Source organism: Littorina saxatilis, linkage group LG9, assembly GCF_037325665.1.
Source record: "Littorina saxatilis isolate snail1 linkage group LG9, US_GU_Lsax_2.0, whole genome shotgun sequence".
NCBI classification, from domain to species: Eukaryota; Metazoa; Mollusca; class Gastropoda; order Littorinimorpha; family Littorinidae; genus Littorina; species Littorina saxatilis.
Genome location: NC_090253.1, coordinates 33741961 through 33814049, shown reverse-complemented (window position 1 = coordinate 33814049; position 72089 = coordinate 33741961). Strand labels below are relative to the sequence as shown.

General features: G+C 42.1%; 3 protein-coding genes and 1 long non-coding RNA gene across 6 annotated transcripts in view; 3 read left to right on the top strand and 1 right to left on the bottom strand.

Moving 5' to 3' along the window:
• The window catches only part of LOC138977055 (splicing factor ESS-2 homolog), a 123190-nt gene extending 120283 nt beyond the window's left edge, over positions 1-2907 (top strand). For both annotated transcript variants that reach the window (XM_070349967.1, XM_070349968.1), the window contains exon 8: positions 1381-2907. In XM_070349967.1, the coding sequence (XP_070206068.1) occupies positions 1381-1708 (328 nt within the window). In that variant the 3' untranslated portion in view covers positions 1709-2907. The remainder of the gene's footprint in view (positions 1-1380) is intronic.
• Positions 2908-12838: 9931 nt separating this feature from the next.
• LOC138977053 (uncharacterized) lies at positions 12839-71585 on the bottom strand. Of its 2 annotated transcripts, XM_070349963.1 has the most exons (5): positions 71376-71585; positions 29186-29297; positions 27354-27709; positions 13698-14563; positions 12839-13354 (listed from the first exon to the last, which is right to left on the bottom strand). In XM_070349963.1, exons 2-5 carry the CDS (start codon positions 29268-29270, stop codon positions 13114-13116), a joined length of 1548 nt encoding a protein of 515 aa, XP_070206064.1. In that variant the 5' UTR covers positions 29271-29297; positions 71376-71585; the 3' UTR covers positions 12839-13113. The 2 variants fall into 2 exon arrangements, with proteins under 2 accessions (XP_070206064.1, XP_070206065.1); XM_070349964.1 differs by lacking the exon at positions 71376-71585 and having other exon boundaries at positions 29186-29400.
• LOC138977078 (uncharacterized) lies at positions 33563-38015 on the top strand. The gene is made up of 2 exons (XR_011459230.1): positions 33563-34578; positions 34665-38015. It is a non-coding gene; the product is annotated as an uncharacterized lncRNA (long non-coding RNA).
• LOC138975896 (uncharacterized) lies at positions 49501-53307 on the top strand. The gene has a single exon (XM_070348664.1). It carries the CDS (start codon positions 49607-49609, stop codon positions 52043-52045), a length of 2439 nt encoding a protein of 812 aa, XP_070204765.1. The 5' UTR covers positions 49501-49606; the 3' UTR covers positions 52046-53307.
• Positions 71586-72089: the final 504 nt, after the last annotated feature.

Genomic DNA, 72089 nt, shown 5'->3' with positions numbered 1-72089 from the left:
AACGTGTAAATAGTGTTGTTAAAATAGTGTTTTTTATCTAATGCAGGAAACCAGTCCGAATTCCCAAACCCTAGTCTTTGCATGAGCATAAAATATTTCGCAAAGTTTGGTCGTACATTGACAGATCGAGCACTCCTCCTGCTCAGATCAGCAAGTCATTGAAAGGGATAACAGTAACGTGCAACTTGTTCTTGTCATTTTCTTCTCTGTGTGTGTGTGTGTGTGTGTGTGTGTGTGTGTGTGTGTGTGTAAGTGTGCTTTTTTTTGGGGGGGGAGGGAGATGTTTTGTATTCCTAATCATGTTACCGTTAGATATCCAGCAGAAAAAAAGAACATACGTACATGTATTTGAGTAATATTCAGCCAGTGATCACAAAACAAGAAAGAAACTGTGAAGTTCTTTTTCTTCTTACTGCAGTCATGCTTTTCACTCCTCTGTATTATTTTGCCTTACAGAAAAGATTTATACACCTGTAACAACAACAACAAAAGCAGAAAAAAGAATTTACCGGTAATAAAAAGGTGTATGGAAGGAACTCTTACAAGTATAGGTGGCTATTTTAACAAAGTCTTCATGTTTTTTTTTATCCGTCTCACCATGATCGAAAAGTTGATAATTCAGCAATGTCCCCCCTACCCCCCTCAGCCTTTGTCGTCAGACTACGCAATAAGGAAAATTGTGTGACAGCTAATTAATTGGGTTGAGGGTTGAGAATAGCAGGCATGTTATGCTCAAACAGCAATAGAGCTATACGCTTCATTAACCCTTTCTCCACAACACAACACACACACACCCTCCCTCAGGGAACGACAGGCAAATCACTCACGGCACCGAGTTGAACAATTAACAGCAATTACAGTGACTAATTCACTCTGATATGTACGTTATGCTGTGTCCGCTCGATATGATGCCCTTTTCTTTTGAAAAAATAAAAATGCACAACAGAGTTCACAATTTGTTGCAGCAATGATCACTGGCCTGTAGTGATCGCTGAAAATGTGTTTAATGCTTGAGGTCATGTGTCTTTTGATTAAGGTCACGTGAGGTCTCAAGTGTTTTGGAAAACGTGGTGTGATTGGAGTGAATTACTGCAATTGCTGGTCTTGACTCGATCAGCAGCATGTCATTTTTTGCCTCCTGTCAGGGGCGCCACTTTCCACAGCCAATACAACCCCACAGAGTTATTTCTGAGCATCATCTATTGCATAATAAAGTTTCCACATTTTGTTATGGAATAATGAAAATAACATTTCTGAACTGTGAGATTTACTGTTTCTGTTGTAAATACCTTCTTGAAATGACTTCTTTACTTCAAAACTTCAGACAAGTTTCTTTTTGAAGAATATTTCATTTTGTATTTTTTCCTCTTACTGTTACAGACCATCTCCAAGCATGAGTCCCTTGGAGCGTCTAAACAGTATGTCTCCAGCAGCCCAACGCCTTGTCAGCAAGCGCCTTGGGATTCGAACCAGCACAGATAGTGCTCTGCGTGCGAGTTATACACCTTCACCATCACGAGTGCCTGGAGACAAGACTCCTGTCCATCTGTCCTCTGCTTCCCCTGGCTCATCTCGGTCTGGGTCTAACAAGTCGACCAGCCGCCCCTCTCCACTGCGCCAGTCACCTAGGAGATCCACTCCAAAATCTTCCCTTACAGACAATCTCTTAAAGCTGCCCAAGCGGCGAAATGCATCAGATTTTTTTTGAGAGAGAGAGTTAGAGGGCAAGCCTGAATGAAAGAGAAAAAAGAAAGAAAAAGACAGAGAGGTAAAATGCTGAGTATGTTGAAACTTTTGCCAGATTGTGTTTTGGACCACACAGTTCCAAGAGTGTGTGACCTTTGTAGCTCAGTTGGTAGAGCACTGGACTTGTGATCCGCGGGTCACGGGTTTGAATCCGGGCTCGGCCGGACTATGGCACATAAAAGACCTCTGTCCTTCTGCCATAAGGGCAGGTGGCTGATTACACCTAAACACGCACACACCTGGGTAGAGTGACTCAAGTTTTCCACTGGGAGGAAGCGACCCGAATTTCTCAGCCATGAGACAATAAAGTAATGAAAATGGAGAAGAAGAAAAATACATTGATGCCAGCAATTTTTTTCACTCGTCTCCTGTCGGGGTTTCAACACGTGAACAAGCACGTTTACTCTCTTGGACTCGTACAGCACACATACATATTTGGTACTTGTTTGGGCTGGTCAAAAACAACCTTGTTGTGCATTTGTCAGAAAGCTGGAGGAACATTACGCAGAGGAGTCATTATTTGACTCTTCAGCCAAATTTGGTGACTATCGGATGAATAGTTTTGATCCCATGTGTGTAACGCTACTCCGACCATTAACGTTGGCGCCACAACATTTGGTCCTAAAAATCTGATATGAAATTGTTTCTGCTGATAATATAATGAAATTTGCACCTACCGTGCAAGTTTTGTGCAAGTTGGTTTGTATTCAAGTGTGTAGCGCGAACACAAAAAAATGCAATTTTGCGCAAAATCCATAGGGTTTCCTTACCTTAAACTCGAATACGTCAGTCAGTCAGTGGATTGCCTTTCACTCAAATGCTGTCAGGTGAAAAGCTGCAGTGACATACACAGCCACCCTTTTTTGAACCAAACGCATTTGTAAAGAAATAGGTGTACAAATCTTGACAGCCTGTATGTTTAATGGTACTTTTTTGATGACAACGCGATATGTAGAAGAAAAACAAAATTCCACCACAAACAAAAAGCATCCAGTGAGAGCAGAAGAGAGAGCTTAGTAGTTATTAGTTGCATATATTCATGATGACAATCTTGTAAGCCAATACATGTCCTCCCCTTTCACCAAATTGTGTTACACTAAGATACCAGCTACCTGGAAAATTGTGAAACGGATTATGGTTACATAAATTGCGCAAAACCTTGGTGGGCCTTTACATGAACTCTAGTGTATGTGCTTTCAAAATGAAATCTCTGTGTAGAGAGAGAGAGTGTGTGTGTGGGTGTGTGTTTGATGTTTCTGTGCTTTAACTTTGTGAAGATTACACAGCTGAATGTGAAGGACTATAATACTGATCACCTACAATTCAAGGTGTATTTTGCATGTGTTATAACAAATCACCAACAATTTGAAGGCAATCATTCAGTGGTTACTGAAATGTCTTGTTAATTGTCTCATTACCAGCTGAAACGGCTTCAAAACCCGCCATTAATGGCTTATGAGAGGAATGACACCTACACCAATCAGCATGCCATAACGTCATTGTTAGACAAGATGGGTGAACCAAATTGATTGGTTTGGATACAAATTGTATAGTTCTTTCCAATGACATGCAAAACTTGTTGCGTTTTAGCTTTTCTGATTTATTGTCTGCAACCTTGTTTTCGCAAATTTGATTTGGGGGGGTATCTGTGTTGTAGGTTCCACTGTATAGACACTATGTTACGTAAAATCCATCTGTGTGTTAAATATTGTAGGTGCAGGGATGGCCTTTCCAGTCATATAACTGGTTTAACTATAAACAGCCTCATCACAAAGATCTGCCTAGGTTTTTTTTATGACGGGTAGTATGGCAACAACATCTAAAGTGGAGAAGGAAAGAATTGTCAACTGCACAAATTGTATTTTGCTCTATCAGGGTTGCAGTTAACTGAACATGCGCGTAGATATCGATCATTGGGTGAGCACAAGTGATACTTGACATACATGTACATATACGCCAATCAAAGTTCCCTAGTTTAAACAATGAGAAAGTTTCTTTGTGGCACATTAGATTTCAAGCAACAGCATATGCTTTCCAAAAGAAAATGTTGGCAAAGGAATTCATATAATTTCCAGTAACATGATTTACAGGAATCACAGCAGTACAGTAGGCAGCAAAAGAAACATGCACACTGTTGCAAGTGATTTTTTCATTTTCAAACTGTTGTTAAATGTGAACCAAATAGAGTACATCAAAAAGAAAAACAAATGTGTATGACTGATAAAAGTATCACAGCATTTTTGACTTTTAAGCAGATATAAAATCATATCCAAAACAAACATTACATGCTATATGGCGAATATATCACAAACATATAGTAATGACCTGAACAAATGTCAGAAAAGTTTACATGTACTTGGTCCCCTGGATCATTCTCTTGTAAGTCAACAAGGGAAACTAACCGATGGTTTGAACAACAACTTCGGCACAGCATATTAATTTACAATGACATTTTTACTGCTAAAAGTTTGTAAATGATGTAAACTTTGGACATGAACTGTACTGTGCAATTTCACACTGCAATTTCATTCATAAACAATCTGCTTATGGGATATATGTGTTACTAGATGAATACCCGCTTCGCCGGGTACGGCTTCGCCGGGAAGAAGTAGAACCGAATACCCGGCTTTGCCGGGTGTACGCCGGCGCACTGTACGAAGGAAGGGAGATAAACGCGCAAAACACTGGAGAAGATAAGGAAGAGTAATACCTGGCTTTGCCGGGACAGTGACCTTCTAAAAATAGTAACGGGAATATGGATTGAGCGTTGTGTTCTAAAAATAGTAACGGGAATATGGATTGACGCCACACGAAGGAAGGGAGATAAAAGCAAAACACTGGAGAAGATAAGGAAGAGTTACTGGGAATGGATCTGGGAAGATGAACAGAAAAACCAAAATCGGTTCAACGCTGCGCGCTGAGAGCACGTGTTGAAAATTCTCATCGACCAGGTTGTGTCCGGGGTCTACCTGAATATGCCCACCAAATTTGAAGCAGATCCATTTGGCCGTGCATCGCGAACACACAGACACAAGTCGTATATATATATACTAGAATGAATACCCGCTTCGCCGGGTAGCCGGCTTCGCCGGGAAGAAGTACTTAGAGCCGTACGCCGGCTTCGCCGGGTCCGAACAATGGACCCGCCAAGCTCGCCAAGCTTAGGTCCCTCCCAGATTCGTGGAATGGGAACAGCACGAAAATGATTCAGTGGCCATAATGCCATTCCTGACCATATCGAGTCCCATCCTTGTCGACGAATGTAACCGTGTTCATCACCTTTGGAGGCGAACTCCACTCAAACAGGACTGAGCAAGTTAGAGCTTCTGAAAGGAAGGCCAGTACATAAAATTACACAAAAGCCGCCAGACCACATCACAAACAGAACTGAAAAATGCACAGGTGTTGCTCACATAGAGACACACACACACACACACACACACAAAAACACAGAGAAGCCGTATCTATAGAGAGATAGATGACAGTGTATTTTTCGCGCGGCTATAAATTGATTCGACCTTTGCACTTTGACAGTGAGGATAATTTACGGGTCCAATTTACGTTCTGGACACTGCGTTGACCTTCTAAAAATAGTAACAGTAACAGAACGCCGGGAATATCCGAAGACGCTCCTTGTCACACAAAAGTGCACCAAACGAAGGAAGGGAGGTAAACGCTGAAAACTTGGAGAAGATGAGAAGATAAGGAAGAGTTACTTATAATGGTGAAATGAACACAAAAACTAAAATCATTTCAGCGCTGCGCGCTGAGAGCACGTGTTGAAATATCTCATCGATGATATTGTGTCCGGGGTGTAGCTGAATACGGTGTCCAAATTTGAAAAAGATCCACCGAGAACTTTGGCTTTGGTGTGTCGGTATGGGGGCCCTGGTAGCTGAGGTGGAACCAAAATAGCTGAGGTGGAACCAAAATCGGTTCCGCGCTGCGCGCTGAGAGCACGTGTTGAAATATCGACCAGGTTGTGTCGTGTCCCGGGTCTACCTGAATATGCCCACCAAATTTGAAGCAGATCCATCGAGAACTTTGGCCGTGCATCGCGCACAGACAGATACACAGACAGATACACAGACACACAGACACTAGTCGTATATATATATATAGATAGATTTTAGGTTATTGTTGACAGTTGCTTGTAACATTTCAAGCTCATGTGACAAATTAGACAGAGTACAACCAAATGAGAGTAATGTAACAAAAATGTCAGTTGTTTGCTTGTCACATGGCATCCTTGTCTCTATTAGATTTACTATACATGTACTACTTTGAAAGTGTTTCTTTTTCATATCATAGTGTGTATTGTGATCTAAAGGATGCAAAACAAGATTAAGTGGGAAAAAGCTCTGTCTTCACTTGAGAAAGAAGTAAATTCAAACTAGTTAGGAACTGAAGAACAAATAAAAATCATGAAGTATTGGGTTTTTTATTTGAGGAGATAACTTACCTAGTACCTGTACATTTTATTACGTGGCTGAGCTTAGAATGATTAAAAGTTGCAACAAAAACTTTCCTCTCTTCCACATTAAATCACATATTCTTACTCCAACTCACATATATAGCACTAGAGGAATACCCGGCTTCGCCGGGGTGAATCGCGAGACAGAGACAGACAGCGTGGCGGTTGACCACAATCACCTTTGAAGGCAAAGACCTGTCAAACGGGATTGAGAATTTTAGAGCTTATTTCTTAGCCCTATATTATCTGTTGTGGCTTCTCAAATGCCAGAACATACAGACAAAAGCCGCTAGACCCCATCACAAACAGAACTCTTAAATCCACAGGTTTTGCCCACACACACACACAAACACACACACACACACAGAAGCCGTATATATATATGTATATCTATAAATATATAGAGATAGGTGACAGTGTATTTTTCGCGTGGCTATAAATTGATTCGACCTTTTCACTTTGACAGAAAGAACAACTTACGGGTGCAAGGGAAGCGTTCTGGACAGCGCAGTGACATTCTAAAAATAGTAACGTAGAAACGGGAATATGGATTGAAGCCACACGAAGGAAGGGAGATAAACGCAAAACACTGGAGAAGATGAGGAAGAGTTACTGGGAATGGCGAAATGAACAGAAAAACCAAAATCGGTTCAGCGCTGCGCGCTGAGAGCACGTGTTGAAATATCTCATCGATGATATTGTGTCCGGGGTGTAGCTGAATACGGTGTCCAAATTTGAAAAAGATCCACCGAGAACTTTGGCGTTGTGATGTGGTCTAGCGGCTTTGGTGTGTCGGTATGGGGGCCACGGTGGAGAACTAACGCATTTTGAGTTAGCAGGAAATGTGTTATTTTTACACCGACCCTCTCCCTTCCATTTCCCTTCCCCCCACTCTCCTTCCCCTCCTGCGTGCGTACCGCCCTAGACAGTGCCACACAGCCTACCCACAGCACAAAGACGAACGCTGTGCGAGAATAGCTCAGTATCCATGCATTCCTAGAGCTGTCTGCGATTAACCGTCCATTGGCCCACACAAACTCACTAGGCAGTAGGCTACATCAGTACATGAGCACGGCACAGGCACGCCGGCATGAACCGGACCAGCACAACACAGAACCACACAGACACTTGTAATTGTAGTCGTTATTTCAGCACAAAACAACACTTTTCTGTGTATATTCACTTGTTGATTGCAATGTTAATATGTTTGATGGACGAAATCCGTTCAAATGAAAGAATATCGGATAGGCACTGTTCTTTGACACTGTAGTGAAAAGAGCGCACAAGGGTTGGCAGGTATGGGTGATGAATTTGTCAGATTTTGAACAAATTGTAGTGACCCGAAATTCGAACTACAGATACCGTACTTTCGGGACTATAACGCGCAACTTTGTTCCTAAACTTTAACCCCTGCTTTCTAATCGCTGTTCAATTCAAAGAACTGTGGAGAAAGATTGATAAAGATCAGTGTTGGATTCAGAAAGACGTGTATTTCGGCAACAGCGCGGTCACTGATGAGCGACAAACCGCGAGAGATGCGTCGTTCGTTCCGAAGCAGGTGCAGCGAGATTCTGTCGAAGTATCTCGATGCAAAGAGAATTTATCTTTTGCCATAAATAAAACATGTTTGTTGTTTTTACATTTAGTCAAGACTTGTTTTAACATAGACGGGGAATCGAGACGAGGGTGTGGTGTATGTGTGTGTGCCTGTGCAGCGATTCAGAGAAAACTACTGGACTGATCTTCATGAAACTTAACATCAGAGTTCCTGGGTATGATATCCCCAGACGATTTTTCGATAAATATCTTTGATGACGTCATATTCTGCGTTTAGTGAAAGTTGAGGCCGCACTGTCACGCCCTCATTTTTCAACCAAATTGATTTAAATTTTTGTCAAGCAATCTTCGACGACGTCCGGACTATGGGATTGCATTTCAGCTTGGAAGCTTAAAAATTAGCTAATTAGTTTGCTCATTAAAGTTGTCATTAAAATCGAATTTGCAGAAACAGATTAAAAACTGATTGCATTGTATTCTTCATCTTCTCCTGAATTCAAAAATATATAGATATATTATGTTTACTCTACAAATGTGCTCAGACGGTCTTTGGTTAGCCGAGACTATCTAAAGGTTACAAGTCTCTGTGATGACTGGTTTGTGGTGTTGATCTTGACTAAATGTTTTTATATCGCTTCACGCGGCTTGTTTGTTTGTTTCCATATTCAGTGTTTATTTACTGCATTTTGTTTTAACTAACGCTGCTTCAGTCTAGCCTCGGGACCAGTGACACGTTGCTTGGTTCGCGGACGAATTCAGTGATCCGGGCAATGGCCAATGCCGAATCACTGAGTGACTTTGTCCATGAGCTGAGTCCAGAAGTGTTTCACCCCCCCCCCCCCCCCCCCCCCTGTTAAAAAATTCAAAGTGATTTTGTGGACCCTTAGGGTGTATAGAACACGAAAATTGACGTTACCAAGAAATATTTTGCGGACTGCTATGTTTTCTACCTTAATTTTGAAGGGTACCCCCATACTGTACAAGCTTTTGGTCGGTCCGTAAACTTTAATGAACTTTGGTGATCAACTGTGGCGTTATTTCTTAAGCTAAAATATCGTTCTTTTCGTGTATGTTGACAACACTGATTTCTGCACGATATACAACAATCAGAACGACAATAACCGCAATACTGTGACCACAGTGAAGGCACGCGTGCACCCACCATATCTCGAACTGTCGATTTGCTGAAATATATTCAATAAAGTTTTTCTGTGGAAAATGGTGCAACATACTGGAAATAAAGTACAATGCAGTTCAAAAGTAGACTTTAAAGCCGTTCTTTTGAGCTATCCCACGTTACCACAAGATTATTCTGACGTACACTATGGCGGGTTTATCTCCCCTACCCCGGATTTGGCTTTGACGCAAAATGCATTCTTCTGTGGCGATTTCTGCACGCGTAGCGTGTACATGTATAAATAATTAAATGTGTATACTTTTAAGTTCTCTGTGTAGTAATACTATCCTTCATTTGAATCATATAACTTGATAAACATAATAGGTCATTAGGGCACCAATGATGACCCATCTCTCGAACGGAGTCAACTGTCAATTTGCTGAAATATTGTCAATACACTTTCTCTCTCAACAATTGTGCAGTTTATTGGAAACAAAATACAGTAGAATCCGCTTAATAAGGCCACCTCCGTGCAGGACAAAAGTGGCTTTATTATGCGGGTGGACTTATTAAAAGGATCTCAGGCAAACAGAGCAAATAAAGCGAAAAAGCACCACAGTTGTCATGTCTGTCCTCTTGCGTTTGGTGGCCATGGTTGCTTGTGTCCGGATTTCAAACTAAACCCCTTTCTATCCAAGAATTGTTGGCAGTGACAGAAATGCGATCATGAACATTCACTCACATGAACAAAAACTTCTGTTTGAAGTTGTTTACGACCACTGACTTGCACTTAACGTGATTAACGTGATTTCAAACTCACAAGAGGCTGGCCAAAACGTCTCAGGTTGTTTTGAAAACCATTCATGGATTAGCTGTGAGTGATCAGACAGCGATTACAGACTCACTGTTACTGCTTTTCACATCTAACGCGAGCCCAAAAGTGGCTTTATTAAGCGGGTTGGTGGCCTTATAAAGCGGGTTTTTTTTAAGCATAAAACATAGGTGAATCCCGCAGTGGGGCACTGCGGTTATGAAATTAAAGGCCCCTCCTGTTTTTGGAACCGCAGGAGCTTTCTAGTTTGCTGTTAGGTAGATTTTTGGTTCCTCTTTCCTGTCATGCTCTCTTTTTCTTCATGAATTCTTTTATTTTTTCTGCCTTCTTGCTCATTCACCTGTATTTTTTCCAAAAATCTCTTCTCTTGCCGCTTGTCTCGCGATTCATGTATAGTTTAATCTGTTAGTGTTCTGATGTAAGTCCAGCAGTAGATAGGTTAAGCCCATTTTAACATACTGGAAACTGGTAATCTTCCAGTAGGTATTAATTTAGTTTTACTAAAGCCTGCTGGGACACAAGTAATGGGTTAGTGCATTTGTAAACAGGAATCGCTTGACAAGTGGCCCCCTTCATCCCCCCCTTCCTCGTCCTGATATGGCTCTGCGTAGTCGGCTGGACGTTAAGCAACAAATAAACAAACAAACAAACATGCTGCCCAGAACACATGAAGCAAACAAATGCACTTAAGTATATGTTACTATAGTCTTAAAAAAACTCCAGTACCTACTGATGACATTTATGAAAATGTTTTTGATCCACTGATCACCAAACTATTACCCCTGTACCCCTGTCATGTTTGCAGTGTTTAAACTATTTTGTTAAGCCAACTTCTGTGGAGATTTTTAAGCTTTCATTACTATCACTGTCACATTTAGCCTGAAATGTTCATAATGATACATGTACAAGTATTTTTCTTTACCCAAAAATAAGAATTTGACACTGAAAATTGAAACATTAACCGCCAATATTTAACACTGACATAAACTTACAATGTCTAATTGACCTACAATTTTACTTCAGTTCATTGGTTTTAAAGCTGTGGTGTATTTATGACTTTCCGGGGCTAGGAGGTTGAAAAATTGGGACAAAATCATGTACAGATTTCTGTACAGCAAACACTACCCGAAACCCCACCTATACGGCGTGTATGACCTTGAGAGCTTCAGTCAACGCTTGAATTTTGCAGTGGTAACATCCGGTTTGCTCTCGCAGAGCTGAGCATATTTGTCAAGAAGGATCGAGCAGAAAAAATAAACGACTTGGCAGGGATTCGAACTCAAGGCCTCGGGGCCTCGAAATGTCGGGTCCGATGTTTGAACCGCTAGGCCACTTCACCAGTGTTGTCAAAGATAAAAAATTGATAATTTTATATCATTCTACGCTTCAATTACCATTCATGCGTTGCAAAAACGTAAAAATTGACATTAATATTTGCCTTTATTTGCAAACATGTTTTACGGAATCGCAGTACATTACATCGTCATGCTACATGACATTCGCGCCATGCAAATAGCTGCGATATCTCTATTTACAACATGCAAGAAAATGACAAGAACAGTAATTGAATCTCTCCAAAGCTCTGTGCAGTTGAAACCAGACATCTAAGAAATGGTTATACATGTATTCACTTCTGAACAACGGGCGGATAGAGATATAAATCATGCTGCTTCAAGAATAACATAACATGAATTCATATCAATGTTTTTCCTGCTTTTTCTCAATTGGCGCAGTAGCCTAGTGGTTAGGACATGAGACACGAAGTCTCGAGGTCGAGAGTTCAAATCTTCGCCGGGGCGTTTATTTTTTCCCCTTGATCTCTCTTGAAGATAAAATATGATCAGTCTTGAGAGAGCAAACCGGATGTTATCCCTGCAAAATTCAAGCGTTGACTGAAGCTCTCAAGGTCATACACACCGTATAGGTGGAGTTTCGGGTAGCGCTTGCTGTACAGAATTCTGTACATGATTGTGTCCCTATTTTTCAACCTCGTAGCCCCGGAAAGTCATAAATAGACCACAGCTTTAAATGTAATAAGTTGCCTTCAGAAACATGAGACAGTTCAGGTTTAAAATTTTACTCATCTCTAAAGGCAGCTCAGTGTTAAACAACAGTCTTCCGGTGTGTCAGCTTTACTAGCTGATCTTTCTTTTTCATTCTTTCAGGTAGAGACAGATTTGTACGCATAAAGAAACGTTGCGACACTCAGACAGTTTGATTTCTTGATGTGAAAGTTTTTAGGCTATAAATCTTTCTCTTGTGAATTTTAACATCCATTTATCTGTGGGATAAACTTTAGGGCAAAGATCAAGGTTCAAGTACCCTATTTTCGTAATCACAAGGAGCTTCATTGTTAAAAGCGCAACCCCCTCTTTTAGGAGCTAAAAATCTTAAAAATACACATAATAGGTGCTTCTGGTTAATTAGGCAAAGGCCAAAGGAAGTTATATATATATAGAGAGAGTGGAAATATGCATTTTCCTGGAAGAGTGGGGCAAGATCAAAGCCACTGCTCTTTAACAGCTAGGTGTTGGCCCTTGTAACTTAAAAGACACTGGCCTTGTGACCCCGGGTCACGGTCACTGACCTCCTGATCCCAGGTCAATGACCAAGTTTTTAACTGAGACCAATGCCTGAGTTGATGTCTGAGAAGGGATGGTCCCAGGAAACTTTGCCAACATTATAGTAGCAGAAACATGCATATCACTACAGGGGGAGTGTTCTGTTCTTTTTATAGCAATGCATACTCTTCTTTAGTTTTATACCAGGCACTACCTGTCCATAGGGTGCAAAGTTGGGGAAAATGTTGCGCGTTATAGTCCAGATAGTATAGTAGAGAGTTTTTATCTTTTAGTATATTATAATAATAATAATAATAATAAATAACTTTTCTATAGCGCGAGTCCCATCAATTGGCTCCAGGCGCTTTACAAATTCATTATAGAATAAACTAGCACAAATCAACAAGCAAACAAAGCATACATTTAACTGAGACATAACACCAAGAACCCAAGCACTAAGCAAAAACTTAGCGTACAATGTTAAAAGTACACACACACGCACACACACACACACACACACACACACACACACACACACACGCACGCACGCGCACACACAAAGATACCATTGACAAATAGACCATAAAGCACATACAGGGTAGAGAGTTCCAAAACAGAATAGAGTTGTATTATATTATGCAAGGCATTAGCTAAGCTGTGGCCTTTTGGTATTTTTTAACCTAACATCTGCTACCAATTCAGAGACAATTTATCTTACAAAGAAACATTTTAAGGTTTTTTCCTAACACCGTGAAGAAGATAGCGTGTTTGTGTATAAAGTTCATGCGTTATTTGTTATGAAAGTGTCTTCATGCGTAAACAGCATTCAGTAGGCAAAGCTAAACGTCTTGTATCTGTAGTTCACCCCTTCACGTTTCTGCAGCTCAATGCGCTTGGCATGCAGAGTCTCAGAGAGCCATTCCTGGTGCACGTCAAAGTTGGCCTTGCGACGCGGGATGGTGTTGTAGAAGAAGGTCTCTCTGCATTCCATGTGTACCTTGGGTGGCTCCGGAGCTACTGATGGTTCTGCACACTTTACTGTGTAGGGTAGCCGCTTAGTTGTCTTCCTGCAAAGAACATATCTTTAAACTTGAGCTTTAGTTTCCAGCAACAGGCGTTACCTGTAAATGTGAAGCCTTGTGTACTTATAGTAGAATAACAGTTGTAGTGCACAGAGAGAACTATGAAACAATAATGTTCAAAAGCATGTGCTTGTCAATTGGTTGAGTATGCTCTCCACACAAAAATGACTGATTAAACCATCACATAGACAGATTTAGGACTGTAGTATGAGGAGCGAGAGCAATTATTGCACATAGGAAATACTACCTTCCTTCTGCATAAAAACAGGATTATACAACTTGGTTAGACACAAAGAAGTGGGAGGAAGGTGAAGCAACAGTGACTCACTTAATGTTGTGAGGGTCACCATGCACCTGGGCCCGCCAACCATACTTGTCCACTGCCTCCTGGTTGTCAGGGCTGGGGGAGCGGTCATCTGCAATCATCAAGTCCTCAAGGCTAGGGCTGAGTGATAGGGGGTTCATGGGCTGCTGTGGGCGCAACGCCTCCTCCTGCTGCTCCTCCTGCATCCTGTGTAGCTCTAGTTCTGTGATGGTCTTGCCAAGATGCATGAGGTCCTGCTGGCAGAGAGCGCTGTGATGCAGGGCAGGGCTCTTGCCCTTGTGGTGTACGCCCTGGGCGCAGATGACAGTGTCAGAGGCAGGTCTGGCGGAGAAGACAGGACGTTGAGGAATGCCAGGTTTGGTGCGGTGAGTTGTGGCACTCTTCACACGCTCCCGCCGAAAAGTGCTGGCCTCTGACCTGCCGCTGGCTGAGCTGGGTGGCCGCGGCTGCCGTTGCTGCTGTTGCCTCAGCAGTTTCTCAAAGCGCTGCTGACGTTCTACCAGCTTCTTCTTCTCTTCTTGCTGTTTAAGGACCTGCTGGCGGTACTCTTCCTGCAGCTTTTTGCGGTCGGCGATGCCTTCTGAGCTGCAGAGAGAAGCCTTGGATGAGGCATAGTGCTGAGGGGTGGGAGGTCGAGGATGGGGCTCTGGCCAGTACACAGGTGGTGGGGAGTGCACCTCCACTCCTCCATCTCCAGTGGGGATGAACACATAACCTGAGTCCCCCCCTGTACCTTGCTCACACGGTGGTAGAGGTGTGCCAAATACTTCCTCAGCAGCAGTTTGGCCAGTGGCTGTTATCACATAAGGTTTGTCATACTTGCCAACAGCATGCTGTTTGGGCCACTCGACCTGGATCTTGCTTTCAGTCTGCACACAAAATACACATGATTTTGACAAAGTCATTGGGGAATATGCCACTGAGGGTCTGTTAAATACCGTGCCTCTGGCAAAGGGTAGTGATGAATATCATTGCAACTGTGACATTTAGACAGACACTGTAAATGTATCTGCAATGTGCCATAAACCTTTTGTACCACTTTATAATGTAAACTTAAGGCCGTCCACTTGACTATCTGGCACAACTTTTTGATTTAAGAGTTCTTTTACATGGATTTTTCTCATATGTTTACATGGCTAGAAAGATTACGCCAGTGGTAATACAAAAATGAATCTTCGGCAGTACTTGTATCAATCATTCACTTGCAGGCATGCGTAGTTATGAATTTTTTGGATGTAACTGAGCGATTCCCATGATGCGTTTTACAAATCTTTCCGGAACATTGTATTACATCTGAAGAGATATCTGTAACATTTCCCGCAGTGGGGCACTGCGGTTATGAAATTAAAGGCCCCTCCTGTTTTTGGAACCGCAGGAGCTTTCTAGTTTGCTGTTAGGTAGATTTTTGGTTCCTCTTTCCTGTCATGCTCTCTTTTTCTTCATGAATTCTTTTCTTTTTTCTGCCTTCTTGCTCATTCACCTGTATTTTTTCCAAAAATCTCTTCTCTTGCCGCTTGTCTCGCGATTCATGTATAGTTTAATCTGTTAGTGTTCTGATGTAAGTCCAGCAGTAGATAGGTTAAGCCTATTTTAACATACTGGAAACTGGTAATCTTCCAGTAGGTATTAATTTAGTTTTACTAAAGCCTGCTGGGACACAAGTAATGGGTTAGTGCATTTGTAAACAGGAATCGCTTGACAAGTGGCCCCCTTCATCCCCCCCTTCCTCGTCCTGATATGGCTCTGCGTAGTCAGCTGGACGTTAAGCAACAAATAAACAAACAAACAAACAAACAAACAATCTGTAACATTATCCAAAATGTTACTCAAAGTACGTCTAGTTTGAAGGCATAATATGCTGAACATTTCAAAGCAATCTACCAGCTAGGTCATTGCTGAAATACAGCTCTTTTTGTCATGGTAGCCCTCAAAATTGATGCAATTGAACCTCCTGTTTTTTATCGCTCACGCGATCGACACCTGCATCAGTTGGAATGTCACAACACATGACAACTATTAGGTGAATATCAGAGCTGACAACTGCTACGCTTTCGGCGTAGCATGCTACATTTTAAGAGCATTTGCTACGCCAAGCAAAGGGTTGCTACGCTTAAACAACTAATGACAAGCATGCAACAGTTCCCTCTTTCTTCCACTCCGTGTGGCTGTCACAAAATGGGTCATAAAACATAGTCTACACTGAAAGGTGGTCCTGCAGATACTCTCTAAACGCCATTTTATGTTCCTGCATTCTCCTGAAACTTTATTAAAAATGTCTATTCTTGTGCAAGAAGGCAAAAATGCAGATCTATGTTGGAATACATTTTAGAAAGTGCTACTCTCAAACACCATTTGCTACGCTGAAAATTCAAAACAATTCTAAATTGCTACTCTTGGGGCTTTACAAGGGTTGGCAGGTATGGGTGATGAATTTGTCAGATTTTGAACAAATTGTAGTGACCCGAAATTCGAACTACAGATACCGTACTTTCGGGACTATAACGCGCAACTTTGTTCCTAAACTTTAACCCCTGCTTTCTAATCGCTGTTCAATTCAAAGAACTGTGGAGAAAGATTGATAAAGATCAGTGTTGGATTCAGAAAGACGTGTATTTCGGCAACAGCGCGGTCACTGATGAGCGACTAACCGCGAGAGATGCGTCGTTCGTTCCGAAGCAGGTGCAGCGAGATTCTGTCGAAGTATCTCGATGCAAAGAGAATTTATCTTTTGCCATAAATAAAACATGTTTGTTGTTTTTACATTTAGTCAAGACTTGTTTTAACATAGACGGGGAATCGAGACGAGGGTGTGGTGTATGTGTGTGTGCCTGTGCAGCGATTCAGAGAAAACTACTGGACTGATCTTCATGAAACTTAACATCAGAGTTCCTGGGTATGATATCCCCAGACGATTTTTCGATAAATATCTTTGATGACGTCATATTCGGCGTTTAGTGAAAGTTGAGGCCGCACTGTCACGCCCTCATTTTTCAACCAAATTGATTTAAATTTTTGTCAAGCAATCTTCGACGACGTCCGGACTATAGGATTGCATTTCAGCTTGGAAGCTTAAAAATGAGTTAATTAGTTTGCTCATTAAAGTTGTCATTAAAATCGAATTTGCAGACACAGATTAAAAAATGATTGCATTGTATTCTTCATCTTCTCCTGAATTCAAAAATATATAGATATATTATGTTTACTCCACAAATGTGCTCAGACGGTCTTTGGTTAGCCGAGACTATCTAAAGGTTACAAGTCTCTGTGATGACTGGTTTGTGGTGTTGATCTTGACTAAATGTTTTTATATCGCTTCACGCGGCTTGTTTGTTTGTTTCCATATTCAGTGTTTATTTACTGCATTTTGTTTTAACTAACGCTGCTTCAGTCTAGCCTCGGGACCAGTGACACGTTGCTTGGTTCGCGGACGAATTCAGTGATCCGGGCAATGGCCAATGCCGAATCACTGAGTGACTTTGTCCATGAGCTGAGTCCAGAAGTGTTTCACCCCCCCCCCCCCCCCCCCCTGTTAAAAAATTCAAAGTGATTTTGTGGACCCTTAGGGTGTATAGAACACGAAAATTGACGTTACCAAGAAATATTTTGCGGACTGCTATGTTTTCTACCTTAATTTGGAAGGGTACCCCCATACTGTACAAGCTTTTGGTCGGTCCGTAAACTTTAATGAACTTTGGTGATCAACTGTGGCGTTATTTCTTAAGCTAAAATATCGTTCTTTTCGTGTATGTTGACAACACTGATTTCTGCACGATATACAACAATCAGAACGACAATAACCGCAATACTGTGACCACAGTGAAGGCACGCGTGCACCCACCATATCTCGAACTGTCGATTTGCTGAAATATATTCAATAAAGTTTTTCTGTGGAAAATGGTGCAACATACTGGAAATAAAGTACAATGCAGTTCAAAAGTAGACTTTAAAGCCGTTCTTTTGAGCTATCCCACGTTACCACAAGATTATTCTGACGTACACTATGGCGGGTTTATCTCCCCTACCCCGGATTTGGCTTTGACGCAAAATGCATTCTTCTGTGGCGATTTCTGCACGCGTAGCGTGTACATGTATAAATAATTAAATGTGTATACTTTTACGTTCTCTGTGTAGTAATACTATCCTTCATTTGAATCATATAACTTGATAAACATAATAGGTCATTAGGGCACCAATGATGACCCATCTCTCAAACGGAGTCAACTGTCAATTTGCTGAAATATTGTCAATACACTTTCTCTCTCAACAATTGTGCAGTTTATTGGAAGCAAAATACAGTAGAATCCGCTTAATAAGGCCACCTCCGTGCAGGACAAAAGTGGCTTTATTATGCGGGTGGACTTATTAAAAGGATCTCAGGCAAACAGAGCAAATAAAGCGAAAAAACACCACAGTTGTCATGTCTGTCCTCTTGCGTTTGGTGGCCATGGTTGCTTGTGTCCGGATTTCAAACTAAACCCCTTTCTATCCAAGAATTGTTGGCAGTGACAGAAATGCGATCATGAACATTCACTCACATGAACAAAAACTTCTGTTTGAAGTTGTTTACGACCACTGACTTGCACTTAACGTGATTAACGTGATTTCAAACTCACAAGAGGCTGGCCAAAACGTCTCAGGTTGTTTTGAAAACCATTCATGGATTAGCTGTGAGTGATCAGACAGCGATTACAGACTCACTGTTATTGCTTTTCACATCCAACGCGAGCCCAAAAGTGACTTTATTAAGCGGGTTGGTGGCCTTATAGAGCGGGTTTTTTTTAAGCATAAAACATAGGTGAATCCCGCAGTGGGGCACTGCGGTTATGAAATTAAAGGCCCCTCCTGTTTTTGGAACCGCAGGAGCTTTCTAGTTTGCTGTTAGGTAGATTTTTGGTTCCTCTTTCCTGTCATGCTCTCTTTTTCTTCATGAATTCTTTTCTTTTTTCTGCCTTCTTGCTCATTCACCTGTATTTTTTCCAAAAATCTCTTCTCTTGCCGCTTGTCTCGCGATTCATGTATAGTTTAATCTGTTAGTGTTCTGATGTAAGTCCAGCAGTAGATAGGTTAAGCCTATTTTAACATACTGGAAACTGGTAATCTTCCAGTAGGTATTAATTTAGTTTTACTAAAGCCTGCTGGGACACAAGTAATGGGTTAGTGCATTTGTAAACAGGAATCGCTTGACAAGTGGCCCCCTTCATCCCCCCCTTCCTCGTCCTGATATGGCTCTGTGTAGTCGGCTGGACGTTAAGCAACAAATAAACAAACAAACATAGGTGAAAATCCGGCGTGCAGCCAGAAATTGGCCTTAAAACTAGCGGGTGGCTTTATTATACGTGGACTTATTAAGCGGATTCTACTGTACAATGTAGTTTGAAAGAAGAATTTCTTGCCGTTCTTTTGAGCTATCTCACATTACCATAGCCATAGGATTATTCTGACGTCCACTATCGCGGGTTTATCTCCCCTACCCACATTTGGGCTTTGATGCAAAATAAATGCTTTGAAAATTCATTTTGGTTTTCCTATTACCATAAGAGTGTATTTGAACCTTTCAAATGTGGGTGGGTGGTCAGTGTTGGTGTGTGTGTGTTTGTGTATGTGATTGTTGGTAAGTGCTGAATCGCGTTGAATTTATCAAATGCATACATTGTAATACTGTTATTAAGACGATGTTTAATACAATATCGACATGATAGCATGATCAACCGTGCGAGAGAGAGAGAGAGAGAGAGAGAGAGAGAGAGAGAGGGCAGGCAACGAGTAAATAAATAGAAAAGAAACACAAAGTGCCGTTCATAAATTCTTCTTTGTCATCAATATAGCAAATCTAAGGCATAACATTTTAGACGTGTTAAAAATAAAAGTAATTGGTTGGACATTTCCTGTGAGAATGCGAATGCGAAAATAATATAGCATAATAATAATAACATTTAACATCTTCCATACCTAAAAGCGTCATGCTGTTCATCCTGAAATGGCGTTCAGTGGCAAATGGCCGTTTGAGACGGGTCCAGTCATCTAGCTTATCTGAATCGTTCATGCTCACTTCTAGTTCGACATAGATCTACATTGTTGACTTTCAGACACTAAATTTGAAATGCAAATTAGCATGTGATTCAACATGAAACAAGACGATGATATCAGGTAATATTCCCAGATGCTACTTCAATGAAGAATATATATGGAGGAAAGCAGTAACACTAATACATAACCAAGCAGTAACATTGTGAAAAGGAACAGACAATCAAAACAAAAACAAACATCCACGGTAGACTCGAATATTTCCACGTTGTCTGTGATTATTTCCTTTTGATGTAAATAAAAACATATAAAGAACATCCCTCCTCTCCAGTACTCCTTCCACCATGATTGCACGATACCAATGGCAAAAAGTGGACGGGTTCCAATAGACACACTACTACACGAACCACTGAATGTCTTCCTAAAAGACTTGAGAAATATTGTTATCAGATGTTATGACTGTGAATCTGCAGAATCCAACATTCATGGAAGCGCTCGCTAGCCTTGGGGATACATGGCACAACCGAAGAAGTCAAGGATGACCTCAATGCTTTCACATGTCTTCTGTACGGCAAACATCGTTTCACCAGTGTCGATGACGTCCGGTATCAGTAGCTCAAAGAGAGATGTGGTGATGAGCTTTTGAATGCAGGCCACAACGTTGACTTGTCAACCATGCCTCCGTGCAGACAGTCATAACATCTGATAAAAATATTTCTCAAGTCCTTTAGGAAGACATTCAGTGGTTCGTGTAGTAGTGTGTCTATTGGAACTCTTCATTAAATTACATATCTTATCCCAATTCACATATAGCAATTTACTTCAGTTTAGTGCTAGGACGCTGAAAACTACGCTCACCCTGGTAAGGGGGAAAGTAACCCTAAAAATAGAACAGCCTTGACGGTCACATGACAACGTCAGGACAAGGTTACCTCCCAGCATGCTCTGCGCACGCGTGCTCTCGCCGCCATATTGTATTCATTCTACTCTTCAGCGACGTTGGTTGAGGACGTGTTTTGGTTCCCCCGCGGGTTAGGGGGAAGAATTTACCCGATGCTCCCCAGCATGTTGTAAGAGGCGACTAACGGATTCTGTTTCTCTTTTTACTCTTGTTAAGTGTTTCTTGTATAGAATATACATGTAGTCAATTTTTGTAAAGATTTTGGTCAAGCAGTATGTAAGAAATGTTAAGTCCTTTGTACTGGAAACTTGCATTCTCCCAGTAAGGTAATACATTGTACTACGTTGCAAGCCCCTGGAGCAAATTTTTGATTGGTGCTTTTGTGAACAAGAAACAATTGACAAGTGGCTCTATCCCATCTCCCCCCTTTCCTCGTCGCGATATAACCTTCGTGGTTGAAAACGACGTTAAACACCAAATAAAGAAAGAAAGAAAGACGTGTTTTGGTTTACGCTCGGGCTATTCTTTAGCCCACTTCTTCTTGGCAGTACCAACCCTGGTCACACGTCTGTACCTTAGCTTTTTGGCTGAGATTGGGTGAGATTTTTCCAGTTTTTCTTGTTTTGTTACTTTCGTTTGCCACAAGTTAGTCTTTGTTTACGTTTTGACGTTCAAGACTTTCGCCAGTATGGCAGACAGTGGGAAGAAGAAATCTAGCGCTAAGAAGGCGGCGAAGAAAGCAAAGGTTTCGAAAACCACAGTTAGTGTGTTTGAACCAGTTTCTAAGAGTTCGTTTTCAGTAGAAATTGATGACCCTAAGAGTCCTGTAATGCCGGCATTGAAGCAAGAGTGCAAGAGGGCGCCGGTTAAGCCTAGCACAGTGACGGAGAAGGACGATTTGTCCGCCATGTTTGCTTCCTTTAGCGATCAAATGCGTTGCATGTTTTCAGCGGAGTTAAAGTCGGCGAGTGCGCAGTTGCTCTCTCTCCATTCGGGAGCGGAAGAAGCAAGCGCGCGAGCGAGGGTTAAGGCAACCCCGTCAGCCACGGTTACAATACAATACAATACAATACAATAACTTTATTAATCTCTAAAAGAGAAATTACAGTACGATCGCCGATGTTCACGCTGAACAAGATGGAAGTGCGTCTTCTCACCGTGCATCTTCTGCCGGGATCGACAGCATCACTAAAGGTACCGTAACTGTCCCACAGGGAATTACGCAAGTGCATGCCTGGCCCGTTAAGGTTCCAGCGACGGCACAACGTAGTTCCCAACTTCCGCCCGGCGTCGGGCAGGAAGCCGTCAATTGACAGGCATCCGGTTAGGGAGTCACCCTTCCGGTGCTTGCTCTTAGTACGGGAGATACGAAGTGCATGCCTGGCCCGTATGGAGTATCAGCGACGGCACAACGGTCTCAACTTCCGCCACGGGAGCAGGAAGCCGTCAATAGACAGGTAGCTGGTTGGGGAGTCTCCCTTCCGATGCCTGCGCTTAGAACGGAAGACACGCAATCGTCGGTCTGGCCTGTTCAGGATCCAGTATCGGCACAGCGTTCCACACTTCCGCCCGGGGGGCAGGAAGTATTCTCAAGGGCGGATGCTAGTGGTGATTATACCTCACAAGCACCCTCACTTCCGGGGGATACCGCCTATGACGATGCAAGTTAATGTGGTGGCGAACTTCCGGAAGGAGAATCGGAATATGGGGATTCCGCTGTGGATGATGATACCAGTTTCCGGTTACCAGCTAAGCTACACCAAGCGGTAGCAATGGCAGCTCAGGTAGCCTCAAGGTATTTTGAGGAAGGAGTGGTGTCAGCAGCAAATGCTACGGCACCACCACCTTCAGCTGTTGGAGATTTCCACTCACCACAGGAAGAGACACAAACTTTTAAGTTTCGTGAATCTCCTTCAGTGGCTTATGAGATGTCTTTGATCCTGGCTAAGCGTTCGGTGCACGGGTATGCGTCGTCTGATTCAGTGCCTCTTCTAGCAGAGCATGGTCAGGCACCAGACTCGGCCAAGCCTTGGCTATCTGACGCACATCGAGCCTCTCACAGCAGGCGGGACGAAGGTTGACGTTGAACGCTACCCCACGCAATCTCATAGACTCCTACTCTTTACCACGCGCGACGCTCCCGGTAACACCGGAGTTGGCGACGCTCAGAGAAGACGGCTATAGCAGAGACAGATCTGTTCCTTATACAGAAGCCTCTCTCTTGGGTTTGGAGGAAACAGGGAGATTCAACTTGGAGTTAGCGTCTCTGTCGGAGACGCTGCTCGGGTCTCTCTCCCGTTCTATCGCCACGTCACTAGATCCGTTTGAATTTCGGAGTGACGCGAGTGTAAAGGACGTGACTACTCTGCTCGCTACTTCGGCTAAAGTCTCAGCAGAGCAAATGCGTCTTTCTGCTCAGCTTTACGCACATGCAGTGCATACGCGCAGGTCCGCGTTTCTGGCTGGTTCTACTTCTTCTTCTTCAGCGTTCCAGAATTTTCTGGTTACGTGTGAGCTCGTTTGCCCATTATTTTGGGTTCCCCACACAATACTCTGAGAGCATAGTCAGCTTCACTCCGCTTTCGTTGAGTAGGCATGCTGGGTATTTTCATGTTTCCATAACCCACCGAACTCCGACATGGATTACAGGATCTTTTCCGTGCGCACTTGGTCTTGTGCTTGCGTGTACACACGAAGGGGGTTAAGTCACTAGCAGGTCTGCACATAAGTTGACCTGGGAGATCGGAAAAATCTCCACTCTTAACCCACCAGGCGGCAGCGACCGGGATTCGAACTCACGACCTCCCGATTAGGAGGCCGACGTCTTACCACCACGCCACTACGCCCGTAGGCTGGTTCTAGAATTCAAGATAAAGCCACGCTGGAGGTTCTTAAGTGTTCGCCTTTCACTGAGGGTTCCTTGCTAGGACAGCCGTCTCTCGACGCCCTCCAGAAGGAAACACAGGACAATCGGGACTTAGCGATTGCCAAGTTAGCTCAACACGGTTTCCCTGAGCAGCAGAGCAAGAGCTATGGACCGCCTAAACCTTCCGCCTCTTCGGCGAATAGGGGCAGGTCAACACAAGCCAGCCCTTCTTCGAGGGGACGGGGAAGAGGCGCGCCTTACCCCAAGAAGAAGCCGTCTTTCGGCAATTCAAGGGGGTCTGGACGGAAAGCACACCCCCAATGATGCGTCCCCGAACCACTAACTCACGCACCCACCACGCCTTTGGTGGCAGGCGGCCTGTCTCGGGCCCTTACACATTGGTTGCTAAAGGTAAACAGTCAGTGGATAGTGGGTATAGTGCGTTCGGGGTTCAGGCTACTCTGGAAGGAGGGAAAGGCTCCCTTAACCAGAGTTCCTCCGGAGTTCAAGTTTCCCGTCAAACTGGAGGCAAAGATGGCGATACAAGCAGAAATCTTGTCTCTACTTCAGAAGGAAGCGATAGACGAAGTAACGGACCACAACTCCCCAGGATTCTACGGGAGAATGTTCTTGGTACCGAAGGCTTCAGGGGGCTGGCGCCCTGTTTTAGACTTGTCTCCTCTGAACAGATTTCTGAGACAAATCAAGTTCACAATGGAGACGCCAGCGTCAGTCAGAGACGCACTCAGGCCGGGAGACTGGGTGACGTCGATCGATCTGACAGACGCATACTTTCACATCCTCATGCATCCATAAGACCGGAAATGGCTGAGATTTCGGTGGGGAGAGAGAGTATTCCAATTCAAGGCCCTTCCCTTCGGCCTATCTTTGGCTCCTTGGATTTTCACGATGGTGGTACGCCAGCTGTGCGCCCTAGTCAGGCAGCAGGGCGTACGACTCAGGGCTTATCTCGACAACTGGCTTATCCTCAATCAGGATCGGGAAGCATGCAGTGCCCATATGCGGCTCATCCTGTGTCAGGCTCACGAGTTGGGTTTCTCGGTAAATCAAGCCAAGTCGGAACTTACGCCATCCCAGTCGTTCACGTACCTGGGAATGAGGTTCAATACGGTAGATTGGTCAAGTCCGCCCCTCACAGAGGAGGATAGACAAACTGCAAAATCTAGTGAAATCGTTAGCGTCACAGAAGCAAGCTCCGGTCAAGGAGCTGGCATCAGTGCTTGGTCAAATGGAATCCATGGCCACACTTGTCCCTCTGGGGAGAGTGCACAAGAGGCCATTTCAGGCAGCTTTGAGTTCGGTTTGGAACCCCTCCTCCCAGGGATGGCAGGTCTCGGTTCAGCTAGAAAGCTGGTTTCAGCAGACCACAGCTCAGTGGCTAAAACCATGGGTCTCACAGGGAGTCCTCATCACTCCCCCTCCACCAGAGGAGGATTTGTTCACAGTCGCTTCCCTGTCAGACTGGGGTGCTCATCTCTCTCACCACACAGCCTCAGGCACGTGGACAACAGGCCAAGCCCTCTCACACATCAATGTTCTCGAGTTAGAGGCTGTAGCCCACGGTCTTCAGAGCTTTCTATCACTGGTGGCAGGCAAGCAAGCATGTTCGTCTTCATACAGACAATACTACAGTTGCAGCCTACAACAACAGACAGGGCGGTTCTCGCTCTCACACTCCGTCTCTCAAGGCATGCCAAATTCTGAAGTGGTGTCACCAGCATCAGATAAGGTTGTCAGCAAAACATCTGCTGGGGAAACTGAATGTTTTGGCAGACTCTCTCAGTCGATCCTCGAAAGTACTCCATACGGAGTGGACGATCACCCACCACGCTCTCCAGCGGCTATGGGTTCAGGTGGACAAACCAATGGTCGATCTTTTCGCAACACGGTTTTCAAGGAGATTACCAGTGTTCATATCCCCGTTTCCGGACCCGGAAGCCTGGAAAGTGAATACACTGGAAGTCGACTGGACAGGACTCACGGCTTATGCTTTCCCACCATTCCAACTTCTTGGAAAAGTGCTGAGGAAAGCAGAATTGGAGCAACCATCCCTGGTTCTGGTCGCGCCGATGTGGACGAGTCAGCACTGGTTTCCGGATCTCCTCCGCTTAGCAGAAGGTCCTCCCATTCCTCTAAACCTGGAAAAGGGAGAATTACTGCAACCACGCACCGGCATTCAGCACGAGAACCCACAGTCCCTGCTCCTTCACGCATGGAGACTGTGAGAAGATCCCTGCTCCGGTCGGGTGCCTCGGAAAGGACACTTGATTTGGTTCGTAAAGCGCACAGGAATTCTACGAGCTCAGTGTACGCTTCAGATTGGACGGCTTGGGTTAAATGGTGTGCAGAGAATCAGGTCAATTCTGTATCCCCACGTTCTATGCAGGTAGCTAACCACTTGTCATGGTTAGCAGCTCAGGGCAGCTCCCACTCGTCTCTTAGAGTCAGGCGTTCTGCTATTTCGGCTACGTTGAGGCAGTTAGGTCACAACATTAATCTCAGCGGCGTTATTGCTAGTGTCCTAAAAGGTGCATCAATAGGTTTTGCTAGAATTACAGCCCCAGTTCCTGCATGGGATCTCTTCCTTGTTCTGGAATTCTTAAGATCGCAAGATTTTGAACCATTGCAATCAGCTAGTCTAGCTAATCTTACTCGTAAGACACTTTTGCTCGTTCTTTTGGCCACCGCAAGGAGAGGTAGCGAAATTCACGCTCTCTCAGGCTCATCTAGAGACATAGCTTTTGAAAAAGATGGTTCTATCACTTTACGTTTTAGGCCGGAATTTCTAGCCAAAAACCAGAAGCCTGATCAAATTTCCCCCATAATCAGAATTCTTCCTCTTAACAAAATTCTGGCTCCAGGGGACCCTGATATGTCTAACTGCCCAGTTCGGGCTCTTACCAGTTATCTGTCTCGCACGGAGCCTATCAGAGCTAATCAGCAGAAGCTGCTTTTCTGAACACGGCTAGGCATAAAGACATATCTAAGGTAACTCTTTCTAAATGGATCTCAACACTGATCAGACAGGCGTATGAGTGGTGGCACAGAAAGAAAGGGGGGGGGGGGGGGGGCAGTCAGTTACGTCGGCAAGGATGGTTAGAAATCATCCTGAACTCAAGTAAAATTAGTTCCTTCCCTTCGGGTCTCATTTATCCCTGACAGGATGCCTTTGTTTTCTTTCTCTCGAGAAAAAAATCAATATTTTTTTTATACATATCTAGAGCTTTTCGTAATGTGTTATTGATATAAGCAGATTCGCGATCGTCGATAATGATTTTTCATGGTGTTGTGTAATTTTTAAATTACAAAGGAATTGATATGTAAGACAGTTTCAAGCGAGCTATCTTTCGCGGATGTATTTACTGTGCAAACAACTCTAAAGATGTCAAAAGTGTCACGTGATAATCAACTTTGTCACGTGATCATAACAAAATGGCTACAGAGCGGACACTGACTGGTTAAAAGTAGATGTGTCTTTTGTGACAATGAAAAGACCGAGTCCAGCCATAATTATACGGCTGTAGGCAAAGTTGGTGGAACATTAACAGCTTGGTGAAATGGTTGAGTCTCTCATTGGAGAATCTGTTCGTCGAGAGATGGAAGAATCGGCCATTCTGCAATCATTTTCGTCTTTTTTCAGAAACATTAGCGAAAAACATGTGGGAGATAACTCTGTATTCTTGTTTTGATAGATTTCGGCTTTTAGCTCCTTTACTCCGCGTAGTAAAGATTCATCCTATCAGAGAGACACTGAGCGAGAGCGTGGACCGATGATTATCAGAATGGGTTAGAAATGGGGTTTTATTCAGTCATAAACTATCGTTGATATGACTAAAAAGTCTCATACCTTAATGTCTCCTTGACCCTTAGTGGGGAGCTGTGCAGAGTTAGGTTGCAGTTGAGGGGTGGAGGCAGGCGTGAGCAAACCCCATGGTGTCTCGGCCAGGGTCTGCTTGCCCCAGGCCTGCATTGGAGTGGGGATGTTCATCTTGGGCACGGGCCTGAACTTGGGCACTGGTACACTCTTCGGTCTGTGAGTGCCAGGGCGCGAGCCACACCTGGCTATGCCATTGGATGTAACGGGACGCGAGGGCGGAGGAGTAGGGGTAGAGGTTATTCCACGAATAACAAAGGCTGGTTCTGGGGGTTCCACAATAGGGTTGTGGTAACCTGATTCTCTGAACTTGTACAGGCATTCTAGATCTGCACACAAACATAATTGGGTATTTATATGACTCAGACTGTGGATGGTACAAACCTACCACAGCAAGCATCATTACAATAAATTGATTTAAATTTTTTTTATTGTCCATATTTCAATCTGTCAGTGTCAGTCAACTAAGCAACTGATGCCTTTTGTAATTTGTTTGGTTCATGAACCAAGCAGCAGACACAAAGACTCATAATACAGCTAGTATATGTAACAGTACTTCAGTATCTCTTCACAAAAATGTATCTTGTGGTTGTGTTTGAGTCACAAAGACTCATAATACAGCTAGTATATGTAACAGTACTTCAGTATCTCTTCACAAAAATGTATCTTGTGGTTGTGTTTGAGTCACAAAACTATAATTTTCTTGTATATTGAATATATTAATACACATAATAGTGATATCGCTTTGAATACATGTATGACATAACAACCCAAAAAAAGCTAACACATCGGGACGCCAATAGTTCCCAGTCTCATACCTGATGTTCTAATCATACTCATGATGTTGGAAAAACTACACAGGGAAGCTTGTGAAGTCTCAAGTGTATCAATTTAGAATTTTGGGGCAATTTTAGCGTTGCAAATGGTATTTAAGTGTAGTATTGTCTGAACTGTATCTGCACAACCGCATTTATGCTATCTTGCGCGACACTATACATTTTTAAAAAGTTTATTTAGAAAGCAGGAATATAACGAGTTTCTGCAGTGCCACTTCTTAGCAGAGATAATGATTTATTACCCATATTCTGACCGCTACACAGAGTGAGAAGAAGAAATGAGTATCGGGACTCACAAGATAGAGGGAGCTGTTGCATGCTTGTGATTATTTGTTTGAGCATAGCAATTTTAAGCTTGGCGTAACAGCGTAGCAATTTCACTTAAAACGTAGCATGCTAATCCCTTGAAGTGTGCACAGTTTCAATGCTTTTGCAACAAAAACATCCGAGAAAACCTCAACATTAAGTTTTTTGTTCATGACAGATGGACACTGATTACAGATGAGTCAAAAATCATCACCATTTGTTCAATCGTACAGTGGAACCCATATTTTTTAGACTTCTTCCCTTTTTGAGTATTTTTTCCCCAGGTCATCTTAATACATGTACACATAATAGTGATATCACTTTGTGATACCTCTGTAAATTCACCTGCATTTTAAAACTCCCTCCTTTTTAAGACCTGATTTTCTCAGATTATTTTTAGGTCTCAAGAGGGGGATTCCACTGTACATGTAGATTCCTTTTCTGCCCCTTTCAACTAAATCACTGCAGCCGTCCCATCCTCCCTATACTTAATTTTTGAGAGCTTTACAAATTACCCTGCATGGACCATGCATTACTGGTGGCCCAACTGATTCGGAACCTGTCATTTTTGTTTTGTTTTTGGTCTCCCTTTCTGAGACTGATCAGGTGTAGGCTAGTATTTGCCGAGTACCATAGAGTAATATGATTAATGGGACAACTTACGGTAAGGTGTAGGTTGGCTTTTACTGAGGTAGATATCCCTGACCGAAGGGTACCAGCCATAAGTATGCTCCTTCATCTTCTTCATTTCCCACACTCCACCACCTCCAGGCACCTGCACATGATATGGTGTTGGTATGACTATAAGTAGCAGTAGCAGCTCTTAGCAGTATCATCCTTATCATAACCATCCTGGTTATCATCTTTACCATCATTCAATAAACTTAATACATATTTTTATAATGAGTATGTATAACCAGAGTAAATGTATCCATGAACATTTCAGCTAACATATATTCTCGCTGATTCACACAAGAGATACATACACATTGTATGTACAATCCCTGAAAATGTGTGTACCCCAGTTAGAACATTCATACCCATGTTATTTTTTTCGAACTCTCAATGGCCTCAAAGGCACTTATAGCTTGGTTTTCTGGCACACTTTTCAGAAGTACTTGCACACTTCTTTGGCAGGGGTCACTTGACAGCTGCTTAAATGGGGGTACCCCTATAAATCACCCAACAAAAATGTATTGCAAGGTTCCAATTTTTATTTAAATTGAGCGTAGGCATTATTCAGCAACGTTTGACCACCAACATGATAGGAATGGCACGTACTACACTAGAAAACCTATACAGAACAACCTGATCGGATTTTCTTTATTTAAGCTGCATAACTTTTTTTAAATTATTTTATTGTGTGTTTACATGACAACAGCAAATTGATAATATTCAAATCAAACTTTGGTACTTGTAAAAACCATTTTCCTGTTGAAATCACATGTCAAGGTTTTTTTAGATGCACAAAAAGATGTTAAAAAATATTTTGAGAAAGAAGGATAAGCAGTTCTAAACAAGCAGTTCTAATTTTCAGAATTCAACATCCTGAAAGTTTAATTGCAATCCATTGCTGAAAGACATCGCTTTTTGTTGCATAACCCTAGCTAAAAAAGTTAAAAAGATACACCTTTTCCAGTTTTCATAAATTTTGAACCCACAAAGTCAACATTTGTATCACTTTAACTTTTTTTTAGCTGGAACAAAACATCTATCACTATCAGAATGTCTAAAACATTTCTGCGAAAGTTTGAAATTATCTTGTCATCCGTGAACTAACGTGTTTCGATTCATCGCTTTGCTAATGTTTAGTTTAATAATTTTCACTGAGTCAATCTAAAAGCACATTTTGTTTATTGATCATATATTATTATTCTACATACATTGAATGCATACCAAATTTTAACACAATGCTTTGGCGGATGATGACATTATTCAGTTATTAAAAAAACAAACCCCACGTTTCTGTTTTTCCACAGAATAACTGAATAAAGTCATCATCCACTAAGGATAGCAAGGGCTTTATCATTTTTGTTTCCAACAGCAAATTCAGTCCTTTCCAATACACGTTTCACAGGTGAAAACAAGGGGTGTCCGCTGACTTCCATGTACCAGTGCAGTTACCAGGGCCCGTACGCATGAACTGGAAGTCAGAAACACTGGAAGTAGAGGCCTCTTTTGAAAGTGGGAACTCCCGAAGTTAACTTTCTAACTGTTCCCTATGCATGAACGCCGTAGTGCTGACTTCGAGAGTATTCGGTCATGGTCGCGAAAATTGGGGGAATCCCAACTAGTACATGCGTTTGTTAACGGTAAGCTTGGCGACCAGAAGAAACAAGTCTCATCGCGAGTTCAAAAGGGCGAACGTTGTGCGCGCTGTGGTACTAACAGCGTTATTGCTGTTGTTTTTTGAATGGTTAAACGAAAGGGTCGGTTCAAACCTGTGATGATTGTCTTGGAATCGAATGACTGCCTAGCTATGACAATGACTTTGTTAACCTGAATGTTAGGGAGAAAAATAAACGATTATGTTGAACTTTTTTTCTCCTTTTTTGAGTCACTTGAGAAAAAGTGACTCTATGTAATCGGTCAGTGTTAGTCTGTCCGGCCGGCCGTCCGGCCGGCCGTCCGGCCGGCCGTCCGTAGACACCACCTTAACGTTGGACTTTTCTCGGAAACTATCAAAGCGATCGGGCTCATATTTTGTTTAGTCGTGACCTCCAATGACCTCTACACTTTAACGATGGTTTCGTTGACCTTTGACCTTTTTCAAGGTCACAGGTCAGCGTCAAAGGAAAAATTAGACATTTTATATCTTTTCTCGGAAACTATCAAAGCGATCGGGCTCATATTTTGTTTAGTCGTGACCTCCAATGACCTCTACACTTTAACGATGGTTTCGTTGACCTTTGACCTTTTTCAAGGTCACAGGTCAGCGTCAAAGGAAAAATTAGACATTTTATATCTTTGACAAAGTTCATCGGATGTGATTGAAACTTTGTAGGATTATTCTTTACATCAAAGTATTTACATCTGTAGCCTTTTACGAACGTTATCAGAAAAAAAAGGGAGATAACTAGCCTTTTCTGTTCGGCAACACACAACTTAACGTTGGGCTTTTCTCGGAAACTATAAAAGTGACCGGGCTCAAATTTTATGTGAACGTGACTCATTGTGTTGTGAATAGCAATTTCTTCCTGTCCATCTGATGCCTCATATAATATTCAGAACTGCGAAAGTGACTCGATCGAGCGTTTGCTCTTCTTGTTTAAAATTTTTTTATCTCAGTTGGCAGGCAGCTTCAACCCTTTCTTTTTTCTTTTTTCTGTTTTTTTTTTTATCGGGGAGCATCCGTCTTTATTAATCTTTTTTTCTGTTCTTTTTTCCTGCTTTTTATATTAATGTACAGTTGAAAGTCAAGATTAGATTTTTTGTGAAAGCATAGGACAGTTTCTTTACGCAATTAAAAACAAGTCGCGTAAGGCGAAATTACTACATTTAGTCAAGCTGTGGAACTCACAGAATGAAACTGAACGTAGTCCGCCGCTAGTGCAAAAGGCAGTGAAAGTGACGAGCCTGTTTGGCGCGGTAGCGATTGCGCTGTGCTTCATAGCACGCTTTACTGTACCTCTCTTCGTTTTAACTTTCTCAGCGTGTTTTTAATCCAAACATATCATATCTATATGTTTTTGGAATCAGGAACCGACAAGGAATAAGATGAAATAGTTTTTAAAACGATTTCGGAAATTTAATTTTGATCATAATTTTTGACTCACATGCGAAGCAAAAGTGAGTCTATGTACTCACCCGAGTCGTCCGTCCGTCCGTCCGGACGTCCGTCCGGAAAACTAACGTTGGATATTTCTTGGACACTATTCAGTCTATCAGTACCAAATTTGGCAAGATGGTGTATGATGACAAGGCCCCAAAAAACATACATAGCATCTTGACCTTGCTTCAAGGTCAAGGTCGCAGGGGCCATAAATGTTGCCTAAAAAACAGCTATTTTTCCCATTTTTCCCATTTTCTCTGAAGTTTTTGAGATTCAATACCTCACCTATTTTTGATATATAGGGCAAAGTAAGCCCCATCTTTTGATACCAGTTTGGTTTACCTTGCTTCAAGGTCAAGGTCACAGGAGCTCTTCAAAGTTGGATTGTATACATATTTTGAAGTGACCTTGACCCTGAACTATGGAAGATAACTGTTTCAAACTTAAAAATTATGTGGGGCACATGTTATGCTTTCATCATGAGACACATTTGGTCACATATGATCAAGGTCAAGGTCACTTTGACCCTTATGAAATGTGGCCAAAATAAGGTAGTGAACCACTAAAACAGGGGTGTTGCTAGACATTTTCATGTTGGGACATTTGGCCGAAACTGTCAGAAAGCTTTAGGACATCTTGGAAAATTTTCGGCCATTATTTTGGCTCATACAAAGTCACCGCAACATTGAAGCACAAGACTCAAGAGGAAAACACCAATACATACAATCATTGTCTCAGGAACACAAATTACAGGGCGGAGCAGTTAAGCCAGAGGTGTGTGTGTGGGGGGTTTGTTTGTTTGTTTATTTGTTGCTTAACGTCCAGCCGACTACGCAGAGCCATATCAGGACGAGGAAGGGGGGGGATGAAGGGGGCCACTTGTCAAGCGATTCCTGTTTACAAATGCACAAACCCATTACTTGTGTCCCAGCAGGCTTTAGTAAAACTAAATTAATACCTACTGGAAGATTACCAGTTTCCAGTATGTTAAAATAGGCTTAACCTATCTACTGCTGGACTTACATCAGAACACTAACAGATTAAACTATACATGAATCGCGAGACAAGCGGCAATAGAAGAGATTTTTGGAAAAAATACAGGTGAATGAGCAAGAAGGCAGAAAAAATAAAAGAATTCATGAAGAAAAAGAGAGCATGACAGGAAAGAGGAACCAAAAATCTACCTAACAGCAAACTAGAAAGCTCCTGCGGTTCCAAAAACAGGAGGGGCCTTTAATTTCATAACCGCAGTGCCCCACTGCGGGGGGGGGGGGGGGGGGTTACAACCTGGGGTCCAGGGTCCCGCTGTCCGGAACCCCTGTGACACCCCCCCCCCCCCCCTAATCCGCCCCTGGATTATATGTTGCATACTGCAACTGAAACACATCAGACACCAGTTCTCTGAAACTTTTTCAAACCTTTAACTTTAATTTCTTGAAAGTAAAACTCTTCCAATCTTGTGCAATTCTTGACAAGCCTTGAGAAACATGACTGGTAAAACACCAATAAAAGACCGTGTAGGGTGAGCCATTTTGCTTGGAAACCACGATTTGGAGGACGCTTTTCATTCTCTGGCTGCAGCATATTTCGATTCGCAGTGACTATCGTCTGCTATGTCGTCTGCTTGGATCGACTCGACAACAGTACTACCACTCACACTGACACTGTCCACATTCGCGATGTTCCTATAATTTTGTCCGGAATCACTTACCTTGGCGACGGGTAGCAAACCTTGGCCAATTTAGTTTTTTTCTTGTTTGGTTGCGACATGATGTTCAAATCCAAATCGAAAGCACTGACTGACTGATAAACTATCGCGAACCGGCGAACGCAAACGCTGAGAGTGTGGTTTCCCTTGTAAACCACTCTGGCATCTATATTTTTTCGCAATGGCTTCCGTTCAAAACATTGATGTTTAGTTTTTGGTATTCGCGAAGGAAATAAACGTCAGTCAGTTGACTAAGTACATCGGCAGCAGTTTTAGCAATCAAAGCTGACCAATACAAAACAACTGGACAAACTGTGGCCGATTTAGGCGAATACTCTTCGGACATTTGGCCGATAGGGACATGAAAGTTTCGGCCTTGAAAGTAAAACAAAATCGGCGATTGGCCGAAGGGCCGACCCAAACGACACCCCTGTAAAAGTGACCATATCTCATGGTAGAAAGAGCCAATAAGCACCATTGTACTTCCTATGTCTTGAATTAACAGCTTTGTGTTGCATGACCTTGGATGACCTTGACCTTGGGTCAAGGTCACATGTATTTTGGTAGGAAAAATGTGTAAAGCAGTTCTTAGTGTATGATGTCATTGCTAGGTTTAGTTATTTGACCTTGACCCTGAAGGTCAAGGTCATGTAAAGGTCAAGGTCAAGCATGTGAGTCGTATGGGCTTTGCCCTTCTTGTTATATTTTTAATTTTCAGAGCTTGTTTTTAATCCAAATATAACATATGTATATGTTTTTGGAATCAGAAAATGACGAAGAATAAGATGAAATTGTTTTTGGATCGTTTAATGAAAAAATAATTTTAATTACAAGTTTCCGATTTTTAATGACCAAACTCACTCATTAGTTGTTAAGCCACCAAGCTGAAATGCAATACCAAACCCCGGCCTTCGTCGAAGATTGCTTTGCCAAAATTTCAATCAATTTAATGGAAAAATGAGGGTGAGACAGTGCCGCCTCAACTTTTACAAAAAGCCGGATATGACGTCATCAAAGGTATTTATCGAAAAAATGAAAAAAACGTCCGGGGATATCATACCCAGGAACTCTCATGTCAAATTTCATAAAGATCGGCCCAGTAGTTTAGTCTGAATCGCTCTACACACACACACACAGACAGACAGACACACACACACACACACACACACACATACACCACGACCCTCGTCTCGATTCCCCCTCTATTGTTAAAACATCAGTTTAGTCAAAACTTGACTAAATGTAAAAAATGAACACAGAGACAACAACCGGTTGTTGCAGCCTGAATGCAATTCAGGCCTATAAAGAAAAAGATTAATAAAATAAAAAAAAAATAAAAAAATGTTTGCTCCCAGCGGCACTTGAACCCAGAGCGCCGGATCGAATTTCCGAATCCGTAACCACTGCACCATGCTACTCGTGTGAAAAACGCGTGATGATAAGATGTAATATGAGTTATTCAGTCGTGATGGTTTGAAAGCTCGCCACCTTCGCCGAATGACTCGAGCTCGTTTTTTCGGTTAGTAACTGATCGAACTGTCGCTTTTGAGCCACTCTGTTTCAAGCATTTCACCTAAATTAAACAAGAAGGTCACAGTTCGTGTTTATGGTGCAAGGTAGCCGACCGGCCGTCTCATTGTAGCCAAGTTACGACAGTTGCTCGATTGACGCATTTCACGTCTTCGATATTCTGTCTGAGCTCATTTCCCAATGAGCTACCTTAAAAACAGGAATGTCCTGCAGTATGCGTTGGAGGTTTCTTTTGGATGGGTAAGGACCCTTAAGAAGCGATATCGTCAGATAATAATGTCAAGTGAGAGACCCTGCAAATTAACATTGAAAGTGGGAACTTCGGAAGCAAAGTTGCCAGTCAAAACATTAATGTTGTCACAGTTTACTTACGCACTGCAATCTCTATGTGCCACAGAAAACTTCCTCAATAAGCTAAATTCATCTCTATTCCGATTTATCTGGAAGAAAAAATATTCAAACAAAAGAGCTTATGAAAAAGTTAATAGAAAAGTAATGTGCCAAGAGACAAATCTTGGAGGTCTGAAAATGATTAATGTCAAAGATGTACAAACATCATTTCTAATTTCATGGATTATGAGGCTGCTGGACGGAAGTAACGCAAAGTGGCAACAGATTCCATTAGCATCCTTTTTAAATCTGGGCGAACGCTTATGCTGTCTGCGCTCAAATGTGAGTGCAGAAAATTTTAAAGGACTAGGTGCCATAAAGCAATATTTCTGGAAACAAGCTTTTATCACCTGGCTAAACAATAAACACAAGATCAAAGAAATAAGCAGTAATGAACAGCAGATAAGTGTACGCAATCAAACCTTATGGAATAATACAAATATAAGGTACAGGAAGCAAACGCTATACATGAATGACTGGATAAAGGCTAAAATATGCGTTGTTAAAGATGTTTTTAACGATAACGACATGTACTCTTTTGAGGAAATATGTGAACGAACTGGATATAAACAGTCTCGCCTATATGAATATAATGCAATACAGACTGCCATCTATTATTGCGTGATACGGGTCAGGCCCGGTCTGATCATATGCCATTTATACAATTATCTCCACGCCAAATTCGCCTAAAGATGTTAAATTATGAGATAAAGGAGCCAAGCTCAGCTGGATTTTGGTCGAACAAATTAAATATTACATTAGAAGATAAACACTGGAAATTAGCTAACGAATGCTCGACAGAAACCCGTCTTCGTCTATTGCATTGGAAAATTTTACACAATATATATCCCACCAATATTTTGCTACATAAGATGGGAATTCGTCAAACAAATCTCTGTCAGTATTGTAACGAAACCGACTTCATCGAGCACTTTTTTTGGCAGTGTAGAGCAGTGCAACCCATATGGCAGGAATGTCAAGGGTACATATTTAAATGTACAGGCAAAAATATAAAGTTAAGCTGCGAAGAGGCTCTTTTTGGGTATTTCACACGTGATATCCCCAGAGAGAAAACCTTCATAATTAATCACCTTATATTGATATCGAAAATGTGCATAAGCCAGTTTAAGTACGGAAGTCCAAAAACTAACATGAAGATCTTATTTCAGAACCAAGCTCGACTTCGAAATTTCTAGTAAAATTGAACTGTGTATAAGAATATAGATAACTAGTAGTATTGTGCTGTTAATGTAAAGTTATTTATATATGCGCTGTATGATGCTGTGCTGAAAACTAGTACTGTAATTGGTAATTTGTAAATTCTCGCCTTTGTCTATCGAGCGTTGGATTAATTAACTTGTTATGTATTGTCCCGCTGAAAAAGAAAAAAAAGAAAAAAAAAACAAAAAAACAACATTGAAAGTGGGAACTTCGGAAGCAAAGTTGCCAGCTACTCGGTATGCAAGAGCTAAATCGAAAGCCGAAGTAGTGGCTTCGAGAGTTCTGAGGTCAAGGTCGAGGAAATTGGGGGAATCCCAATTAGTGCGCATGCGTTTGTAAACGGTAGGCTTGGTGACCAGAGGAAACAAATCTCATCGCGAGTTCGTAAATGGGCGAACGTTGATCGCGCTGTAGCTTTTACTATAGTTGTTGCTTCTGCCTGGTTGAACGAAAGGGTCGGTTCAAAGCTGTGATGATTGTCTTGAAATTGATAGACTGTCTATAATAATGATTTTGTTGACCAGAATGTTGGGGAGAATAAAACATTTTTTGTTTATGTGGTAGCGAAGTCGGTTATGTTAAACCTCTTCTTTTTTTAATGATTGTGTATCGGTTTGGACAAAATAGGTTGGTTAGAGCGAACGTTTGGGTTACTGGTAAATTTGAAAAGGCAGAAATCAATCAGTGTTTGGGGAATCAAGATATAAGGTGTAGTGAAAAGAAGATAAGTTCAGTGACTTTCATATTAATTGGGGAAATGTGTGCCCGAATTTTTACAAAAGATAAATTGTTGTACTTTGGTATTTGTAAATTTTGTTTGTCCTCGTTAATTGTGAACAGGATGTATGTTTATATAAAGTTGAAAGTCAAGATTGGATTTGTTTAGCCTACGCGCGTGTGTGCATGTGTGTTAGACATAGACATAGACATAGAACACTGTATTATCTCAATTACGAGAAACTCGGGTGTGGTGAATCATAATAAGCAACATAAAACGTAAGAACATCTATCGAGGCACAAATACTCAGCTCATAATAGTGTGTGGTAAGGGGGGTGCACACACACACACACATACACACACCATCGAACACACGCACACACAAACACACACACGCACGCACGCACACACACGCACTCACACAAACAAACGCACAATTATACCCGCACGCACGCACACACAGGCAGGCAGGCACTCGCACAAATACATACAAACACATACACACACATACACACATACACATACACACTCTCACACATACATGTGCACGCAAATAAACGAATGAATAAACAGACGCACAACTACACATGCACGCACGCACGCACGCACGCACACACACACACACACACACACACAAACACACACACACACACACTGGCACACACACATGCACACATGCACACACATACACACAAACACACGCGCGCACACGCAAACAAACGTATGAAGGAACAGACGCACAATTATACCCGCACGCACGCACAGGCAGGCAGGCAGGCACTCGCACAAATACATACAAACACGCACACACACACACACACACACACACACACACACACACACACACACACATAAAGCAATGACAACAAAAATAGAAACTTACACTTCAACACTCGAACACACACACACCGCACACACACACGCACAGACAGACACACAGACACACAGACACACACACACACATAAAGCAATGACAAAAACAACAGCAGAAACTTACTCAAACCCACACACACACACACCTCCACGTACACACACACAAACACACACAACGACGCCCATTTTCATAGAAACACAGTAACCCCCTCGTATAAGCGGGAATGAAAGAGTGGTGGCCAATAACCCAGAACAAACAAAAGTCAAAGCTGGCAACTCAGGTTTGTATTCAGGGAAATTTGCACGAAATGCATGCACAAGATACGACTTTTCCTTCTATTTTCTCTCTTTGGGACTTTCATTTGCGTCAGCTCGGTTTGATATGAAAAACTGAAGAAAAGCCCTGCCTTTTTGCACTGAGAAACTGTGGAAGTAGCGTGTTTACTACTGGGTCTGGCTGTAGTACATTTACCCTCATTTACTTCCTCGTTAGCTTCCAAAGTCAACTCTTTTTTCGTCCCATGCATGCGAAAGTGAGGATGTACTTCCGATGTCGCTCAAAACTTTAGAAGTAGTCGCAAAATACCCTGAGTTACTCCCTCGCTTTGCTTCGAAGTAAACCCTTTTTCCGGCCCATGCATACGAAAGTGAGGCAAGTACTTCCGATGTCACTCAAAACTTCGGGAGTTGTCGCGAACTTCCCCCATAAGCATACGGGCCCTGGTGTCAACCAGTAGTGGGTGAGGCTTGACAGAGGGAAGGTAGCCTTAAGAGGTCAGGTGATAACATTATTTCGGTTTTATTGCGGAATAACAGAAATGCTGCATAAGCAAAGTTTTGTCATCATCCGCCGCAGCATTGTTTCGTTTTTCCGAAGCAAAAAAGATCCCCGCCCCAAGTAGCTGTATCGATTAAAGCGTGTGGACCAATCAGAAAGCATGTGGTCATACACCTTGACTTGTGCAATTATGGCGGCTGAGCCAGCGTGCACAATTTGTGAACAATGTCTCCTACAGAGTAATGTCTGACAAATGATGACACTTCGTGATCTATTTGTTGAGTATAATGTAATTATACACATTCGCAAAAAGCAAGACAGATTTAGGTCAGCCTATTGGTAATAACTTCTGAAATTTCCAAAGCAAATCATTGAGAATTTGAGCAGATATGGGTCTTTGGGTGGAGGACCCCCTCAAAAATGGCCGCAAAACGTGCCTTGTTTGGCCTCTGAAACGGTTGACACCTACCGCCTTTGACAAAAGGCCACATAAAGACTAAATTAAGCAGTCTGGTGCATAAAACAAAATGTTCTGAAATGGAAATTAAATGGCCTTGCCAATGGATGTTAGAAGTGTTTGGTTTGTGCATATTCTGATTTTTTGCAGATTTTAAAATACGGTTTTTGTCAGGTCGATTTTAGGGGTGACCTTGTTTGACAGGCTGTCACGGGATGCCTATATAAAGTACCGGTACCATCAATCGGACAAATGATATGTACAGCTGACATCATTACCTTTTCGAACATAAAGTTCAACTAAAATGAATTGCGTTTTAATGCTTTTCTTAGCGTGCGAAAATTGTTGCAATAATTTTTTGGCCAAGTTTAGAACACTTTATTATCTCAATTACGAGAAACTCGGGTGTGGTGTATCACAATAAACAACATAAAACGTAAGAACATAAATAAAATATCGAGGCGCAAATAGTCAGCTCATAATAGTGGGGGGGTGCACACACACACACACAAACACACACACACACCGTCCAACACACACACACACACACGCACACACACACACACGCACGCGCACGCAAACAAACGCATGAAGGAACAGACGCACACACAGGCAGGCAGGCACTCGCACAAATACATACAAACACATACACACGCACGCACACACATACACACACACACACACACCCACCCACCCTCCTCCCACAACAGTGTGTGCATGTGCGCGCGTGCACGCAAACAAACGAATGAAGGAACAGACGCACAATTACACACGCACGCACGCACACACAGGCAGGCAGGCACTCGCACAAATACATAAAGTTTGAAACGTTTTCATTAAAACGTGTAGAAAATGTTTCATTTTTAGTGGAGAACCCCCTATAAAATGACCGCAAAACGTGCTCTTTTGGGCCTTTCAAACTGTTAACCCCTACCTCATTTGAAAACAGATTGTATCAAGACTAATCAAGTTAGGTGCACAAATCAAACTGTTTTGGAATGTTAATTGAATGGCATTTCCATCGATATGCAGAATTGTTTCTTATCAGCAAATCCTGAATTTTTACAGATTTTAAAATACGGGACTATGGTTTTTGTCAGGTCGATTTTGGGGGTACCCTGACTTCGGCGGCGGTCACGTGATACCTACAACAGAACTCTTTAATCCGAAAATTGTGCAAGGTAACCAAGTGAAGGGCCTTTAACGGCATATAAAGTTTGAATAAAATGACAGGTGAATGAATGTTTTAGTTGGGGTACGAAAATGGGTGCAATAATTGTTTTGCTGAGTTTAGTTATTTGCTCTTTACATGGCCTGCACACTGATTAACGATCTGCCAATCCCCCCTCTGGAGGTGGTCATCCTCACTGACTCAAAATCCTCACTGCAAGCACTTGCATATGGCACCAAGAACAGAGGAGAGATGCAAACTGAAATTCATTTCTTGGCCCACCAAATTAAGACAAAAGGAACAGGCTTTTTCCTCAGGTGGCTGCCATCCCACACAGGAATCCGGGGAAATGAAATGGCGGACAAAGCAGCAAAAGCAGCGGCTATGTCAACCATGCCAATGGTAGACATTCGTTTCTCCTGCCAGGAAGCCAAACAGCTGCTGGCCAAGCGAAAAAGAGAGGAAAGAGAGCAGACTCGTTCTAAAACATGTGAAGAGAGAGGATGGATACACCTCCCCTACATTAGGAAAGGGCACCACCGCCCACTCCCCCCGAGACCCATGAGCCTATTGTGTCCCTATCGAAGGAAATCAAACCCACTTGACATCTTACTACCAGGGCGGGCGGTAGGGACAGCTGGTCGCATGCAGACAGGCCCAGCGGACTGCCTCAGACACAAGTAGACCGTCCACTTCACAGGAATTAAGAAACTTCCTTCAGCGAAAGGGAGCCTGTTAATTGCCTGCGGCTGTACTAAGATAGCCACGTTGAAGAATAATGGAAACACAAGGTGATCGGCAACAAAGACTAAACTGGACAATAACTCTAGTTTATTGGTGACAGTTCACCCTGCCACATATGCATGTGTAGCATATGGAAAACCGTTTGGCTCATAACCTATACGCGTGTAATAAATATTTAATACGCGCATTAGTAAATATTTAATACGCGCGTAATAAATGATTTCATACGCGCGTAATACCCGTGATCGGGAGGTCGTGGGTTCGAACCCCGGCCGGGTCATACCTAAGAATTTAAAATTGGCAATCTAGTGGCTGCTCCGCCTGGCGTCTGGCATTATGGGGTTAGTGCTAGGACTGGTTGGTCCGGTGTCAGAATAATGTGACTGGATGAGACATGAAGCCTGTGCTGCGACTTCTGTCTTGTGTGTGGCGCACGTTATATGTCAAAGCAGCACCGCCCTGATATGGCCCTTCGTGGTCGGCTGAGCGTTAAGCAAACAAACAAAACAAAAAAGCTCAAAAACGTGTTTATTTTCAATAAAAGTCGGTGCAGGCAGCGCTGCAAACCAATATTTGTTATGGTGGTTCTTTCCCCATCGCCGGCAGCTTTGTAAGAGTACTGTCGGAATGCATGCATCGGAGCAGAAAACGAATGGCTTTTTTATTTGAGTGAAACACATTTGTTAAAAGTCAAAGAGCTAACCACGGTAAACAATGCTACAATGAGTACACAGTGCCGTTAAACTAACGGCTCCCACGGTAGAGCTACATTTCTCTGTCTCTCCGGTTCTCTCTTTGGTAATATAATTTCTCGCGCGTATTAAATATTTATCACGCGCGTATGAAATCATTTATTACGCGCGTATTAAATATTTACTAACGCGCGTATTAAATATTTATTACGCGCGTATAGGTTATGAGCCAAACGGCTTTCCATTGTAGCAAGCGGAGTGCTGTGCTGCTGTCCATGTATTGATTGTTTGGCCGTATGCTGTCCATGTATTGATTTTTGTACTTGCCCGGGCTGAGGTTAGGATTTAACAGCTCAGAAAAAAGAAAATCATAACTACGCCATGCGCACTAGCACACGGGTGTGTGTAGATCTCTCTCTCTCTCTCTTTCAGTACACACACACACACACACACACACACACACACACACACACACACACCAAACAGAAACAGAGAGAGAGAGAGATAGACTTACAAATAGTCAGGTTATGCCCCCGTTTTTCCGTAGCATAGTAAAACCGAAATAATGTCATCACCCGCTAAGGCTACCTTCCCTCTGTCAAGCCTCACCCACTACTGGGTGACACCAGGGGTGCGTTGCATAAGCAGAGCGCCACAGAACGTTTGCGAACGTTTTCTAGGCAACGCATAGTTTTGTTGTGGCGCTCGCGAGCGTTAGCAAGCGCTTGGTACGAGTACCATTTTCTGGGGTCACTGAAGCGTAACAATGGCGACCGCTCGCCGAGAATGGTCTAGGCAACGGGTGTTTGCGGGGAGCATTCTGTAACGTACCTGAGGAGAGGTGGCACGCCAGAAACTATTGCACTGTACTGAGCTTGCCGGTTGACTCTCTCTCTGTCTCTTTCTCTCTATCGCAGTCTCTCTCTCTGTCTTGCTTGCTCTCTCTCTCTCTCTCTCTCTCTCTCTCTCTCTCTCTCTCTCTCTCTCTCTCTCTCTCTCTCTCAGTCCCTCTGTGCCTGTCTCCCTGTCTACGCGTCTCTGTCTCTATCTCTCTCTTTTTCATTCATTCTTTCTTTCTCCCTTCCCTCTCCCTTTCTCTTTCTTTCCATCTCTCTCTAAATCTGTCTGTCTCTCTTTGTGTCCGTATGTAAGTCTCTCTCTCTCTTATCTTTTTTGCTCTCTTTCTATCTCTCTCCCTTTCGCTCTCTCTTCCCCTCCTCATCTCTTTTTCTCTCTCTCTCACTCTCTCTCTCTCTCGCTCTCTCTCTCTCTCAGACGAGCACTAAAATCAGTTCTATTAAAACAATCCAGTCTTGTTTTCGACGATTATAAAAAACTTAAGATTTTGCCTTTAAAAGAAAGATTTAAATCAAATAAAGGCGTGCTCCTTCACAAAATCCTTTCCGGCCATGCACCGAGTGCTTTCATTACAAAATTTAAATCCAAACCAAGCCGAAAATTCAACGTCCCCATTCCGCGGATAGATCTCTTTAAATCAAGTTTAGCTTATTCTGGCAGCGTTTTGTGGAATTCTCTCCCGGAATCAGTTCGAGTCCCAACAAGTCTCAATACTTTCAAAAAACACCTCTCATTACATTTAATGTCAAATTACGAAAAGTCACAGTGATGGAAGACTTCGTTCTGATTATTTTCATATTGATCATATCTGTCCATAAAGCATCAGTGTTTCATAACGCAAGAATGTATGTATAGCCTACAACGTGTATATAGTCATGTGAATAGTTTTTCTGCCTTGCTTATCTTTTGTAATTGTTTTACGTATGTATATATATATATGTATTCAAGATTAGAATAGTCCCTCTCTGGGCGAGGGCTGGTTGAAAAGAAGCTTGTTTATATTGCTTATGCCACAACCCTCGTAAAATAAAATTTGATTTGATTTGATTTGATTTGATCTCTCTCTTTCTTTCTCTCTCTCTCTCTCACTATCTCACAAACAAACAAACACACACACACACACACACACACACACACACACACACACATTCACAGATACAGAAGCACACACACACACACACACACACACACAAACACACACATAGGCAAACATAGACACGTATAAACACACACTCGCAGAGACGCGCGCGCGCATACGCACGCATGCATACACACTCACACTCACGCACACACACACGCACGTACACATACAGACAGATGTTGTACATACATATACACACACACAAGCACACACACAAACACACACACAGACAGAACGTGTGTACATGTGTGCGCGCGCGTGACTGCAAGTGTGTGTGTGTATGTGTGTTTGTGTGTGTGTTTGTGTGTAAAGCACCTGTGTGTTTGTGTGTGTGTGTGTGCGTGTGTGTGTTTTATGTGTGTGTGTGCACGTGTGTGTGTGTGTTTGTGTGTGTGTATAAGGTTGTGCGTGTGTATGTGCGCGCGTGTGTGTGTGTGGGTGTGTGTGCGTCTGGGTGTGTGTCTGTGTCTGTGTATGTGTCTGGGTTTATGCCGTAAAGGCATGTTTGTGTGTGTGTGTGTGTGTGTGCGTGTGTGTGTGTGCGTTAGTATGAGTGTGTGTTAAGGGTGGTTTGTGTGTGTGTGTGTGGTTGTGTGTGTGTATGTGTGTGTGTCTGTGTGTGCTTGTGCGTGTTTATTAGTGTTTGTGTGTGTGTGTGTGTGCACGTGTGCATATATGCGTGTGCAAGCAAATGTGTGTGAGTGAGTGCGCGCGTGTGCATGTGTGTGTGTGTATTTATATGTGTGTATGTGTTTGTAAGTGTGTGTGTGTGTACGTGTGTCTGTGTGTATTTGTATGCGCGCGCACACGCGTTTGATTGTGTGAGTATGTATGTGCGTGTGTGTGTGTTCGCGTTAGCTTGTTTGAGTGCGTGTGTGTGTGTGTGTGTGCGTGTGTGTGTGGGTGCGTGCGTTAGTGTGTGTGAGTGTGTGTTAAGGGTGGTGTGTGTGAGTGTGTGTTAAGGGTGGTGTGTGTGAATGTATATGTTCGTGTGCGTGGATGTGTGTGTGTGTGGGGGGGGGGGGGGCTGTGTGAGGTTGTGTGTGTGTTTGTGTGTGTGTTTGTTTCTGGGTGAATGTATGTGCATGTTTGTGTTATGGTGTGTGTGTATGTTTTGCTTTTTTCACGAGATCGAACTTATGATTGAAAAGGCTGACGACCACAAACATTCACAGAGAGAAGAATGCGTGCAGAAGGTGACTCGTGCGGGTTATTGTGATGTCTCTCTCTGTCTCTGTCTCTCTCTGTCGCTCTCTCTCTGTCGCTCTCTCTCTCTCTCGTTCTCTCTCTGATACACACACATTCTTTATGTTCGTCTGTCTCTCCGTCTCCACATTCTCTCTCTTTCTCTCTGCCTTTCTCTCTCTTTGTCTCTCTCTCTGTCACTCTCTCTCTCTCTCTCTCTCTTTTTTTCTCCCCCCCCCCCTCCCTTCCTATTTCCGTGTAATGAATTGTGTGGGTGTATTTGCTTGTGTGTTTTGGTAGTAACATACCCTACTGTCATCTTGTATTTGCTGCAAGGTCGCGTTATCTGCTTTTTTCACGAGATCGGACTTAAGATTGAAAAGGCTGACGTCCACAAAAAGTCAGAGCGAGAAGAATGCGTGCAGATAGTGACACTTGTGTGTGTGTGTGTGTGTGTGCGTGCGTGTTTGTATTTATGTGTGTGTTAATGTGTGAGTGAGTGCGCGCGTGTGCATGTGTGTATGTAAACATATCTTTGGGTGTGTGTTTGTGTGTGTGTGTGTGTGTGGGGGGGGGGGGGGTTACGCGCGCGTGTGTGCGGAAGGACGAGAAGGAGAGGAGGGCGAGAGAGAGACAGATAGAGAGATCGAGAAAGAGAAAGAAAGGAAGGGAGAAACAGACAGATGAACAGAGAGAGAAAGAGACACGGAGAGAGAGAGAGAGAGAGAGAGAAAGAGAGAGAGAGAGAGAGAGAGAGAAAGAGAGAGAGAGAGCGCGCGCACGCGGGCTTTTTTCTCCTAAACATTCCCCTTTAATCAACCTTTATTGACTGACATGAAGACCACAACACTTTTCTACGGACTCGACAAGAAATCCAACTGTCAAATCTGACCACCAAAAAAAAAAAAAGGAAAGGCCCTGCTTCTTCACGTGGGGTACGAAACTCAAACACACACACACAGATATCCTGAGGCCCAATGCATAGCGTCATCCCTAAAATGTACTCATGGACTGAGCTGTAAGCGATTGGACTCGTCTACTTTGGTCAGTGCGGGTAGGGAGGGCTGTTCCAAGTACAAAGCGACTGTTCGCATGATCGCCCCTAATATGCATGCATGGACTCGGCCGTCAGCGAAGAGATGGGTCCATTTACTTGAAAGTGGGTAGAGAGGGTAGAATTGAGTTTGCTGCGAACAGTTCGCCGCGAACATAGCGTTGCTTACAACATGAAAACTTTTTGTCTCTTCGCGAACAGAACGTCCGCTCTATGCAACGCACCCCAGGTAGCCTAACCATTGTCACAAAGATGTGAGTAGCATATTGGTGAGGTGAAACCACGTCGTGTTTTTAACCTCCCTAAATAGTGAAGGGCGATGCGTAGCTGACCGGAGAGGCGTTATCACGGGTTTTGTGCGTTGCACGAGAAAACCATAGCTTGAGATGAGCTGTGTTTTGAGACATGTAGCTGGTCTGGGGTAAATAACGTCACAGTGTTTGAGATTTTCAACCGGGAAGGTTGTCGGCGCGTGTCAGACTTGTTCTGGGAACAAGTACTCTTTCAAGAGACGGGTCTCTTATTTAAGGTAAATGATTTACTATGTTGTATATTATTGACGTTGGAATACATAGCTGGAGTGTAAAGGTTAGTGTATACAAAGTGCACCAAATATTAGGGTGAAGCTTTGAGAGAATTCTTGATGTAATTGTATCACGGTTTTTCATGGGGAATTTCTTGAACATAAATGTTACGCATTTATGTTATGTTTAAGACGGTGATGCTTTGTATGGGAGTGTTATTCATAGATTAAGTATTAGTTTGGATATTGAATGTGGACGGACTGTGAACGTAGAATGAACGAGAATGTATGAGTTGGTACATGAACGTTTGGAAGAAGAGATGGTTTTAGAGAATGTTGTATTAAGACTTGGTTAAATTCTTTAGGAGTTTCCATGAGGGTTTGCCATGGCGTGTACGAGGGAGGGACCTTACACGGGGAAGCGCGGGACGATGGTGGCGAGCAAGGGACCACATCGGCGCAGATGACTAGACGAGGGGAGTCTTCATCAATACCGGTCGTAGCTGACGACGGTTGTTTTCGCTAATGGCGGAAGGGTTTCTCGGGGAGAAACGTGAAAGGTGTGTGTGGCATCTACAGTGAAAGGTGTGGGTTGGCATCTACAGTGAAAGGTGTGTGTTGGCATCTACAGAGAGAGTTTTGGGAAGTCATTATTCTACGAGGATTTAGCGACACAAGGAAGTGAAACTGGCGACATGCAGTGAGCCGTGATTCGAACTCGTGAGTGTCTGTCAGTACCTTCTTTTGTGCGTTAGTCTATATTTGAGAAAGTATCTTTATAATATGTATTTATATGCATTGAGTGAAAGCTAAAAGACTGTGTGAACTGTGTGTCGAAAAGTTGATTCGTATTGATGTATTTGAAGTGAAGAAGCATGTTGTTTTTGGTTGAGGAAATAATGAGCCTGTATCCTCCCCAAATTCTGTTGTTGAAGTGTTTGGTGTGAAAAGGGTAGAGACAGTGCAATAGGGACATGCAAACCACTTTATGACAGTGGTGACCCCGACATAGCCCTAAATAGGTTTTTGTTTCAAAGGATAGATTTTTGTTGTAGTTAAAAAGCAGTTGCTTCCCTTTCAGTTGAACAGAATTGAGAAATAGTGGTTGATAAAGAAGTGCTTACAGGGTAGCTAAATATACATACTTTGATACTTTGCGTGTTGTAGTGAGTTTGTTTATGTGTATGTCATTGGACACCCCCTCTCCAGCTCTAGGGGTCTACGTAGTTGTATAGTTTCTTACGTAGAGAGGGCCTTAGTTTCTGTTTGCTTCCTTTTCTGTGTAATTATTAACTATCTTTCTATCTAAATTCTAGCTCCCTTTCCTTTTAGTTTTTTTTAAAAACTATTTTTCTTAGATTCTATCTTGGATTGATTGTTGTGTATGATTGTTGTCGTTGAGGTGCAGGCTTATTTTAAATAAAATAGTATAGGGTGTGCCATTTTGTTTTTTGATAAATTCAGAAATTTGTAAATTTTTTGGACTTTGTTTTTTTAGTTGTGTACTGTGGCTTGAAAAGTTTTTTGGTCGTTGTTATTGTTATTCCTAGTTGTAGTTGGATTAGTGATTGGATGATTATCTCCCCTATACTAGTGTTTGATATTTAGTTGTTGGTATTGGGAAAGTAAATTTTTTTTGTAAATTTATTTTTTTTGGTTAGTAGTAACTTTATTTTTGAGATACTTGGTAAACATTTGGACTTGGAAATTTTTTGGGTGAAATTTTTTGTTGTTGTGAACTTAAAAAAAAAAATTTTTTTTTTTGGTTTGGCGATTGATTTTCCTTAAAGGATCTGACGCTGGTTAGTGGTGTGTGGAATTGAATTTTTCATTTAAAGTGTGTTATTTGGGTTTGAGAAACTTTGACATTTCTAGTTAATTGTTTTTTTAATTTTTTTGTTGTTGTTGATGTTCTAAAGTTGTTAGTTTAAGTTTGACATTGATTGACAAGTGTTTGAAGCTGCTATTGATTGTTTAAGCTGATATTTTCTAAATTATAATTTTTTTTGTTGGACTCTATTAAGTTTATTGTTTATTTTTGAGACTGGTTGTGTAAATAGTTAAGTAGTAAACAATTTGAGGATTGTTTTTAAAAAGGCACAAGATTTCTTTTAGTTTAGTATTTTATGATACTCTTTTGTGTGTGTTTAGTATTGCGAGAAACTGGTGTATGATACAACTTTTTGATACTTAAAACAATTTTGTGAACTTGTGTTACTTGAACTATTGTATTACTTTGAGATTACTTTGATATTGTGACATTGTAAAGATGGCTGAGCATAGTGATACTGGTGGTGGCACATATGATCATTATTTGGCATTGGGAGAGAAGCATGGCTTAAAGGCAGAAGCTTTGTTTAAGTTTGCTCAGGATCATATGGATAGAGAAGAGAGAATTCAGGAAAGGGAAGCAAAGAAAGTAGCAGTTGAGGCTGAGACAAAAAGATTAGAAGTTGAGGCAAAGAAAGTAGCAGCTGAGGCTGAGGCAAAGAAGGCACAAGCTGAAGCTGAGGTTGAGGTAAAGAAGATAGAAGCTGAGGCTGAGGCAAAGAAAGCACAAGCTCAAGCTGAGGCTGAGACAAAGAGATTAGAAACTGAGGCTGAGACAAAAAGATTAGAAACTCAGGCTGAGACAAGAAGGTTAGAAATGGAATTAGATGCAAAGAGGCTAGAAGCAGATACTGAAGCAAGGAAAATGGATTTGGAGTTTAAAAAAGAAGCGCAGCAAAGTACAGGTGGAAATGCAGGTGGGAAATCAGGTCACAGCAGCAGGCCCCAGTACCCCAAACTCCCAATGTTCAAGGAAGATAAAGATGACATTGACAGTTTTTTGTACAGATTTGAAACGCATGCAAAGGCGAACAAATGGAATGATTCAGAGTGGGCTACGTACTTATCTGCTTATCTGGAAGGTGGAGCTTTGTCATTGTTTCATTCATTGTTTTCGACGGGTACTTTGTCTTACGAAGACTTGAAGAAAGAGTTGTTGAAGAAGTTTCAGTGCACTCGAGATGGATTTCGTGAGAAATTTCGCAGTACAAAGCCAGAGGCGGATGAAAGTTTTGGCACGTACGTAACAAAGATGAAGCATTTGTTCAACCGTTGGTTGAGGTTGTCTGATATAGAAAACTCATATGAAGCGTTGTTTGATTTCGTGTTATGTGAGCAGATTCTCAACAGTGTATGCACTGATTTGGCAGTCTTTTTGAAAGAACGTGAGTGTAAAAATTCAAAAGACATGATTGCTAGCGCAGAAACGTACAAATCAGCCCACCCGAATAAATGTTTGGCCAGAAAGAGTCAAGTAAATCCTTTGGTAACTGGAAACGTAGCGTTCAATCAGAATCGTGGATCAGGACAGTCTTACAATCGTGGTCAAGGTGATAGTGGCAGAAGACAAGAGGGTATGAGCAGAAATACCAGGTTTCAAGGCAGAGGAGATGATCGTTGGCCGGGTAGAAGAGGATGGCAGCAAGGAGGTACTAGAGGTACAGGTACTGAACAGCAGAATCAGGACACATGTTACAGGTGTGGGCAGTTGGGCCATTACGCTAGAGAATGTTTTCAGGTAGCATATTCAGCAAAGTCGGTAGCGGATTGTCAGGACGCTGGAGTATTGGTAAGCTCGGCGGCATTCGGGTCGTTGCCATTAGCGGAAGGTCTCGGTAATGGGAAGCAAGTTTCAGTACTGAGAGACACAGGAGCTAATGTAGCTGGGGTAAGGAAGTCGTTGGTCTTACCAAGCCAGTATATACAGGGAGAGGTTCAAAAGGTGAAAGGTTTTAGTGGACGGATTGATTTGTATCCATTGGCGGAAGTGGTTGTCGATACCCCATATTTTCAGGGAAAGTTGAAATGTTGTGTGCTCACAGACCCAGTCGCTGACCTAGTAATAGGTAATCTTCAGGGTGTGGTTCCCAGAGTAGATTTATTCCTAGGGAATATGCAGGGTGTTGGATTGTGTGCTGATGTAAGTCACAAGAAAAGAACTGAAGAGGTGGTACTTGAGAAGGTCGCGTGTGCTACGGGCAGGGCACAAGCCAAAAAGAAACTGGAGGATTCCCCGGTGCCATTGAAAAATGTGGTTACTCCTGATTTGTCGGTTAACGAGGAGGATCTGAAAAGTTTGCTGAGAGAGGATGAGACATTGAAAGAGGTGTTGAGAGTGTCACGTGAGGATGAGAAGTATGCAGTTTGTGCCGAGAAAGTTGTTGATGTTGTTGATACAGAGACAAGTAGTGGGTATCGCGAAGGCATTCCACTGAGATCTGACTGTGGCAGTCAGGGTGTTGTCTCAAGTAAATGTGGAGAGGCAAATTTTGCAGTGGTACCTCCGATTGAGGAGATAGAACCGTTGCCGTTACCTACATTGCCTAAGGGAAAGGAAGAGACAATCAGAGACATTGGTTTTGATCCTGTTTTGACAGAGAGTCAAAAGGAGGAGATGAAAGAGGTGTTTGGGAAAATGGGTGAAATTTTCAAAACATGTGATGCGGTGGTGTCTTTCACTGCAAGGATTAGCATTCGAGGTTCATCCAATAGCATGAGACAGGAATACGTTGACAGACATGTTGTCCAGGTCATTCGTAGATCAGAGCATACCACAGGTTTATGGGATGTGTGGAAAAAGAAGGTTGTTTTGATCAAAAGAAAACTCAAGAATTTTCTTTTTTCCCCGGGAAGGGGGATGTCACAAAGATGTGAGTAGCATATTGGTGAGGTGAAACCACGTCGTGTTTTTAACCTCCCTAAATAGTGAAGGGCGATGCGTAGCTGACCGGAGAGGCGTTATCACGGGTTTTGTGCGTTGCACGAGAAAACCATAGCTTGAGATGAGCTGTGTTTTGAGACATGTAGCTGGTCTGGGGTAAATAACGTCACAGCGTTTGAGATTTTCAACCGGGAAGGTTGTCGGCGCGTGTCAGACTTGTTCTGGGAACAAGTACTCTTTCAAGAGACGGGTCTCTTATTTAAGGTAAATGATTTACTATGTTGTATATTATTGACGTTGGAATACATAGCTGGAGTGTAAAGGTTAGTGTATACAAAGTGCACCAAATATTAGGGTGAAGCTTTGAGAGAATTCTTGATGTAATTGTATCACGGTTTTTCATGGGGAATTTCTTGAACATAAATGTTACGCATTTATGTTATGTTTAAGACGGTGATGCTTTGTATGGGAGTGTTATTCATAGATTAAGTATTAGTTTGGATATTGAATGTGGACGGACTGTGAACGTAGAATGAACGAGAATGTATGAGTTGGTACATGAACGTTCGGAAGAAGAGATGGTTTTAGAGAATGTTAAGACTTGGTTAAATTCTTTAGGAGTTTCCATGAGGGTTTGCCATGGCGTGTACGAGGGAGGGACCTTACACGGAGAAGCGCGGGACGATGGTGGCGAGCAAGGGACCACATCGGCGCAGATGACTAGACGAGGGGAGTCTTCATCAATACCGGTCGTAGCTAATGGCGGAAGGGTTTCTCGGGGAGAAACGTGAAAGGTGTGTGTGGCATCTACAGTGAAAGGTGTGGGTTGGCATCTACAGTGAAAGGTGTGTGTTGGCATCTACAGAGAGAGTTTTGGGAAGTCATTATTCTACGAGGATTCAGCGACACAAGGAAGTGAAACTGGCGACATGCAGTGAGCCGTGATTCGAACTCGTGAGTGTCTGTCAGTACCTTCTTTTGTGCGTTAGTCTATATTTGAGAAAGTATCTTTATAATATGTATTTATATGCATTGAGTGAAAGCTAAAAGATTGTGTGAACTGTGTGTCGAAAAGTTGATTCGTATTGATGTATTTGAAGTGAAGAAGTATGTTGTTTTTGGTTGAGGAAATAATGAGCCTGTATCCTCCCCAAATTCTGTTGTTGAAGTGTTTGGTGTGAAAAGGGTAGAGACAGTGCAATAGGGCAGAACACGTACATATGAAAGCAATTTCATTTATTTCACATGCAAACCACTTTATGACAACCATTCTCACTTTCTTCCACCAACACACACACACAAACGCAGATCTCTCTATCTTTCTCTCTCACACACACCCACCACACACGTACACAGCACAGAGAGATAAGAAAAGATACATTTTTGACTACGAGGTTATGATCAGTAATTAAGCTGTTTGAGCTTCTTTTTTTTTTACAAATCTCTCCCACGAGGGAAACAACAATAAAAACACTAAACACTGAACGGTAACACAATTAACGTATTATATTTAAATACAAGTGAATGAAATACTACAAGTCCACATCACTGTTCATTGGCTCTATCGACGCCCGTTTTTAACCGCTTGCTTCCCTTTATATAATCATGCCTGTGCTACACTGCCATCCGCTATCAGACATTATCCTATCTTTCAGACCTTCTTGAACTGTTCAGACCCGCTCGGCCACTATCTTTCTCTAACAATCTCCTTACATTACAAATGAAAAACCAATGTCTCTCCTTTACGTTCTTTGCTGCTGTTAACTGAAATTCCCTGCCGACTCAAATTCGACACGCTCCCTCATTCACGCATCACGAAACACACACACTTACACACACACACACACACATACACAAACACACGCACACACACACACAGAGGTTGAGTGAGAAACGGGTTGTTGTCACAGAGTAACGGTATTGCTTGTCAAATGTCTAAATGTCCTCCAAAGGGTGATATTTTGCTCATGATTGCTCAAGGAAAAGGACACTAGAATTGTATGGTTGTCCTCGTTTTGCAGAAAAGCAGTAGACTATTTCAGCTGGGCATTTTGAAGCCAAATAATGGATCTGCTAGTAGAAAGGGAGCACTTCGCTTGAAGTGTTGTAAGTTCACTGCGGTGGAAAATGTATGGAGAGTTTGCCGCACTGAGTTTGTTTAAGTGTTTGGTTATTATCCTACTCACAGAACACATTTTACGCGCAGGTCACGCGTTGATGACGCAGTATCGATTCAGATCACACACGGCTCCGATAGGTTAAATAAAGGCAGAAATATACGGGCGTCACGGCAACGCCACACACAATTAGCATGCGGCAGGCCAGGTTCATTTTAGTCTAAATGAACTCAAGAGTTCTTTAAAAGCATTCAAAAAGCAGGTGCACACACATTTGATGACAATGTAAACAGCCCCCTGAAATCGTGTTCTCATTGTGTATTTAGATTTTATGTGAAATGCATTTCTGTTTTTCATATTTACATAATATGCAAGTGTAGTCAATGCGTGATTCCCAGGCTCCCTATCTCTTTTAGAAACTAAGCTGCCTTTTTAAAGATGCATTGCCGCTATTTATTGTCTTCTCTTCGGATGATTTTACTAGTCCAATGTGTTTATGCTTTACTAAGTCCAATCATTTTATATGCATGCGCGATTCTCCAGCCCCCTCTTCCCTTCTTCTTGGAACTGAGCTGCCTGTATATATGGTCCTGTTTAACAATGCATTACCACTGCTTTTTACATTTAGTCAAGTTTTGACTAAATGTTTTAACATAGAGGGAGAATCGAGACGAGGGTCGTGGTGTATGTGTGTGTCTGTGTCTGTGCGTGTGTGTGTGTAGAGCGATTCAGACTAAACTACTGGACCGATCTTTATGAAATCTTACATGAGAGTTCCTGGGTATGAAATCCCCAGACTTTTTTTTTCATTTTTTCGATAAATGTCTTTTATGACGTCATATCCGGCTTTTTGTAAAAGTTGAGGCGGCACTGTCACACCTTCATTTTTCAATCAAATTGATTGAAATTTTGGCCAAGCAATCTTCGACGAAGGCCGGACTTCGGTATTGCATTTCAGCATGGAGGCTTAAACATTAATTAATGACTTTGGTCATTAAAAATCTGAAAATTGTAATTACAATTATTTTTTTATAAAACGATCCAAAATTACTTTTATTTTATTCTTCATCATGTTCTGATTCCAAAAACATATAAATATGTTATATTCGGATTAAAAACAAGCTCTGAAAATTAAAAATATAAAAATTATGATTAAAATTAAATTTCCGAAATCGTTTTAAAAACAATTTCATCTTATTCCTTGTCGGTTCCTGATTCCAAAAACATATAGATATGATATGTTTGGATTAAAAACACGCTCAGAAAGTTCAAACGAAGAGAGGTACAGTAATTTTAAAGCGTGCTATGCAGCACAGCGCAACCGCTACCGCGCTGAACAGGCTCGTCACTTTCACTGCCTTTTGCATTAGCGGCGGACTACGGTCATTGTGAAAAAATGCACTGCGTTCAGTTTCATTCTGTGAGTTCCACAGTTTGACTAAATGTAGTAATTTTGCCTTACGCGACTTGTTTTCTTCTCTTCTGAGGTTTTTACCAGTCCAATATTTTAATCAGATACTGTTTATTTGTGCATGTGCATGCGTGTAAGTATGCGAGTGTTTTGTGTTTGGGCAGTGAGTTTGTAAGTATGTGCGTGCGTGCATGCGTGCGTGCGTGCGTGCGTGTGTGTGCGTGTGTGTGTGTATGTGCGTGTGTGCGTGTGTGTGTGTGCGTGTGTGTGCAGTCTTTGTTTATGTTTACAATAATTGTCTGTACATGTTAAAAGGATAGTTTGGAAGATTAGGCTCAGTCTAAAACCTTTAACCTTTCGTAATAAAGTTCTGAATTCTCTCTCTCTCTCTCTCTCTCTCTCTCTCTCTCTCTCTCTCTCTCTCTCTCTCTCTCTCTCTCTCTCTCTCTCTCTCTCCCTCCCTCCCTCCCTCCCTCCCTCCCTCAATACCTCCTCTCTCTCTCTCTCTCTCTCTCTCTCTCTCTCTCTCTCTCTCTCTCTCTCTCTCTCTCTCTCTCTCTCTCTCTCTCTCTCTCTCAAGGACAGATTGTAAGAAAAGGCGTAGCCTTAAATCTGAATCCTTGTTAAATAAAGTTCAATTCAATTCAATTCTCTCCGAAAGTGGTTACCGGGGTTAGCGATTTCAAAAATTATGTCTTGCTCGAACTATGCTCACGCAAAAATCATGATTTCTAAAAATAAAAAAATAAGAATATTATACAACAATGTCTATCATATGGCTTTATAAACAAAGATCTCGTTTTAATGCTAAAAATTGATTTACATTTATTTATGTCTTATGAATAATTTGCCACCCATTAGTTTTTCATGAAGTGTTCAATGACTAATGTACGTATCGAGTCGGTCCAAATCGAGAACTGTAACAAGTCGCGTAAGGCGAAAATACAATATTTAGTCAAGTAGCTGTCGAACTCACAGAATGAAACTGAACGCAATGCCATTTTTCAGCAAGACCGTATACTCGTAGCATCGTCAGTCCACCGCTCATGGCAAAGGCAGTGAAATTGACAAGAAGAGCGGGGTAGTAGTTGCGCTAAGAAGGATAGCACGCTTTTCTGTACCTCTCTTTGTTTTAACTTTCTGAGCGTGTTTTTAATCCAAACATATCATATCTATATGTTTTTGGAATCAGGAACCGACAAGGAATAAGATGAAAGTGTTTTTAAATTGATTTGGACAATTTAATTTTGATAATAATTTTTATATATTTAATTTTCAGAGCTTGTTTTTAATCCAAATATAACATATTTATATGTTTTTGGAATCAGCAAATGATGGAGAATAAGATAAACGTAAATTTGGATCGTTTTATAAATTTTTATTTTTTTTAACAATTTTCAGATTTTTAATGACCAAAGTCATTAATTAATTTTTAAGCCACCATGCAATACCGAAGTCCGGGCTTCGTCGAAGATTACTTGACCAAAATTTCAACCAATTTGGTTGAAAAATGAGGGCGTGACAGTGCCGCCTCAACTTTCACGAAAAGCCGGATATGACGTCATCAAAGACATTTATCAAAAAAAATGAAAAAAACGTTCGGGGATTTCATACCCAGGAACTCTCATGTCAAATTTCATAAAGATCGGTCCAGTAGTTTAGTCTGAATCGCTCTACACACACACACACACACACACAGACACACAGACACACACACACACACACGCACATACACCACGACCCTCGTTTCGATTCCCCCTCGATGTTAAAATATTTAGTCAAAACTTGACTAAATATAAAAACCTTGAGCCGTAGATCAATAGCCGTCTCAAGGAAATCAGTGAAGCACTCAGCAGGACCATTTCTTATCTCCATGTGTCGGCTTTACACGCCGTAGTAGAGAGATTAGGGAGGTTTAGATACCGCGTTACCTGTCAGCTACGTCACGTACCAGGACACGTATCTCACATGCGGGTCGCACTGCGTGTGGTGATTAGGTATGTGTTCACGTAGCAAACCCTTCCATACGTCAGCGCGACGTATGTCAGATTTTATCAAGTCCAACCATCCGAGGAGGTTGTAAGGATGCTCGATATTTTATTGAATCTTTCCTTCACGCTTCAGTCCATATTTCATAAATCTGGTTTGTATACATCGTAGTCGCCGATGTGTCAAGAACATGAACCCCCCCCCCCCCCCCCACCCCCAACAGCAAGGCGCTGAGACTTACGTCGCGTATCCTTCTGTTGACCTACTGAGTGTGCTCGCCTCGATTCACTTCGAAAAGCAGACACAGAAAGCAAAATACCGCTCGTTCAAATTTATCTTGTTGTTAAATATGTTCAGAGGAAAAAACATGGAAAAGCACCCCTGGCATGGATTTTAGTGCAAATCTGTCTGTGTCACGATGATACGTGAACACTGCGACCTTGTTATTGACAACTTCTGAGAGTTAGATACCACGTTACGAACATACCACACCCGGCCCTACCACTGCGGTTATTCCCGCTCGCGCTCGCTGTGCGTGCTTCTGATACGGACGTGATCACGTAGAAAACTGTTTTTATACGCGAAGGCAACGTATCTCATATTACTTTAAAATCTAAATATGAACCATTCAAATAAAGTATGAGACCTCCCCTTACAGCATTTTCTTATATCCTGGCGCATAAACCAAATTTTTTAGTTGTGTGGTTGCTTTACTAAAATTAAATAAATCGAGTGACCCGTTCCAAAGGCTCTGCGATATCACAGCAAACCATGAATCACGCAAGGACGACCCAAGTTAAATTTAGAAATGTCATCTCGACCAAAATACTCCGGCAGGAAGCGTGACAAAGCGTATGTTTAAAAAGTAAACTCATTCTCGCCTAAAATTAATTTTTTAAATCAATTTTGATATTACAACGTACTCTTTTGCACACGAAGAAAATAAACAAAAATAAACAAAATTAATGACAAAGAGTAAAACAAACAAAAAAGTAAGGCCTGATGGTGATTCGAACTCGACTCAATCGCGCATAAGGCGAATTCGATAACTGTTCGGCTACGGAATCAGACACCAAATTCTCGCCACTGTAATGCATTAAACAAGACGCAAGCACGCTTTTGCAACACGCCGTTATGATCGAGCATCGGTTGAAATCTTTCGCGAGCAGAAGCTCGTATTTGACCGCAATGCATCGGTGCTTAAATGACACCAATGTGTGTCCATGAGGGACATAAATCTACGAATAATATTTGAACAAGATTTATTCGAACTTGACGGTTTTAATGGACAGTGTTGGTGAAGTTACTGACAGGTAGCGACTTTACAGGAGGGGGAGGGGTCCTCTAACTTTACAGCTCGGAGACAACCCGGTAAGGACTTACCGGTGTTTCATAAATAACACTTAGCAGTTGGCGGACTTATTGAGTTTTACAGGCCAGTATATGAGTTGCAGCTTTTTCAAGAATAAATCTTGTTCAAATATTGTTTGTAGAGAGGAGCAAGCATGAGGAATCTCCAATTCTAAAAATAACCAATTCTGGTAGCTGCCGACCTTCCGCCAGACACACATTAATACCGGGGGAAAATAAATAATTACTGGGCAGTAAAAATAAATACCGGGCGGTAGTTAAACGACAGTTTGACTTTAAAGGACACAATTTTGCAGCTTTTTCAAGAATACGAGCCCAGCTCTCAAACGCATCTGTATAGTTTTTTATGACGACTAGTGTAGATCAGGCTTCGATTCAGAAAGACTTGTATTTCGGCAACAGCAGGATGACTCAGTCACGTAGCGAGATATGCGGTTCGTGAGTGTTCCGAGATTTTGTCGAAGTAATTCGATATTAACCCTGCAGACTTATGTTTTGCCACATTTAAAACACATTAATTTTTGTTGTTAATTGTTTGTTTCCATGTTGATGTGTTATGTATAATTAAACCCCCCTTTTAAGATACCCCACCTTACCCCCAATTTAAGACCTCTCCCCTTTAAGGCTTTCTTTTGTAGACTTTCTGTTCATACCCTCTGTAAACATAACCCCATTTTAAGACTCCCTCCTTTTTAAGACCTGAACTTCTCAGATTTTTGGAGGTCTTAAAAGGGGGTTTCAATGTACTAAATTGTGTTAACTAATGTTGCTTCTGGCTTCCGGTCCAGTGATTCATGTTGCTTCAATGGTTGGCGAAAGAATTCCGCAGTGATCAATACTAAATCATTGCCTCGTGAGCTTTGGTCAGTGTTGCAATTGATCACCAATAATGCTTTGGAATAAAAATGAATAGAGTCAAATAAAACAAAAGAAAGGAGAGTAAAGAAGAAAAAAAAATACCGAGCTGACAGGGCTCGAACCTACCACCTCACGACTCTAATCGCAGTTCACTAACCACTGCGCTAGAAAGACTTCCTTGCGAAGGGAAAAACTAAACTTGTTATTCAGAAAAGTTCAGAGGCAAAGGCACCCGATATTGAACTCGGTACATTACAGAAGAGGAACTTTTTTTCTTGTTTCTTTCTGGAGTATTTTTGGCAGCAACATAACGTAACAAAGCAGACACATGTCTTTAAAATAGAACCTTTTCTTAAACATATATGGGGTGATTTATATTTCTTCAAACCGGTGTCTTGTGCCTTTGCTTGTCTGAAGCCGTAAATGCAACAAGGGTCTTTCAGTGACTGTTGCTTCAGTGAATGATTTAGGTCAGTCCGTTGCTCGGTTTGATATTCACGAGAAAAACGTAGTTTGACTGTCTTTTTTTGTCTTTTTCTTTCTCTTTTTTATATTTAGTCAAGTTTTGACTAAATATTTTAACATCGAGGGGGAATCGAAACGAGGGTCGTGGTGTATGTGCGTGTGTGTGTGTGTGTGTCTGTGTGTGTGTGTGTGTGTGTAGAGCGATTCAGACTAAACTACTGGACCGATCTTTATGAAATTTGACATGAGAGTTCCTGGGTATGAAATCCCCATACGTTTTTTTCATTTTTTTGATAAATGTCTTTGATGACGTCATATCCGGCTTTTCGTGAAAGTTGAGGCGGCACTGTCACGCCCTCATTTTTCAACCAAATTGGTTGAAATTTTGGTCAAGTAATCTTCGACGAAGCCCGGACTTCGGTATTGCATTTCAGCTTGGTGGCTTAAAAATTAATTAATGACTTTGGTCATTAAAAATCTGAAAATTGTAAAAAAAAATAAAAATTTATAAAACGATCCAAATTTACGTTCATCTTATTCTCCATCATTTGCTGATTCCAAAAACATATAAATATGTTATATTCGGATTAAAAACAAGCTCTGAAAATTAAATATATAAAAATTATTATCAAAATTAAATTGTCCAAATCAATTTAAAACCACTTTCATCTTATTCCTTGTCGGTTCCTGATTCCAAAAACATATAGATATGATATGTTTCGATTAAAAACACGCTCAGAAAGTTAAAACAAAGAGAGGTACAGAAAAGCGTGCTATCCTTCTTAGCGCAACTACTACCCCGCTCTTCTTGTCAATTTCACTGCCTTTGCCATGAGCGGTGGACTGACGATGCTACGAGTATATGGTCTTGCTGAAAAATGGCATTGCGTTCAGTTTCATTCTGTGAGTTCGACAGCTACTTGACTAAATATTGTATTTTCGCCTTACGCGACTTGTTTTTAATTTACTTTGCTGTCTGGTAGACACTCGGTTTGATATGTATGCCGCTCGCACGCGTGCATACATCACCACATTGTTCTACAGAAAGACAGACAAGTCGCGTAAGGCGAAAATACAATATTTAGTCAAGTAGCTGTCGAACTCACAGAATGAAACTGAACGCAACGCAACGCAGCAAGACCGTATACTCGTAGCATCGTCACTCCACCGCCCGTGGCAAAGGCAGTGCCCGTGGAATTGACAAGAAGAGCGGGGTATTCGTTGCGCTAAGAAGGATAGCACGCTTTTCTGTACCTCTCTTCGTTTTAACTTTCTGAGCGTGTTTTTAATCCAAACATATCATATCTATATATTTTTGGAATCAGGAACCGACAAGGAATAAGATGAAAGTGTTTTTGAATTGATTTCGGAAAAAAATAATTTGATAATAATTTTTATATATTTAATTTTCAGAGCTTGTTTTTAATCCGAATATAACATATTTATATGTTTTTGGAATCAGCAAATGATGGAGAATAAGATAAACGTAAATTTGGATCGTTTTATAAATTTTTATTTTTTTTTACAATTTTCAGATTTTTAATGACCAAAGTCATTAATTAATTTTTAAGCCACCAAGCTGAAATGCAATACCGAACCCCGGGCTTCGTCGAAGATTACTTGACCAAAATTTCAACCAATTTGGTTGAAAAATGAGGGCGTGACAGTGCCGCCTCAACTTTCACGAAAAGCCGGATATGACGTCATCAAAGACATTTATCAAAAAAATGAAAAAAACGTTCGGGAATTTCATACCCAGGAACTCTCATGTCAAATTTCATAAAGATCGGTCCAGTAGTTTAGTCTGAATCGCTCTACACACACACACACACAGACAGACAGACGCACATACACCACGACCCTCGTTTCGATTCCCCCTCGATGTTAAAATATTTAGTCAAAACTTGACTAAATATAAAAAGGAAACAGGCAAGACAGAATGAAAGAACAAATTCCAAATCTCTTCTCGAACTAAAAGTTTAAGTCACTCTGCTCACAGCGACACTCACATAATGACAGCAACAGTTTCAACACGGTATCGTTGCGGACTTCAGCGCACTGTCCACGAAATGCATGATGTTCGAAAGGAGTTTTGCCCTACTTTGAGACGTTACCTACCTCTCAGTTTTAAAAACATTCCTCTGCGTGACTTATCTCGATGCGGATAAACCTAAACCTCCTTAATACGCACACGCACACATCTCTCTCTCTCTCTCTCTCTCTCTCTCTCTCTCTCTCTCTCTCTCTCTCTCTCTCTCTCTCTCTCTCTCTCTCTCTCTCTCTCTGTGGATAGGATTAAAGGAAGCATTTTATATTCACACGTTACGAGAAAATCTAGCACTGAATACAAAGAGAATTGGAATTCTGATTCAGTGTGAAGCACCTGCTGTTCTTTGACTTCATCTTCAATTAATTCTTAGTTTCCTGGCTGAAATTAAGCCTCAACCTCTCCTATAACACAGACTTACTTATTCCCATATTTATTTTCTTTGAAACAGTTCCTACCGAGGTTGTTTTTGATTGTTAGCATGCGCGAGTGCTTAACGAGGGCTTAATGTGTGCATATACCTGTTATGACGTCATACACGTGACGTTTTTCAAAACAACAGAGTGCGTTCTGGCTGTTAATAGTCTGACCAATCGAACATAAGTTAAAGCTTACAAAATGCTCAATCCCAAGGCTTTTTGAGGGAACTTGTGTTTTACACATTTTAGTAGGGTGACGTATAAAGGTATCCTTAAAAAGAAAACACGCCTTCAGTGTACACACCAAGACATGTCAGTAAAAGCCAGGTAATTTCTCCATATGTGAGTACAATTTTTGTACACTTTCAACAGTTGATTTCGGCCTCAGACAAGTAGACGCTAGGAGTAATAGAAGAAAATTAGACGTAAACTGGGAAAAATGTAATCCAATTTCAGAAAGAACACTATCATTATAACACATTACTTGTTAAAACCTAAGGTTATTATGTGAGCTTCAATTCTGGCACTCTAGTTGCTAGCATGCACTCGGATACCTTGTTCTATTAATGAAATAATACAAGTAGGCAGAAACTGAATTTCAACCTGTAAAACTGAAATTTCTAAAATCGCCACGTTAGAATGGAGTTTATTAGGACATTTTCTACTTTAAAAATGATTGTTCTCAGTAACTAGACATATCGTATTCTGTGCATATTTTTGTTGGGGTTTACCTCCAAATGAGGCTTAAATTTGTAGGGCTATCAGGCAGTGTTTGTACAGTGAAACCTACAACACAGACAACCCCCAAAATCAAATTATCAAAATCAAGGTTCCCGCATTAAAATCGACTATAATTTAAAATAGCTTAAAGGCACAGTAAGCCTCCCGTAAACCATCACAGATACTGTCAGGCTTTTACACACAGTACAAACACCCTTTCATTTAAACACTCACCGCTTGAGAACATCCTATGTGCCCTCCGTAATTAAAGAGCGAGGAATTTTCAAAGAATTTTCAATTTTTTTTTTGCGTGGTTTATCTTACCCCTGAGCCATCGTGAACCCGTGTGATCCAGTTTCCCCTTTTAAGCCGCCATTAGTATAATGGGGCTTACTGGATTTGCTCTGTCTGTTTGTTTGTTTGAGGCGGGCGGGCGGGCGGGCGGTCGGTCGGTCAGTGTTTGTCGGGTAAGACTTGTATCTCTGGGTCAATTAAGCTCAAATTTCGTGAAATTGTTAGAAATAGGGTTTGACGGGTGTATGCAAAAAATTACATTCCTAACGGTAGTCAAACAGAAGATATTAGCTTTTAACGCTTTTACAAACCGAGCCAGGGGACGAAACCCACTGACAGACTCATACGTTTGCGGGAATTCCCGCACCCAGAACTCCGAGTTACTTCCCTTCGAGTCTCGTTCTATCACTGACAGCATGCGTTGGATTAGAACTCCGGACAAAAACAAGTGTTGACCTTAACGGGGTCAAGAAGCCCGCCCTTGGTAATATGGGGTGGGACATGGATTTTTGATCGAGACTTCATGTAAATCTCAAACACCATAGATCCTTCATAACGACCGATTTTTGAAGAATTATTCCGTAAATAAACAAATAAATAGTGACGTCATTTGAACTACACAGTCTATATGTGGTGGGTTGTGGACGACCCACTTTTGAATTAAAGAAGGCATTTTACTTTGTTTATTTCTATTTGGATGGCGTGGGTTGTGTAGAAGGATACTTTTTATGTTGAATATTTCTTTAGAAAGTATGGGCCGTTCATGAGTAATATCATTGGTACTGTGAAGGTTAAGTGACGCAAAAGTGTGTACGTCATTTACTTTGGAGAGAGGCGGTAATGAGTTACTTCCCTTCGGGTCTCGTTCTATCACTGACAGCATGCGAACATGCGTTGGATTATTAAGCCGCCTTGTAAAGGGTGCTACTGGATCTGCTCTGCCTGTTTGTCCGGGTTTCAGGTGTTTGTTTGTCTACGTGTAAAGAGCTCGGTCAATTTTTTAAAAAATTATTTATTTATTTATTCATTTAATTTTTTTTAATTAATTCTTTCTAAAATTTATTTATTTACTTAAAAAATTTTTTAAAAATAATTTATTCACTTAAAAAAAAATTCTCCCTCCCTCTGTCTGTCTGTCTGTCTGTCTCCGTGTCCCACCCCCATATTACCAAGGGCGGCTTCTTGACCCCGTTAAGGTCAACACTTGTTCACAATGTAGTCGTCAGTTAGTAATTTGAATGCGACTCGATGTGAGCTTATCTGCAATAGCACGTTATTATGTACCTCTGACTATGCACGAAACAAACGGCTGTGGTTCACAAGAACTCTAGCGATGGCTTTTGACTGTTCAGAGGAACTGGCGATAGGCATAAACCGTCGTCTGCAACGAGAACCACGACCTTGCGTGACCCTGCTTCCGGGCTTTTCTTTTTTCAAACTTTCAAAACTTCGAATTGTACTGATCTTGTCTTGATGAAAAAAGAATTCTTTTATGATTTAAGAATGTTTGTGTAACAAGCTGTCAATTTATTATTTAGATTTTAAAAGTTAGGTCTAGCGCCAAAAACGCACCACCGTCCGATTGTCTACTGAGACAATCCGCAAAATTAATTCTTTAAAAATTGCTCGCTCTTTACGTAGGGCACCTAGGATGTTCCCGTTTGGTGAGCGTTCAAGTGGAAGGGTGTTTGTACTGTGTGTAAAAGCCTGACAGTATCTGTAATGGTTTACGGGAGGCGTACTGTGCCTTTAAACAAAACGCGTTTTGCATGTCATTTAAAAGAACAGTCAAATGTGTATCCAAAATAGTCAGTTTTGGTCACATATCTAGCAATGACGATATGAAATACTGAAGGATGTAGGTGTCATTTTTGAGTCCGTTTTCGCGGGTAATGAGACCGGAAAAAAAACTCACCACATTTCAGAAACTCCTCAACGCATTGCCTTCAAACTGTCAATTACACACGCAATCAGTTTAAAGACATTTGAGACATTAGGTCTGCTGTAATTTGACATGCCAGAAAGAGTTTGTTTAATTGTCGGCGGGTCTTAAACGGAAAAAATTAACTTTCTGTAATCTTCAAGAACAATAACACATGCGCCACATACTCAAATTTCATGTACATGTTTTATCAGACATGGGTTGTATGAGGATTTGAACGCGAGAGTAATCTTTAAGAAGTAGGCTCTTCCACAGAGCTGAGTGCAAATATCAGCCTACGCCTATCAAATCTCACTGCTGACAAACTTGACTATGGCTCTTGAAAGAGCATTTTCCAAGAATGTTCCTAACCTCTCAAATGACTTAAACTTCCGTGTGTACTTTACGACATGTGTTAGCACAAATCATCGAAAGTTTGATGGCAATGCGTGAAGGAGTTACTGACATGTCCCGTGTGTTTTTTTTGTCTCATCAGTTACCCACTTAAACGGCTTTAAAACTGTCTTATGGCTTCTGAGGGGAATGACACCTACACCGTTCAGGATGCCATAACGTCCGTGTTGTTGAACAAGATATTGTTTTGGCTGTTCTAATTTTTTGTCGATCTTTAACGCGGGAACCTCATTTTGTGACTTTGATTTTGGGGGTGTCTGTGTTGCAGGTTCCACTGTATAGACACTACCTTATGTAAACTAATTCTGTTTGCTGAATATGATAAGGGAATGAATGGGCTTTTCAGTCATATGACTGGTTTTACAATACACGACCTCATCGCGAAGATCTGCCCTGACGGCCAGTAGTAAAGATCAACACATTTTTGATAACACGTGATTTTTGAGGGTGTGGCAAATGTCACGTAACCTCCAACGAGATCCGAAAAGACACCAGGAAATGCACCTGGTTCATTCCCTGTATACAGGAAAAACACCTACAGGAAGTGCTCCTGCAAGAAATGCCCTGACTGGGTCGACTTGGACCCTTTCTGCTGCCGGAACGCGCTGTGCAACTGTCGGTGGAAGCAATGAAGGAGCCGTGCAGGTCCGGTTTATGTGTGTGTGTGTGTGTGTGTGTTTAGGTACTATTTGTTTTTAGCAAATACACCTGCCATTTTAACGAAAGTCAAGTAAAAAGTAAATTTTAAGGGGCTTATTGTCCGTCAGGTCTTAATTGCCTACATTGGACATGAATTGGTTTATACGATTCGAGTTTTTACGCCCTCACGGCTTTTGATGTATGCGTGTTTAGGTGGTATCAGCCCTCTGCACTTATGGTAGAATGACCAAGATCTTTAACGTGCCATTGTGGTGACACGGGGGTGGGAGATGGATACCGTCTCTGGGTCTGCACATAAAGTTGACCCGTGTCCGTCCCGGCCCGGATTCGAACCAGCGACCTTTCGATCACAAGTCCAGTCCTCTACCACCTGAGCTACCCGGGCCCCCTCCCGAAAGTCAAGTTTTGACTAAATGTTTTAACAGAGAGGGGAATCAAGATGAGGGTCGTGGTGTATGTATGTATGTATGTATGTATGTATGTATGTATGTATGTATGTATGTATGTATGTATGTATGTATGTATGTATGTACTAGAATGAATACCCGCTTCGCCGGGTACCCGGCTTCGCCGGGAAGAAGTAGAGCCGAATGATACCCGGCTTTGCCGGGAAGAAGTAGAGCGCGGCCGAATACCCGGCTTCGCCGGGAAGAAGTAGAGGAATACCCGGCTTCGCCGGGATGAAAGCGTTGTGGACAGTGACCTTCTAAAAATAGTAACGGGAATATCCGGCTTCGCCGGGATGAAAGCGTTGTGGACAGTGACCTTCTAAAAATAGTAACGGGAATATGGATTGACGCCACACGAAGGAAGGGAGATAAACGCAAAACACTGGAGAAGATAAGGAAGAGTTACTGGGAATGGATCTGGGAAGATGAACAGAAAAACCAAAATCGGTTCAGCGCTGCGCGCTGAGAGCGCGTGTTGAAAATTCTCATCGACCAGGTTGTGTCCGGGGTCTACCTGAATATGCCCACCAAATTTGAAGCAGATCCATCGAGAACTTTGGCCGTGCATCGCGAACACACACACACACACACACACAAACACAGAGAAGCCGTATATATAGAGAGATAGATGTACTAGAGGAATACCCGGCTTCGCCGGGGTGAATCGCGAGACAGAGACAGACAGCGTGGCGGTTCACCACAATCACCTTTGAAGGCGAAGTCCTCTCAAACGGGATTGAGAATTTTAGAGCTTATTTCTAAGCCCTATATTATCTGTTTTGGCTTCTCAAATGCCAGAACATACAGACAGACAAAAGCCGCCAGACCCCATCACAAACAGAACTCTACAATCCACAGGTGTTGCCTCCATACTCCATGTGTGTGTGTGTGTGTGTGTCCGCGATGCACGCCCAAGGTTCTCGATGGATCTGTTTCAAATTTGGTGGCCATATTCAGCTACACCCCGGACACAACCTGGTCGATGAGATATTTCAACACGTGCTCTCAGCGCGCAGCGCTGAACCGATTTCGGTTTTTCTCTGGATCCATTCCCAGTAACTCTTCCTTATCTTCTCCAGTGTTTTCAGCGTTTATCTACCTTCCTTCGTGTGGCGTCAATCCATATTCCCGTTAACGTTACTATCTTTAGAATGTCACTGCACTGTCCAGAACGCTTTCCTTGCGTAAAAGTGAAAAGGTCGAATCAATTTATAGCCACACGAAAAATACACTGTCATCTATCTCTATATATTTATAGATATATAGATACATATACAGTACTAACCCTTATAGCACGAGCTCGGATAGTACGAATTTCGTCATAACTCGACTTTTTTCTGGGGCCCTGCAAACTGCTCTCTCTTTCATAGTAAATAAATTATTGATAACTCGAAGCTTCATTAAGACGAATATATTGATAACTCGATGTTATTTCACGACCCCTTGACCCCAAAACAGCCCACATAAGTCGAATAAATGAAGAAAATGAAAAAAATCTCACCAGAGTGACACCTGAGTAGTATTCAAATACATGTAGGCAATCAAATGCTGAATGGAAACAAACATCAGAGCCCACGCTTTTATACTGCTAACAGAGTGACACCTGAGTACTATTCAAATACGTACTGTACCACTAAGTACATGTACGCACACTGAACTGTTACCAACAATTTCGCTGAGGCTGAGCTTTTAGAGATTTTTTCATTTTCATTTTCTTCATGGCAGTATACGTGTGTAAAAGCCTGGGCTCTGATGTTACTGTAGTTTTCATTCAGCATTTGATTGCCTACACGCTACTGCCACATCTTAACATGGACGGAACACTGGGACACCCTCAGCAAACTGGAGCAAGACTTGGAATCTTCCCACCATACCTTCATGAAGCAGAAGAGCATCAAGGACTTCTTCAACCATTAGTTAAACGGTATGGTGACTTTGTATTGTAAAATTGGATAACTCGAATTCTTTCTAACTCGAATTAATTTCCCTGACCCCTGAAGTTCGAGTAAACGAGGTTGCTCTGTATATATATATATACGGCTTCTGTGTGTGTGTGTTTGTGTGTGTGTGTGGGCAACACCTGTGGATTGTAGAGTTCTGTTTGTGATGTGGTCTGGCGGCTTTGGTGTGTCTGTATGTTCAGGCCTTCCTTCGAGAAGCCATAACAGTTATTCTCAATCCCGTTTGAGTGGACTTCGCCTTCAAAGGTGATTGTGGTGTTTCGGCACTCGGTTACATTTGGCGTCGTCGACAGCGATGGGACTCGACATGAAATGTTCAGGCCACTGATTCATTCCACCTGGGAGGGACCTAAGCTTGGCGGGTCCATGGTTCGGAACTTTGGGGACAAAGTTCATTCAAAGGGGGTCGAGTGTGACAGGGAGACTACCGTCGCCCTTCACAGCAGACTCTGCAGAGTTGTTCGCCTTAGAAGTCACTTAACACAAATTTGACAATGTATTGTCAAACACGGAGCGATATCTACTCACCCGACAGACGATGCAAGCATTTGCTGAAGCTTAGTAAGCTAAGTTCAGCGAAAATTGTGATTTAAGGGGGAAACGAGATCACAAGAATTAGATCACGTTTGCATTCTCTCATTGCATTCTCTCCTACACACGTATAAAGCTCGCAGTTTTGAACATGGCGTCCAAGGGCACAAAGAGAAAAAGAACAGAAATGACGGTGCAAGACAAGGTTCGACTTCTTGATCGCTTCCATAGTCTGACAGCAAAGAGTGTTCGGGAAGCTGCAACTTTTTTGGACGTCTCGCATTCGTTTCTGTACCAATCGATAAAAAATGAAAGAAAATTTGGGCTTCGGTTGCAGAAGGGTCAACGCCAAAGCAACGAATAAGACAAAGAAGTGGGAAAGACAAAGAGACTGAAGATGGTTTGCGAAAGTTTGCTGTCCACTTGCAATCACGCAACGCACCCGTCAGAGGTCCCATCTTGTGTCAAAAAGCTGTTCAAGCCATTGCCACAGAGCTGGGAAATTCTTTTTTTTCTGTTTGATTTTTTAAAATTTTAATTCGGTTAATAAAAACTTCGGTTAATAAATACAAATGTGCCCAGTCCCGATGTGTTTTTATTAAGCGGAGTCTACTGTAATAAGTTTGCTCATTAAAGTTGTCATTTAAAATCGATTTTTCGCAAACAGATTTAAAATAGATTGCGTTGTATTCCTCATCTTCTCCTGAATTCAAAAATATATAGATATGTCATGTTTACTCTAAAAATATGCTCAGAATGAAAGGAAACAGGTTCAGACGCGTGCTTCGCGGAGGCGAGCGTGAACCGTCTTGGTCTTCGGTATGGTTAGCCGAGACTATCTGAATGTAGTCTCTGCGATGATTGGATTGTGGTGTTGATCTTGACTAAATGTCTTTAAATCGCTTCACGCGACTTGTTTTTGGTTATGTGTGTGTGTGTGTGTGTGTGTGTGTGTGTCACGTGTGTGTGTGTGTGTGTGTGTGTGTGTATGTACAGTGATCGGCATGCACAAATGAAAAACACAAATATGAGCAAATACGGTCAAACCGGCCGCTTTGAGTCCGTTCCACTTGATGAATACAGAGAAACGAGATACGGACAAACGAGAAACGGTCAAACGAGACTACGGTCAATCGGGAGTACACCGCCGTGACAGGGCACATAACATCTGACCTTCCACAGCTTTATTTTTTACAAGACGCGCATTGTGGCCCGCCAACTACCTCACACTTCACTTATCGCTTTCAGGGCGGGTAGATCTGTAACAGTGTATACCGACTCCACTATCATTCTTAATACTACTCGTTCGTGTCATTAAACAGTAGCAGCTTTTCCTGGCATTGCGAACATTGGCAGTCTCTTTGTTTTTGGATCGACTCCACTACCATTTTTGTCGAAGTGCACGTATTTCACTTGCGCCTATGTCAGTGCCTCAGTGATTACATTAGTAGTATTTATTAGTCGGTTCCCGAGCCTATCCGTTTCTTCTGTGTGTCTGTCGACCCGCGGTACCACTCAGTATTCAGTGCTCAAATTATGCGAGAGAGAGAGAGAGAGAGAGAGAGAGAGAGAGAGAGAGAGAGAGAGAGAGAGAGAGAGAGAGAGAGATATTTTGCTGCGTGAAACGATCGTACACGTCAGTCCTGCGTTCGCAATGCCAGGAAAAGCTGCTACTGTTAAATGACACGAACGAGTCTTACCTTTTCACGACCTTTCACGAAGCAGACGTGGCGTGGCAGGGAGATGAGTTCAGTGGGAAACTGGAGATGTGAGCCTTCACAGTCAACGATGATTAGAATGTCACTCTAGTGTTACACGGGTTGCACACAGCAAGCCTGCGTAGAAAAAAGCAGCCGAGCGCCGTGGGAAACAGAACACAAACACACACGAAAACAACACGCCAGTGCACAACGCTGTTTGACGTGTGCTGTTGGTCATGTCGTCTGGGCCTGGGCTTGTTTCTAAGGACGCCGCGCTTTGGGGCGCGCTGCGTCTACCCGAGTTGTAGGCGTGGTTGGATGAGAGAGGGGCAGGGTAAAGCGGACTGTTGTCTCGCTTTATGCACAGGATAGTCTCCCATACATTATTAATGTACAGTAAGTACAATTAACAACAAGAAAATTGGTTGATTAAAATCAAACATGGCCGAAGCAGTGTTTTCATAAAAGAAGCGGTATTGTACGAACACATGTTGTATTTGGGTTACGGTGTTGCAGAGTATTTGAGTACAGCCGCACTCGCCTAAACGAAACACGCTTAAGCAAAAAACTCGGATATCAGAAACCAAAACCAATTCCCCGCCAGACCCCCCTCTTTGTAAGACTATTTCTAATTCGGATAAGCCAAACTCTGTCAAAAAATAGCTAACTCAAACACGGATATCTCAAACGTGATTTTGACAGATAAGCCAAACT

Bases quoted from the DNA above. Each gene is read 5' to 3' on its own strand.
- LOC138975896 (XM_070348664.1), top strand. From the start codon at position 49,607: ATGGCTGAGCATAGTGATACTGGTGGTGGCACATATGATCATTATTTG.
- LOC138977053 (XM_070349963.1), bottom strand. From the start codon at position 29,270: ATGAAGAAGATGAAGGAGCATACTTATGGCTGGTACCCTTCGGTCAGG. The intron at 27,710-29,185 runs GTAAGTTGTCCC...GTTTGTGTGCAG, and splicing joins AAGCCAACCTACACCTTACC to ATCTAGAATGCCTGTACAAG. The intron at 13,355-13,697 runs GTGAGTCACTGT...TGTTCTTTGCAG, and splicing joins GGTGACCCTCACAACATTAA to GAAGACAACTAAGCGGCTAC.